At 32.6% G+C, this 60,948-nt stretch overlaps 6 protein-coding genes across 6 annotated transcripts; 3 read left to right on the forward strand and 3 right to left on the reverse strand.

The window, feature by feature from the left end:
- Window positions 1-2,021: 2,021 nt before the first annotated feature.
- On the reverse strand, window positions 2,022-4,815 carry LOC107891244 (30S ribosomal protein S9, mitochondrial). Its single transcript, XM_016815971.2, is given in 5 exon segments — window positions 2,022-2,581; window positions 2,747-2,827; window positions 3,534-3,830; window positions 3,833-3,973; window positions 4,309-4,815. Coding segments are annotated over 5 exon segments (1,113 nt in total). The 5' UTR covers window positions 4,811-4,815; the 3' UTR covers window positions 2,022-2,489.
- A 6,326-nt stretch (window positions 4,816-11,141) lies between these two features.
- LOC107891243 (60S ribosomal protein L21-1) lies at window positions 11,142-12,757 on the forward strand. The gene is made up of 2 exons (XM_016815969.2): window positions 11,142-11,640; window positions 12,348-12,757. The coding sequence occupies exons 1-2, from the start codon at window positions 11,404-11,406 to the stop codon at window positions 12,603-12,605; spliced, it is 495 nt and encodes a 164-aa protein (XP_016671458.1). The 5' UTR covers window positions 11,142-11,403; the 3' UTR covers window positions 12,606-12,757.
- Window positions 12,758-14,719: 1,962 nt separating this feature from the next.
- LOC107891242 (60S ribosomal protein L21-1) lies at window positions 14,720-16,158 on the forward strand. Its single transcript, XM_016815968.2, has 2 exons — window positions 14,720-15,052; window positions 15,720-16,158. The coding sequence occupies exons 1-2, from the start codon at window positions 14,816-14,818 to the stop codon at window positions 15,975-15,977; spliced, it is 495 nt and encodes a 164-aa protein (XP_016671457.1). The 5' UTR covers window positions 14,720-14,815; the 3' UTR covers window positions 15,978-16,158.
- Window positions 16,159-31,022: 14,864 nt separating this feature from the next.
- Window positions 31,023-37,748, forward strand: LOC107891241 (carbon catabolite repressor protein 4 homolog 1). The gene is made up of 12 exons (XM_016815967.2): window positions 31,023-31,881; window positions 33,280-34,033; window positions 34,573-34,659; window positions 34,745-34,828; window positions 34,906-34,992; window positions 35,084-35,170; window positions 36,318-36,371; window positions 36,469-36,560; window positions 36,666-36,780; window positions 36,886-37,030; window positions 37,186-37,341; window positions 37,458-37,748. Exons 1-11 carry the CDS (start codon window positions 31,724-31,726, stop codon window positions 37,329-37,331), a joined length of 1,809 nt encoding a protein of 602 aa, XP_016671456.1. The 5' UTR covers window positions 31,023-31,723; the 3' UTR covers window positions 37,332-37,341; window positions 37,458-37,748.
- Window positions 37,749-47,585: 9,837 nt separating this feature from the next.
- LOC107891239 (lipid phosphate phosphatase delta) lies at window positions 47,586-51,784 on the reverse strand. The gene is made up of 8 exons (XM_016815966.2): window positions 51,315-51,784; window positions 51,086-51,181; window positions 50,925-50,999; window positions 50,686-50,816; window positions 50,205-50,308; window positions 49,990-50,118; window positions 49,500-49,615; window positions 47,586-48,206 (listed from the first exon to the last, which is right to left on the reverse strand). The coding sequence occupies exons 1-8, from the start codon at window positions 51,471-51,473 to the stop codon at window positions 47,796-47,798; spliced, it is 1,221 nt and encodes a 406-aa protein (XP_016671455.1). The 5' UTR covers window positions 51,474-51,784; the 3' UTR covers window positions 47,586-47,795.
- A 5,104-nt stretch (window positions 51,785-56,888) lies between these two features.
- Window positions 56,889-59,946, reverse strand: LOC107891237 (fatty acyl-CoA reductase 2, chloroplastic). Its single transcript, XM_016815965.2, has 9 exons — window positions 59,341-59,946; window positions 59,132-59,235; window positions 58,816-59,015; window positions 58,634-58,734; window positions 58,336-58,546; window positions 57,975-58,136; window positions 57,810-57,891; window positions 57,329-57,726; window positions 56,889-57,214 (listed from the first exon to the last, which is right to left on the reverse strand). The coding sequence occupies exons 1-9, from the start codon at window positions 59,720-59,722 to the stop codon at window positions 57,037-57,039; spliced, it is 1,818 nt and encodes a 605-aa protein (XP_016671454.1). The 5' UTR covers window positions 59,723-59,946; the 3' UTR covers window positions 56,889-57,036.
- Between the last annotated feature and the right edge of the window lie 1,002 nt (window positions 59,947-60,948).

Consider the following 60,948-nt stretch of genomic DNA (forward strand, 5'->3'; position numbering starts at 1 on the left):
ACCTTGTCGTAGTCACTCTAGTATTTTAGAAATATGATAGTATGGAAATCAAAAGATGTGCCTGCAAACGCTTTGCTGCACAATTGGAACTATGCTCCGCGTCTCTTTGCTCGACTGCACGTTGTTTACACAAATGGAGCTGATGGTCGTAGCCAATGGATCCAACCTCCAAAGGGGACGCTGAAATGTAATACAAACGCAGCTGTTTTTCAGAAGGCGAATATGACTACGTGGGTTGCGATGTTCAGGGATTCGATTGGCTCTTTTGTCGGATGTTGTTTTGGTTTTGGGGATGGGTGCATGAAGGCCAACATGGTTGAGGCTTTAGCGGTTCGTGAAGCGCCTTCATGGCTGAAAGACAAGATAATCGCTGCTATCATCATGGAAACGAATTGCCCTACAGTTATAGAAGCTTGTACTAATCCGGCAGAAGATGACTCTGAAATGGGTATTGGATCGTGATTGTTTTAACTCAAGGCAATTTTTTGATTCTTTGTTTTCTCAATGGACACGTAGGATAGGGTGGCTCACAACCTTGCTCAAGTAGCTCTATTACGTGCTAAAGTTGTATTTCGAATAGTCATTTGATGGTATCAAACAAAGCTAGGGGTGAACATTCGATCGAATCGAATCGAAAATTTTCGAGTTAATCGAGTTTTCGAATCTCATTTTATCATCCTAACTTTATTTGAAGTTTTCTCGAATCAAGTCGAGTGAGATAAAATTCGAATTGAATCGAATATATTTGTTCGAGTTAAATTTTAAAAAATATCTTTGGGTCCTTGTAACCATTGCCACCCATCGTGTAATAAAATTTGTCCACCTTAATCAATTTTTTATTAACTTTCATCACCTCATAATTTATTTATTAATTTTTTATATATTGGTTAGCTTCTTTGCTTGCTTAATTGTTTCAATTATCTTCAAATTCTTGTCACTATGTATTTTGAAATTAAAAAATATATTAAATGTAAAAATATGATTTTTTAATAAAAGTTATTTTAAAAATAAAATGTAAAATTGATACCAATATAAAATTTTAACACGAATATTTTATGGCATAATTAATAATTTAATTTTAATATAAATATTCAATATGACTAAACAATTCAATAATATAAATAATAAAAAATGTGAAATTTAATTTAATAATATAAATAGTAGATATAAATAAAATTATTACTATTTATTTTTAGTGATTTTTTTAGATAATTTTTATTTTTTATTTGAGAGTAAAGGGTGGGAAGTAAAAGTTTAGGGGAAAAATAAAAAATTTTAGAAATAAAAGTTTGAGGGAATGTAAATAGGAGAAGTAAAATTTTGGAGGGAAAATATTAAAAAAAAATTTGGAGGGGGGAGAGTTTGGGGTAGATGGGAGGTGGGATGGGAAGGGAATAAAATTTTTAGGAGAAAAGTGAGAGGAGTAAAAATTTTGGGAGAAAATAAAAGGTTTTGAGGGTTTTTGAGAGTAAAATTTTGAGAAAAAATAAATGAAAGAGTAAAATTTTAATGGGAAATGAATTTTGGGTAGATTGGGGGTTGGGAGGGGAGAGGAGTAAAAATTTTAGGGAGAAAAGTGGGAAGGAGTAAAAGTTTTGAGGAAAAAGTAAAAAGGTTTAGGAGATTGGGGTAAAAATGTAAAATATTATAGTTTGATATTCGAATTATTCGAATTCGAAAACTCAACTCGATTCGAACTCGAAATTCGAAAAAAAAATTCGAGTTGATTCGAATAACTCGATTCGTTTAACTCGAAATTCGAATTTTTTTTCGATTTTGCTCACCCCTAAACAAAGCTAATGGACATAAAAATAGGTATACGGAGTAAACCAGCCGGCTCGAGCCAATGGTCCTGGCTCTTGGTTGAACTTCTGATCTTTGTTTATCTTGAGTTTTTCCTAAAAAAAATTGAACTTTATAATTTTGCCCAAAAATAATTAATCCAAAGTGAAGCAAAGTATATAATACACGAATACAAAGGTAAGAATACAACATTATATATATGACATGTCCAAAAATCATATATAATGTCAATTATTAACATATCAAATTTTTTATAATACAAAATTCTTGGCAACATGATTATGACTCAATATTATAACATAATATGAATAGTTGCTAAACTTTCCTTCTGAATAATGGCAGACACCTAAAACGGTGCAGCAAGATATGAGTCAATGAGATGCCAACCGGTTTTCCTTCTTTCACCAAAAATAAAAATAAAAATAAAGGGCCTATTTCTCCCTTGTTATACCGGCAATATCTTAAAAGTAATTCTTCCTCAACAAAATCTTCCTAACACTGCTGGCTACTAATCATGTAGGGGAAGCTAGAAATTACAAGCACATCACATAACTAACACCAAACCTTGTGAAAGAAATTATTGCAGCATTGTCAAAATAAAGGTTAGCTTTTCATCCAATGCAAAGAAAACGAGGAAAGAAAAGAAGCCCCTTTGAGGAAAAATCTGAGCAACAAAAAACTGACCATCAACGCTTGACCCATTGGAAGCTCTTCCTTGCTTTTGCCTTCCCTGGCTTTTTCCTTTCAACCACACGTGAATCCCTTGTCAAGAAACCAGCTGGTAGGACACAATTGCTTTTTAGTTATATTACAACCATAAGATCTATATATAATCCCAAAAAGATTACAAATAAAAGACCTCCCCAAACCCTACAGGCAGTCTAATGGAATATAATTGTATATATAAAGATAGACAACTGCAAGATAAAAAAAGAGGAAGTACCGGCTCTAAGGGGAGGACGTAGCTCCGGCTCAAAATTTTGCAAGGCCCTACTGATTCCCAGCTGAATTGCTCCTACTTGACCTGTCATGGAGCAAATAGTCAGCTCTACATATACGGAAGAAAACTAGGAGTCCATTACATTTGACTTGGGCAAAGGGCTTTCACGTTTTAAAATATGATTAAGCTAAGGTAATTGAGGTACATATTAGATATGTTCTCCTTAGGGCATGACATAGAAAGGCTGAACAATTTTTAAGAGTGGCATGAATATATATCATCATAACAGAAGCCTTTAACATACATAGCAAATACATAGACAATCAAATTCAATAACTTGTATTTAATCTGTTTTCAACAGACAGCTCATTCACTACAGGCATAACTTTTTTTTTGCTTGTTCTTCATAAAGTAACCTAAACCCTTCTCTGTCCTTTTTTTTTCTTTCATTACGTCAGATTATTTCTTATTCTGAAGCCTTTCAGTATTACCAGTATGACTGGCTGAATTCAATACGCATGCACATTTTTTTACTACACACACATCATAATAAATAGGTTTTAGCCACAGGATTTATAATAAGTGGAGTGAAATTTAACGACCAGAACGATTTATTCTATTTGTATAGTCAGCTTGATATTAATGATATTGAGGTTATAAGTAAAATGGGAGAACAGATTCAACCTTAAGTGTCAGACAAAATAATTGTGAGACATTGCTATTATAGTTAGTGTTTTTAATGCTTAAGGAAAGAAAGAAAGGAAGTGCAACTCCAATGCCTTAAGCTTACCAGAAAGACCACCTCCTTTAACTGTGCATTTGATGTCCCAAAGGCCCAAGGTCTTGGTCTCTGAGAATGGCCGAAGAAGAGCAGCACGGTGATCAAGCATTGGGAAATAGACATCAAATTCTTTGTCATTGATAATGAACTTCCCATCACCAGGTTCAACCCAAACACGAGCTATACTACATTTCCTTCTCCCAGTCCCATAAGCCCTTCCTTTATCATCTACTTGTCTTACCCTTTCTTTGGCCATCTCCTCCAGCTTCTGGCGTTCCATTTCAGCTCTTGTGGATTTCCTCGTATTCTTTCATAACGCATGTCTTCTATAACACTTAAAGGTGGCAACCCCTCAACCCCTTCCAGATCCTTTAGAGCTATCAAACTGTCAAGCATCGCATCTGTGATACCGGATGCTGCAATAAGGTCACCAAATGCACGATTCGGGCCTACAAAAGGGAATAATCTTCCTGTTAACCCAAAAAGATAATTCAAGTAAAAGAGAAAAAGGTAATCATCTTCTTGACACATAATCAAGAACACCAAACACTAAATTTTTATAAAAAAAAATCTTTTTCTCACTTCTCATCCTACTCTTAATTGTAATAGACAAAAAAAACCCATTCAACACAGCTAAATTTTGCAGCAAATGCAGCACTAAATAATACAAAACTGGCCAAAATAAGCCTTAATTTAATTTTTTGAATACCATAAAAAAACAATACCATAGTAATAAAAGGGATCAAATCTATATAAAAAAAGGGATGAAAAAAAAAAAGCTAGCCTTTAAGTACGGCAGTGAGTTGTTTCTCTTCTTCTTCAAGCTTCTCCCGGTCCTCAACCTCATCAACACCCAAAGCAATACCGGTACCATCAATGGTTAGACCAACATCTTGTACAGCTTCTTCTTTAAAATCAAACACGCCATCATCTTTGTCTTCTTCTCCAAAGCTCCACGCTTTGTCTTCCTCTCCAACCAACCAATCCCCTTCCCCGCTCTTCTTTTGCGATTCATCGGGGAAAGGATTCCCGAATTTGCCGTTAGCTTCTTCGGCAAAATTCCAGGGATTGGAAAATGACTGATCTTTCCTATTGTCATTGTTGTTGGTTGAGAGGAAACGGACGAGGGAAAGTGGATGGTGTTGAGAGAAGGAAGGACATGGCGGGGATTTGGAGGAAAGAAGAGGCAGAAAACGGAAATGGGAAGCTCTGGTGAGGAGACGACAGAACATCATCGTGGAGAAAAAGGCCAAGGGTTTTGGGAGAAAGAGGGGAAGGGTTTTCATTTTCTTGATTTGGGCAGGGTTTTTAGATTCGGCCAGATTTTGAACCCGACCCGGTCCAATAGGAATATCTGTAATTCAGTTAAGCCCAAATGTTGCTGGTACTTGTTATAACTATTTATGACTGGGTAAATGGCACACTCAATTGAGTCATACGTGACAAAAAAATAAATAGATTAAATTATTTCGTTAATTAATGAACCCTGAACAATTCATTTAAATGTAAGCGTACATCTGTCTAAATCTATTTTAAAATATAATTAAATAGAATATCAAAATTAGTGCACAGACTAAGTTGAAAATATTCAACCTAGCCAAATAAACTTTGTAATTTCAATCAAATCCTAAAAATGCAATTATACCAAGGGCCTAAATGTAGTTAGACCATAGTAGAAATTGAGTAGTGGCACCGCTTCTTCTTTGCCACTCATTTCCTTTACTTTAAATTGGTGAGATCTTAACCATTGAATTCTTTTATAATTAATCTCTTTATTTGCTAATGATGTATGTTAAGTGGGGAAAAAAAAGAATGGGGTATTATCATCATTTATTCATCTCCATGGACCGAAAGTAAATAAGAAGAAAGAAAGAAAGAATTGAGTCCTCATCCAAGGCCGTTACTAAGGTGAGTAATTTTATTAGGGGCGTGCAAAATTCAGGTAAAACTAAAAAAATTCGGTTAACCGATCGAATAACTAAATTTGGTCGGTTAATCGAATTTTTTCGGTCGGGGGTTGGTTAATTATTTTTTGATTTTTCGGTTAACGGTTAATTCGGTTCGAAATCGGTCGGTTAACCGAATTTTTTCGGTTTAACTGAAAATTTTAATAAATAAAATTATAATATATAAATAGGCCCACTATTCACCTAAACTCAATCCAAACCCAAGTATTCAAGCCAACCCAATTACCCAACTCAACCCAATCATAAAAATTACAAATAATTTAATAAATAAAAATAAAATTCTAAAACTAAAACTAAAACTAGAGCCTAAAAATAATTTAATTATGTAGTGATTCAATTTGGTTAATTCGGTTAATTCGGGTAATTTGGTTAATTCGGTTAATTCAGGTAATTCGGTTAATTTTTAACCAAAAATAAAAAACATATAATTTTCGGTTAATTCGGTTAACCGACCGATTTAACCGAAAAAATTTCGGTTCGGTTAATTTTTTTTGAAAAAATTTCGGTTCGATTAACGGTTAAAAATTTTGAAAGGTCGGTTAATTCGGTTAATGTTATTTTGGGTCGGTTAACCGAATGAACACCCCTAATTTTTCTATACATTCCTTGTCTCCAAACCTTGGTTTAACTAAACTATTCATTAATTTTAGCCATATGTAAACTAGTTTAAGATGGCATTGTTGAGTTTCATTCAAATAAAGCTTAGAATTTAATAATTAATGAAGATTTAAGCTTAGATCATGTTGGAAATCTAGTGGGAATTGTTGATACAAGCTCGAATCAAGCTTGAATTATTTATTTACTTCTAAGTGTTTTTGGAGACCTAATTGTGAGGATGGGAATCTTGAGGTACCTAGAGAATAGTTTATGAAATTGTTAATACTTAATTTCAAGTATTAGTATGATATACCATGTTGAATTGAATATATACAAGGAATGGTTGATCATTTTTTATATAATTGGCTTGGACCGGTTATGTACACCTAATGCTAAATTGGGCAAACGTGTAATCATGATTGGTGGAATAATTTGATGCATATAAGCTTGATTGTAGATTAGTGCAAGCTAAGTGCGTAGTGGGAATGTTCATTTTAGGTCATTTAGTTTGTTGGTCTCGAGACATTATGGTCATGTCTTGAAACCTCAAGAATAAAAAAGACAATTTCAAGTGTACCTGAGTAGTGGTCTTAAGAAACATTGAACATGTCTCGAGAAAATAATTATCTATTCTCGAAACACCTGAATATCGAACCTAAAAGTCCAAAATAGGTGTAACATCCTCATACCTGACCTACTCGTCGAATATAGTTGGCATGCCATAGGATTGATAAAGTACGAGTTACTTCGACTATATGTTGGTGAGCGTTTGGCGCATTTTCTTTCGGACATTTCAATGAGTACTAGGCAAAACTTTTACTTCGGTTATACTAATGAGCGCTGGGTGCATTATGTTTACTTCAGACATTCCAATGAGGCATTGGGTGCCAATTTGGTGTGTTGGTTAGGATATGTGTATCTATTCGAGTTTGAGTCATGTTAATAGGAGATATAAATTGTGAATTGGTTAAATGATACTCGAAATGATTCAATATTATGAAATTGTACCACATGTACATATATACAATATATGATTATCGATAGCATGTGAAAGACCATGCGAACCAGTTAAACGATCTTGAGGGCCGATTTGGAAAGTTAGAAAATGAATTGATTCGATATCGGAAATAAAAAAGAGGATATGATTGGATGTGTTCAATTGAATAGAAATGTAAACACTAATGACATTGGTATGATACGTGCATCTAGTTTTCTTAATTGAGGCAATGTATAGTTGTTTCCTTTTACATGATTAGTGTTCTTTGTGGTATATATACATATTGGTATATGATTGCGGATTATCATGAATTGTATATGTATTGCTTGATATTTGAATTTGAGATTGAATGTAAGTAATGGATATAAACTTGTATTGCACTAACTTGAATCATGGAAATACCACTGAGTATTATCGCTCAATTTATGGTTTGTTTTCCTATGCGTAGGTATAGGCACATTTTAAGGTTCCAATAAGTGATTCCAGCATCCAACCAGAGATTCTCGACTCAACAATGTTTGTATAATCTCTTTTTTGGTTCATTATATGACATGTACCTAGGTTGGGTCGATTTTGTATATGGTATGAACTTGTTAACTTTGGAAGTTAGAATTGGTAATTTGGTAATGGCAAAAATGAATAGTTGTATAGATGAATTTGGTATATTTGAAATGCATGAGATGTTGCAAATTTGTGACCATATGTATATGCAAGTATGCCAAAGGGTTAAATGGTTATCAACATGGTATTTACTTGTATGTTTGAATAAAATGGTGTAATGGAAGTAATGTTTATGCATAAGTTGTGTTAAATGCTTAGTAAAGAGAATTGAATTATGAAATTTCACTTGGTTGAATGAATGGAAGTAATAACCTATACAAATGAGTGGATGGAATGGGTACCAATTTGGACCATCTAGAAATAGACAATCATGTTGTGACATCGGACCCCTGTCATCGTGACGAGATCTAGTCAGTGAGTTACGGCGAGGAACTCCCAAAGTCGCAACATCAACCTGACATTTTAAATTCTTTGAAACTTGGTCTTATTTCGACCTCGGGTTAACAAAAGAGCTTTCGTAAGCTCGTATTAGACTTGGAATTGGTTACTTATCATATTATACGTATGTTTTACTCGTAATGGTTTTGAATTTAGTATAATTAATCATAGTTGCTTTAGTAACGAATGTGGCATCCTGTAGCTCAAATCTAGAGACCGGGTCGGGTATCAGGGTGTTACAGTGTTCTTGTGGTAAGAACATGTTCAATAGACTTGTTGTATGTACTTGTTGGAGCAAGTTTGATATCAAACCTACGTTTGTGGCACTTTACCCAAAGTCCAATCAATCTCTCAAGTGTTGTTGGCTTGAGCCTCATAATCGCATTTCTAATTTGAAATTTTCCCTAAAATAGTTTTGCTTACTAAAAATTGTTATAACACGCTCCCAATTTTTAGTAACTTAAATGTTTTGCCAAAAAATGTTCCTAAATTTGAACAATAATGTGTTCATTCAACTCCATAATCACATTAAAGATTGAAACTCACTATAAATAGATTGAACTTGTGTAGCATCATTTAAGCGCTCATTTCAATTTACTTAAAATGAGGATAGTATATTGTCTTTATCTTTAACCATTATGATCTTCTATATGTGGCTTCGATCTTGAAGCATTTTCAGTATAATGGACTCTCATATTTTCTAGTTTTTTTTAAATAGGTATCACCTTTTTTTGTTTTATTTATATTGTAAACCCATGTTGAAAAATGACAGTACGTGAAAATGATAAACAGTTTGTTGCCTAAACTTTTTGCTTAGCAATATTGCAGCAAATGATGTAACAAGTGGAGCAAAACTCCTAGCACTAACATTCTTCGTCTTTGGCATTTTTGGTAAAATGCTACAACAAACAAAATTTTCCATAGCAAAACAAATAATGATAACATGAAACTCAAGAAAAGAAGCAAATAAACACACTTCACTTAACATTGTCAAATGTCAATAACAAACTATGCCTCCAACTGCTCTTTATGACAACAAATTTCAACAAACTCCTAATAATTAACAACCAACTTTCTTGACTAGGTAACTCCCTTTGCCTCATTTTTCTCCCACATTTTAGCAAATATGCAAGGAGGGAAAGACTACAATGTTGCCTTCTTTAGATTATTTATCTACTAAGTGACCATGTTTATTCTTTTATTGATAAAGTTGATGTTGTGAATTGAGAAATTGAGCTCAACTTTAAACATTCAAGTGTTCTAGCCCTTTGTGTAACATCTAAAGTTGGAGTTAGAATAATTGTTACAAAAGGGGTTTCAACAAGTTCTACAAAGATTTCTTCTTTCGGACCAATTTTATTTACAAGTTGAGTGATGACATTGACATGCTTGACTATCTTTAGGTTGTCAAAAAGCTTAAGGTTGGAGGCTCAAAATAATCTTCGTTAAGTTTGAGTAAGGGATGCTCATTGTCTAAATGTGCATGGCCCGACAAGATTGGCGGGACCATGCAATGGGCATTTTGTTGGCCTTGCAATCTATAATGCACCACATCCTTCCTAACAAACATGTTGGAGATAAAAAAAAAAAAGCCACTTTATTCTACAAGTAGCGCAATATTTGAATGCTAACCGACTCTTGAAGAAGTTTGAGTTTGAGCTCTAGAGTTGTTTATTTAGGTTGATATAATAGTTATATATGCTTTTATATACTCATATTATTTATATATAAAAAATACATAAAATCAAAATTATACTCGTATATAACTTAAAACTAGAGATGATTAATTTGAACATCCACAAAGAAAATAAACAAACATTGCAAAATAGTTATAAATACTAATTTAATTTAAGAGAAATAATAACAATCAATTTTTTGAACCAAGCCTCTTGTAGGTAGGGGTGAGTTTTGTTTTGTTGGATTGAATTTTTTTTTTTAGAATTTTCAAACTGTACATAATAATGTGGTTTGGTTCAATTTTCATATTAATTTTGACATTTGGATATTATTTAGTGAAGTTTCAAAGTTTTTCTCATAAATATCTTTTTTTTAAATAACTCTTATATTGTATTTTTTAAATGCTTTTGCATACACTTTTTGAGTTGTTTTCACTATTTCAAATGTAAAATATTTGTCTACATCATAAAAAAAAATCAAAACTAATTCTAAATTAAATGAAAAACAAAAAAAAAATCAATTCGATAGCTACAACTTTTTAACTTATATTTTATAAACCGTCCAAACACCTCAATTCAGATTGATTTTGCTCAATGCTCAACCTTGAAAAACTGCTTCAAACCGAATTTCAAGTTTTAATGGGTTTATTGCAAAAACATAAAAATAAAAGGCTTAATTGAACAAGAGGCCCTTATATTATGCCATTTGTTTTAGGCACCTAAACTTTTTTTTTTGTCGAACCGAATACCTAAATTTTATTCCATAATTAAAGTTGGCCCTCGTCGTTACACCCCCTTAAAAAAAGGTCAGAGTCAATTAGGAAGCACCACGTGTCACTGAAAACTAATTAAATAAAAAAGTTATATTAATATTAAATAAAAAAAATGGAGGAGAAAGTGAACTAAAGTGGAGTGCCAACCGGATTGTTCCATCGACCTCTAAAGTCACGATTGGACTGGTGTTCCAAGAACCACACTATGAACATTCAGTAGATTGAAAGGGAACCAATGACCAACCACATTTCCATGGTGAAAGGCTCGAGGAACATTCATGTCGGGCTCACTGGCTTCGTTGGAACTATCATGTCTAACCCTAATGCTTCATATGGTTGAGTAAATTCGGCTATAGTTGTTCTATGGTTGAGTTATGTTGCATTAGGAAGAGAAACATAGGGGAGGTATTTTTATTTTATTTAATATTAATATAATTATTATTTAATTATATTTTAATGATGTGGTGTTGTGGTGCTTCTTGATTGGCTTTGACTTTTTTTAAAGGTAGGAGCTATGGAATAAGGTTTAGATACCTAACTCAAACAAACGACATAGTTTAAGGAACTCTTGTTAAATTAAACCAAAAGAAAAGAAATCCAAAAGCAATCTACATATTAGATGGGCTTTAATGTTCTGATGAGTTCCAACAATTAGCGGATCTGGACCTTCCTTACCAATCATTCAAAGATTGAAATAGGAATCAAAGCCCAAAACCGAAAATGTCGAGAGGAAAATAAACCTACGTCATGTAAGTAAGCGAATATAAAAGGCTCACAGTTAGGGTTTTAATCGTTCCTACAGCTCAACGCCTCTCTCTCTCTCTCTATTCAACAAGCCGGCGAGGGAAGGAAAACCGGAGAGGGAGAAAAATGCCAGCTGGTCACGGTCTCCGATCTCGGACCAGGGATCTGTTTTCCAGACCCTTCAGAAAGAAGGGTTACATCCCATTGTCCACTTATCTCAGGACCTACAAGATTGGTGACTATGTGGACGTCAAGGTAAATGGCGCCGTTCACAAGGGCATGCCCCACAAATTCTACCATGGCCGCACTGGTCGTGTCTGGAACATCACCAAGCGCGCCATCGGCGTTGAGGTCAACAAGCAGGTACTGAAACAACGGTGATTTTAGTTTTTATTTGTGGGTTTTTCTTTGTTTGATGGACTTTCGGTGTATGAATCGTTTTGGGGGTTTTCAGTTTCATTTTGCTTGATGCATTATTTATTTGTATTTTTGGGTTTCCATTTCATTGTTAAATGATTCTTCCTACTAAGTCCCGATATAGGATGTAAAGATGTAGCTGATTTAGCAGATTATGTGCAATAAGTTTCTTGTTTCTGAATGCTGTTTGCTGAAATTTTCTATGTGGTTGGAATTGTTTATTCTGATTATCCGATTGGATTTGTTCATCCACTTATAGTAATCTGTTCGGTATGTATATTATGAAAATCCATTTTGAAATATGGTGTGCTGCTATTTCAAAGTTAGATTTCCTTTTGTACATTACTACTTTCAGCAATAGTGTAGCCCCTTTGTAATGTTGGAGTTGCTATTGAAGGGGAAAATATATGCATAATCACTCTTTTGGGATGAGCTTAGTTTATATATTTCAATAAGTTGACTTATCATGTTGATTAAATGGGACGCAACACCCCAGCGTTTCAGCGGTGATCATGTGAACAATATTGCAATCTTCACTTGTTGCTATCGGGCCTTTTTATATTCTTTTCCCGGCTGATTTTTTCAAGCTTGTGCATCGTATGGGGGGTTGGGAATTTGTGTAATTGTTGTATTAATATGCTTCCGGATTTCAGGTGGGTAACCGGATTATCAGGAAGAGGATTCATGTCAGAGTGGAGCATGTTCAGCCTTCAAGGTGCACTGAGGAATTCAAACTGAGGAAGATAAAGAATGATCAGCTCAAGGCAGAGGCCAAGGCAAAGGGTGAGGTGATTAGCACAAAGAGGCAGCCTGAGGGCCCAAAACCTGGTTTCATGGTCGAGGGTGCGATGTTGGAAACGGTTACTCCCATTCCATATGATGTTGTTAATGATCTCAAGGGTGGCTACTAGATCTACTCTGTTTTTTGGTTTATTCTTGGCATAACTTAAGTAAGCTTTGTTAGTTATTTTGGATGTGTTGTTTACGTTTTGTAGTTTATTTTGAAGAGTTACTGCTTCTGCAAAGATTTTAATCTTATCAATCATTTTATTTTAGAGATAAATGGATCCCTTTAATTGCTTGTGCATTACGTTTTAGTTCCACATTATAGTTCTACATTACTATTAAACTATGTGGTCAACTTGAAAATACCAAAAAAATCAAAATTTAAATCTTAATAAAAATTATGTAAAAAAAACAGTTTGAACTCAAGAAAATAACAAAAATTGGGATTCAACTCTTGCGTTGTTGATTGGATGCAATTGTCATGATTATGTTTATTAAATGAATTGCACTTCAGTTGCCTAATGAAGTATATTTTGTATGTTTGTTTCTCTTTTCTATGTTCTTCAAATTGATAGCTTTTGGTTTGGTATCACTATGCTTTCCATGCATATCCAAATATTTGGTGTCATTGGGCATATATACAAATATTGATTTTTTCCCTTTTAACATTTCTTTATAACAAATTTTGAAGTAACAACTGGTCTGTTCCTTTTAGCATGTTTTTAAGATAGTGACTTTATGCAAATAGGATTATGTTGTATGTATCTTGACTCTTGAATAAAATGGTTTTTTTTGCTATATCATTTTTCTTCAAGTTTACTGCTTTGTTGTGAGACTGGAACAAGATGCTTTTTACATTAATTTTTATTCTCCCATTATGCTTTAAATGTCTTATCATTTTTTTTTGGTATAAATGTTTAAATTAGTGTCTTGTTTTAATTGGTTTTTTATATACCAACAAGGGAAAAGAGTTTCAATTTGCATATACATGTGATTTGAATGATTGTTTCTTTTTAACGTTTGTGCAAATGAATTGATGCTCATGCACGTATACTTATTGATTTGTTGTGTAATGCGTGACATTGGTGAGTTTGGATGCTTTGAATTTTATGAATGTATTGAAAGAATTAATACGCTATTTGCAAGTAAAGTTGAGCAGTACCAGAAGCAGTGCCAACTTCTTCACGCATAAATGATGAATAATGTAGAACATATCGATATGTTTACATAGTTCGATTTTTCCACGTCAACATGATCTTGCCATAGAGATTATCTATTAACTTAATACCTCGAACAAAAAGTGATTACAAGTTCTAATACTCACTAGATTAGAATCATACTTTTGCACTTAAGATCTAGTTCACTCACTTCTAAGTTTTTAAGTTAGAACTGACATTTCATGCATTTCAAAAAAAAAAAAAAAGCTCATTGATGAACAAAAATAAGTGTTCTTAGACCACCTATACAAGTTAGAGGTGCTCAAGAGTTAGGTCGGGTTCAAACAAAATTTTAAGCTCATTTGCTAGGTTTGACTCAATAAATAGGCTTAAAATTTTGCCCAAATCTGGCTCATATAAAATGTTAAAACCTGGGTTGAGCCCAAATACTGTCAAGCTCGAGCTTAACCCAAATTTTAGAGGTCGATACTCAGCTTGAGCTCGTTCAAACATCTAGTTTTAAGCTCGAGCTTGGCTCGAGATATAATCGAGCTACTCAATTTTGAGCTTGATTAAGCTCGTTTACCAATTTTTGTTCTCGAGCTCGATTTGATAATTAAGCTTAGAGTTAATAATATATATTAGGGGTAATAAAGTAATTTAATAATATAAATAACAAAACTTGATAAGGCTCATGAGCTGTCTGAATTAAGTATTTCTAAACTCAAATTTAGCTCAAGCTTAGCTCAATACTTTCTAAATCGTGTTCGATTTTTTTAAAATTAAACTCGAGTAACTTGCTAGTAGTAATGTTTCATTTACACCCCACTCAACCTAACTTGCTGTACTTGAATAACTTTTCTTACTGAATTTCAGGTTTTAATGGGCCTATTGCAAAAACAAGACAAAAATCCAAAACGAGAAATCTACATATTAGATGGGCTTTTATGCCCGGATGAGCTCCTACAATGGCGGATCTGGTCCTTCGTTACCAATCATTCAAACACTGAAATAGGAATCAAAGCCCAAACCCAAAAATGTCGAGAGAAAAATAAACCTGACCAAAAAAGCGACTATAAAAGGATCATAGTTAGGGTTTTAATCGTCCCTACAGCTCAACGCCTCTCTCTCTATCTTCTACAAGCCGGCGAGGGAAGGAAAACCTGAGAGGGTGAAAAATGCCAGCTGGTCACGGTCTCCGATCTCGGACTAGGGATCTGTTTTCCAGACCCTTCAGAAAGAAGGGTTACATCCCATTGTCCACTTACCTCAGGACCTACAAGATCGGTGACTATGTTGACGTCAAGGTAAATGGCGCCGTTCACAAGGGTATGCCCCACAAGTTCTACCATGGCCGCACTGGTCGTGTCTGGAACGTCACCAAGCGCGCCATCGGCGTTGAGGTCAACAAGCAGGTACTGTTTGGGGGGTTTTGGTGTACGAATCGTTTTGGGGGTTTTCAGTTTCATTTTTGCTTGATGTATTATGTTTATTTGTACTTTGGTTTTCCATTTCACTGTTAAACGATTTATCCAACTAAGTCCCAATACAGCATTTTATGTGCAATAAGTTTCATGTTTCTGAATGTTGTTTGCTGATATTTGCTATGTGGTTGAAATTGTTTATTCTGATTATACGATTGGATTTGTTTCTCCACTTATAGTAGTCTGCTCGGTATTTATGTTAGGAAAATCCATTTAGAAATATGGCGTGCTGCTATTTCAAAGTTAGATTTTCTTGTATACATGATGTAATTAGTGTGAATGCTGTTCGCCTGCCTTTCAGCACTAGTGTAGCTCCTTTTTGGTGTTGGAGTTGCCACTGAAGGGGAATATATATAGAATCACTCTTTTTGGATGAGCTTAATTTGTATATTTCAATAAGATGATTTATCATGTTGATTAAATGTGATGCACACCCCAGCGTTTCAGGGGTGATCATGTGAACAATATTGCAATCTTTTCACTTTTTTGCTATAGGGCTTTTTTATATTCATTGCCTGGCTGAGTTTTCAAGCTTGTGCTTTGTATGGGAGATTGGCAAGCTTTGTAATTGTTGTATTAATATGCTTGCCGTTTTCAGGTTGGTAACCGGATTATAAGGAAGAGGATTCATGTCAGAGTGGAGCATGTTCAACCTTCAAGGTGCACTGAGGAATTCAAGCTGAGGAAGCTGAAAAATGATCAGCTTAAGGCAGAGGCCAAGGCAAGGGGTGAGGTGATTAGCACAAAGAGGCAGCCTGAGGGCCCAAAACCCGGTTTCATGGTCGAGGGTGCGATGTTGGAAACTGTTACTCCCATTCCATACGATGTTGTTAATGATCTCAAGGGTGGCTACTAGATCTACTCTGTTTTTTTTGTCTTGCCGTTTTTGGTTTACCCTTTGCATAACTTAAGTAAGCCTTGATAGTTATTTTGGATGTGTTGTTTTCGATTTGTAGTTTATTTGAAGAGTTACTGCTTTTGAAAAGATTTTAATCTTATCAATCATTTGAATTTAGAGATAAAAGGAATTCCTTCAATTGTTTTTGCATCATGAAAGTACGTGATTGAATGACTTTATTAACCAAAAAAATCCTTGGTTTTGTTGCACACTTAATACCACCATCCCACGTGCCACCCCATCAAGCAATATTTCCACACATGGCGCATTCTGCGAGTATTTTTCACATTTAATGGCGGAATATTTTTGTTTGCTTCATATTATATTTTTGTTATTTATGTTTGAAAATTTGTGTTATTATTTTATTAAGAAGTGATTATTTTATCGTTAAATTTCGTTACTTCCTTATAGTTTTACATTGTTGGTCTCCTTTTGCTTTTCGTTTTTGACTTGAAAAAAACTATTGTCATATTTGTTGAATCTGGGCGTTTAGAGGATCAGCAGTCTCATAGATATTAATTACTGCTCCCAGAAGTCATAACTTGGCTGGAAACAAGGTCAATGTCAGTTCCACAAATTTTGTGATCTTCTTTATCATCTGAGGAGGCTTCTTTCTTATGTGCTCCATTCGAACTATGTATCACATTCGAAGTCTCTTGCAATAACTCATTTGTCTCTTGTAACTTGAGCTTTTCTTCAGTACTAGAAGAGGCTCGATGGTCTCCTGATCCATTTGCATCTTGTGATAATCTATCACTTGCTAACTGAGATGCAAAACGAGTCATGTACTGCCGCCATCTAGAGACCGTTGCAGAAGTTCTCCATACTCCTTCCTTACTATGGAGATAGATGGGCCTTTTGTTACAACCTGAAACTAAAGATGCAAACTTCTCAACCTGTTCCATTGAAGGTGCAGTTCCAACCTCCACTGGAAATCTTATAAATTCAACTTTCCCAGGTGAAATAGCATCATTCATGGCTGCTTGATAAAAGTTATCATTAATAGTCAAAGCTCTTAGATCAACAATGGTTTTAAATCCTGTCAACTAACCATGTCAGACCTTCCTCTGTCACTTGACCACCCATCCAAAAGGCTTTCTGACAATCTTTAGACTCTGTCTCTTCTTTGGAGGTGGACAAACAAACAGACTGCCAATTTGCAAACAATGTATGGCATGGATGGTCATCCTTGCGAGGAAAACCTAAATCATAACAAGCATTTTTCAACCTTTGCAACCTCCTCCAGACATGCAGGCTTCGAGAATCATCAGGTGTCACAGTTTTTTAGATGAAAATGGAGAAGAAAAAAACAGAAAAAAAAGAGATGAATGATTTTCCTTTTCTAGTTCAAGGTGTAATTAATTTAATAATTTCAATTAATTAAATTTATTTAATTAAAAATCTATTCTTATTCTAGCCGTACATCCAAGTTGACATTTAAAACACATTTGGATTGTCGTTAGAGAGGTAACGGAGTTTAACGATAAAGTGACAATGTCGTAACAAAACGATAAAATAAATTACTAAAACGTAACATTTCAAACAAAAGTGACGATTTTTATAGTTTATCTTTTAATGGCGAGCCTTGACATTACCGCTGGTATTGGTTCATCTCCGCATTACTCTCCAAAATAGGCTTCAAGGTACTTCGGTCGCTACTAAACTTGTACCGGGAAGTCAGAAATGGAAATCCACCTCTGCATAATTGTCGAACGTTTATATATTTTTCGCTCACTAAATGCATATTATTCCTAGTATTGTCTAGCATGGCTGTTAGCATCATAAAGTCTTTCTGATAGGTCCCGCTAGCAACAGGGAATAATATGTAAAGCCTATCTGAACACATCAACTGAAGTTTCTTCCCCCTTTTGGCCACAGTACAAAAAGTAAGTCACCATTGCCCAATGCCCACCAAGAGGTCCCATTAATTAACCTTGTGTAACCCTGTAAGGATTGAGAACCTCCACAAAGAAAGGATGCAATGGCAAAAGAAAACCGCCTCAAACACATATAACGGTAACAGAAGTTATGGCTAGTCATCCCCTGTCAAACCCACTTAATTTATACAGTACTTCCTTTTGGGAATTGCAAACCTATACGAAGTTAGAAAAACATTCAATCCCGTACACCTGAATAGATGCCACATCTCCTCCACGGTTGTACTGTATTTAAATTCATCACTTTCAATAATAACGTCATGAAATCTTTTGAGTGTTATAACTTTTAAGTGATGATTTAAAAATGACAAAAGAAACAAAAAAACACCTATTAAAGTATCAAAATAACCTTATATAAGTATGACATGTATCATCAAATATCTCATGGAAATAACATTTCTAATATAAAGTACTTGAAGGATGACAAAAATACGTGACAAAATTCTCATTTGACCCCTTTTGCCTCTTAGCACAATTGCTTTACAACAATTAAACATTTATCAGCTTAAATCTCATAACCCACACTTATCTTTTAATAATAGTCCTAAGTGGTGAAAACTATCATTTACCTTTTTTTTTTTGGGTAAAAATAAAAAAATTAAAATTTAATCCTTATACTTGTAAATATTTTCTAATTTAGTCCAAAAGTGCCTTTCTTCATACCAATACATATTCCAAATTATCCCCATGCCAAATAATCATGATAATTCACATTTCTCACTTGGGTCAAATTTGCATTTAATTTTTTTTCCCGTATTCTCCCATCTACAATTCTTATACTCGATCCTAGAATAGTGTCAAGTGTCAAAATTTTAGTGTAAAGTTTAATATAAAAAATAATCTATTTTAGAAATTAAATAATTAATTACATGACACGTGAAAAAATTTTAAGAATTAGGCGCCCCCCATAAAATTATTTTCAATTTTTTTAAAGAATTGGATTTTGAATATTCTATTAAGATAGAATATGTATTTTAAGAAGTATTCTATTTTATTTCGATGGTCTTGCATTACAAAACAGCGGCAAATGGCACTACTTGTGCCTCGTATCTTTTCACTTAAGGAATGCTTAAAAAAAAAGAGAAAGCTATGAGATTCCTTAAATAAACAGGAAATATAGCTGATATTTCAAGTTCTAGATTGCATTGCAGCGGAAAATACATTCCCAGAATCCATAATTATATATGGAAGTTTATTAAAAAAGGGAAGGAATAAACTTGGCCTCAAATCAAGGAATTATTGAAGAAGATCCCAAAACTTTCAGTCAAGATATGACTTACTTTGATTCCCTACAGAACATGTCCTGTCCCAATCTACCTTAAAAATTACCAACCACCATTTTCATTTCTTCCATGCCCAAACATCTTGGATTTCAGACAATGTCGAAGCTCTCCTTCAGATTGTTCTTTGCCATCCTCCTTATTTCCTCAGGTCTTTTATTCTTTTCATAGTTAGGTTTCTATGTCACCTTTTATTTACAAATCTCATGTAATTTTGGTGCAGTTTGTATGATGAAGCATGAAGTCCATGGACAAGAAATGTGCCATGGACGAATCCCTGGTGATGGTTCTTGTGACGCTGGAACTTGCAGCAGCCAATGTCGTCAATCCTTCCCAGGAAGCCAGGGAAGTTGCGTTCAGACATTTATCAATCGTTTCACTTGTCAGTGTACCTGGCCTTGCAGTTAGTGAAACAACAACCTAACCTTGTTCATCTTCCTCATTTCTCTGCTTTATGTAATAAATATAGCTTTCGTTTTGAACCAATATATCAGTTATTTTGAATCTACATCTTGTGGGGTTTGGATTAAATTAAATTTATTGCTGTTTCCTCTGAATTTTCAATATCATATGTGCAAAGGACACTTCCCACTCACCACTGCATACCACCATAATTCTCCTTGTCAGTGCTTGATTGTTAGATTCATGGGCATTCGCAGTTAGCATTTGTACCACACCTTTGTTGTCACTTTCCACAATTACCTGCCCATCTCCTATGTGAAGTATAAACCGTCTAGAATAGCCCGCATTTTAGCATTCTCCACGTTGGTGCTGCCAGCCGTTGCTCCTACTCAACCCCATCACCTGTACGATCTCTCTGAAGCCCTCTGGGAGTTTGGTTGAAATGCAACATCTGCATTTAGTTTGGTCCATCCCATCCTCGGCACTCCCCGCGTAACTTGTATTCACTGTCCATTTTTTTAATTTAATCTTGTCACAAAGAAATTCCAATTCAAATAATCCAAAAAAACACAAATATCTGACTTGCTGCTATTCCTAAATGTTTTGTGCCCATGATACGCTTTGAGAAATTATTTCCTCTGAACTATAATTTTCCTTCTTAAAATGGGAAGGTTACATTGTTTCCATGATCTCCAACATCCATAGCAAAAAGGATTCCTAATCAGTATTTTTTAAGACAATACTACTTTCATTAAGAACATTATCCACTAGCCATTCGTTCATACGAAGTGAAAAGAACTTGGATGCATTTGAAGGGTGAACCAACTGCCTTTAAAATGTTTTCGCAACATGATAGTCTCTAAGTGTATACAATGATGTTTGAAAAGGAGCAGCACAAAGTTTGCACCTTGGATCATCTGTCATCCTTCGATGGCTTCTTCCAACATTAGTCAACAGCCTCTCATGCAACATGATCCATAGAAAGTGTCGTACTTGTTGCAAACCCTCAAACTTTGATGTCACCTCCCAGATGTCGTCCTTTTGATATTGATCCACGTGAGATACAAAGTTACGAGCTTCAGAAGTTGAAAACTGACAATTCCTAACCCATTTCCATAGACATCTTTCAGGTCCAACATGGCACCTCTTAAAGGTTTCTTTCCCTGAGCTTTCTCTCGCCTATCTTTCGCTCAAGGGGCTAGGTTTATTTATTTCTTTGCAATGAGGTTCTTAAACTACAAACTATTTAAGTTGTACATGTCTCACTACTTGCTTTATAGCATCTATTTCCGAGGCAATTTGCATGGTTGTTTCAACTAGATTAGACTAACTGAGATTGGTTGGGCCAAGATTCGGTTAGTGTACTGGTTTGTAGAGAGACATTAGATCGATTGACCTAGGAATCAGTATGGACCGATTGAACCAGATTTTATTTTTATGAATTTCTAATGATTTATTGAATTTAATTGGTTGAACCGGTTGAACCAACAAACAAATTGTCTGACCAGTGTTTTGAAAACCTTGGCAATTTGGCTTCATTAGAGGCAGGCACTCAAGGATCCCCTGGTTCTAAACCTGGCTTAGAATGTATGCCCATGAAGCATTTAGCGTAATGTAGTTGTTAAACTTGTTGTATAGACCCTCTCTCCTTGCATTGTATGGTTCGTAGCGAGCTCCATCATTCCTTGCGAATCAGGGGAGCGAAAGTGAAGTTGACTCCCCAAGTTTGCTCACAAACTAGGATGTTCCCTTTGTTGTTCTCTGGTGGAAGGTCATCCTCGCCCCAAGCATTCAATTCTTTGGTGATATGAAATTGAGTATCATGTAAAAGAATTTCGCATTGGATAAGTTCATTTATTCTATCTCGACGTATCTCTAGGTTTTCTCGTAAAGATTGAACCAAATGTTGATGTTTGTTCTCTGTGATAGAGTACTTCAAATGGGCATGATTAACACCAGCTATGTACATACCAATTGCCTTCTAGTTCATCAAATCATTAGTCTCATTGGTTTCCATATTAAAGCATTTAATGTTGTCTCGCAAAGGCTCGTTATTTCTTCGCTAAACGAAAAGGAGGCTTGCAGTTTTGGAGCATTGTTTGGAATACGTGAAAACACCCTAGAAATTGAAAACCCAATTTTTCAAAATTGTGAGCAGAGCCCTTTGGTGCTGACAAATACCAAGTCCTCACATTCTTCCTTAAATTCATAAACAAAAAACTTCGCATTTGTTAGCATATGTAGCACCTAACATGTCTGTACAATCTCTATTTTGTATAAGATGCTCAGTTGGGTCTTTAGTTCCCTTGTAAGTTCCCTTCAGCGGTTTAAATTTTGGTGGCATTTACTTAGTTGCTACTTTGAGAGTCAAAAGGTTATTTGAGCATGAAATTCAATCCATGTAACATTCACGTTTTAACTCGGGGTTAGGAACAGTGATGGATCGAGTTAAGAATTAGTATAATTTTTTTAAAATATAATAAATAGGAATTTTGAGTATTAAATTAGGAAGCATATAGATCCAATAAATAAATAAATAAAATACTCTTTAGATAGAAAATTTTAAAATAGGTACATTGATTTAGTTGAAAGAATAAAGAAATTGTTGTGGCCAAAGTAAGAAAAATATTAAGTTAGGAGACATATAATAGTAGAGGAAAGGAACGAAGGATTAAAAAGAAATTTAACCAAATTGTTGTACGAGTCATACTAGGAAATATGAAAGATGAGGAAGGACAAAGTAGTAATTAGTCAAGTGGGTATTTATTAAGTGTAATGATGATGGGTAAAACTAAAAAGATGAACGGCTTAAGGACTTAGAAACAATTTGACTATTTTAATTAAAAAATGTAAGATATTTTAGTGGAATGGTGTAGAAAAGTGGAGAAAAGATGACAGCACAAACTGTTGCTACTTAGGGCATGTTATTCATTGCTTAAAAAAAACACTTTTGATTCCAAAAGCATTTTTGGAAGAAAAGCTGTGCTAAACAAGTTGCTTTTGGCTGAAATTATTAGCTTTTCAGAAATGTTTTTAAAAAGCACCTCAGAAAAGAAAAAGCTAATTTTAGCTTTTCCTCTCCCAAAAGCACTTTTGATGCTTAATTATTTTTCACTCCTCCAATAACATAGTATTTTCTTTTTTTTTGTGCTTAATTATAAATGTGTTAAAATCATTAATTAAAAATAAAAAAATATTTTTTAAAATACTAATTACAAATATTTAATGGTTATATTTAAATATTTAAAATATAGTTTATATATTCTAATGAAATTTTATAAATAATTAATATTTATTGCTTAAAAATATTTAAAATTTATACTTCATATATTAAAATATTAACAACAAGTTATAATAATTTTTTTATATTCTTACTAAAATATAATAATATTAAATAATTTAAATATTATTTAAATGCATATTTGTTACTTGATAATATGTCTAAAATGAATATTTTATTTCTCAATTTGACTACAATGTTAAACACTCAAATTTTAAACGAAACTTTTCAAAAGCACTTTTCCACAGCAATTTTCAAAAGCATTGCCAAACTAGCCATTACTCATCTCCCTCTAACTTCCATCCAACTTTTCTTTTAATTCCCTACATGTCCTACCATCATAGTTGAACCATCCAAGCTTCACACTTTCATTTTTCTTTGAATTTTCCTTAGTAAAAATCAAAGGGCTAAGGTAAGAAATGATGAAATTGTCATACCATACATGTTTATTTTTATTAAATAGTATAGAAAAGTCACTTGATTGTTTTTTTTAACATATAAATGTTATATGTTTTATATGAAATTGAAGAGAAAGAAAAGAAATGAGATGACCTAATTGAAGAAAAAGGGAAAGAGAAGGCTAAGGAGTGAAGGAAGAAGAAAATACATTATCTCAACCTTTTTGTTGTAAGTACTACAAGATTTTTAAATTATTTTTATTTAAATACTTATATTGTAGTATGAAATTACTTAGAATAGAAATACAAAATATATATTTAAATTTGTAAAAAAAAAGAGATTAGATTATGAAATTATGAAATTTGTAAAGAAAATTATAGGTGGAGAATATGAAATGGTATATTGTTTGAACATTAAGTAATGATGTTGTGGTAAAAGTATATGTGTGAAAAAGGTGTGATATTTGTGATTTGTGAAATGGAGACTAAATTGTAGATGATGGAGAAATGAGAAATTTTTTTGAAATATTTATGTAAAGTATTTAAATATATTAAATTCAGCTTTAATGCCCAAGTAGACGGAATTTAGAACTACTAGAATATTAGTGGCATGCCATTAAGGGACCTTAGCGCGCTCTCTGATTATTAGCACATTAGTGCTCTCCGTTTGGCACTTTAGTGCTCTCTATTCAACAGTGCATAATAATGCACCTCTGTATTTGTTTCGTATATCCAGTGTATTCTATAAAGTCTACTTTGGGCTAAGAATATGAGTTGTTAACAAAAATTTAATCACCAATGTAACAGCCCGGTTTAGACCCTAGACGAAACAGTGGTTTTAAAACCATAAATCTGATGTCGTAAAATTATTTTAATATTATTTTTTGTATTTACATCATATTATTTGATATGTGTGAAAATTTCGAGAAGTAATTTTACCGATTGGTTGGTTAATTTGATAAAAGGACTTAATCGCGCAAAATGTAAAAGTTATATGCTATTTGTTAATGTGCTATATTGCTATGGCTTATTAACTATGAAGTCCTTATTATGCAAATGGACCATTGATATGGTTAATGGACAATAATGACCATCCACTAAGTGTTTATAAATTATATTAATTAAGGTTGAATAAGTAATTTTAGAAATAAGGTTATTATTAAATAAAACAAAGTTAAAATATGCTTATATTCTTGCATGTTCAACTGAATATAGAGAAAAAAATAAAGTTTGAAGCTTGGTGAATTTCGGCACCTTTAAATCTTGATTTAGGTATGTTCTTTGCTCGTTTTTTGATGATTTTTATGTTTTTCAAATCGTTGCTTCGTATTCTAGCTAGCCTATGCCCTAATTTTTGGAATTTATGATGAATTTGTGATTTTCCATTGATGATAGCTTGATTTTTTTGTTGTTTGATGATGAAAAATAAATATTTGTTGATAGATTGATATGTTTAATTAAATGATGTTTGATAAAAATGTGTATTAAGGATTAAATTGTGAAATTTATAAATTGAAGGGTCAAATTGTGAAATAAATTGAATAAATGGGTTGCTAAAGACCTAAGGTAAATTCAGCTTAACATGGGTTTGTTGAAATTTTGAGTAATTTGTGTTATTTTGGAATAGGGACTAAATTGTAAAAATATGAACTATTAAGGGCTAAAATGAAAAATGTCCAAATTGAATGAATATGTTATTAAACAAGCCAAATTTGAATTGAATTAGATCAAGAAAAGAGGAGATCGAATTTGGATCGGGGAAAATCGAAAATTTTTGAATAGTCGTCCGGTTCGTTCGTGTCCACGAGGTAAGTTCATAAGTAAATAAATGTTGTTAAATTCAAAAGTATGTGTGTTATATGTGCTGAATTGAATTATAATAAGTATATGTGTATATGTCGAAATGAATTAAGCATTGGAGAACTAGTTACGAGCTTGAATCGATCGAATTATGACGTCCAAAAGCCCTGTACGAACCATAGGAATAGTATTGGATACATATGTCATAACATAGGATTCCGATTTGAGTTATCATGTAAGACCACGTCTAGGACGTTGGCGTCGATTTGAGATTTACGTGTAAGACCATGTTTGGGACATCGACATCGTATACGATTCGTGTAAAACCCTGTCTGGGATAGTGGCATCGATATTTGATTACATGTAAGACCACGTCTGGGACGTTGGCATTATAAGAGCTTTCAAGCTATCCGAGTATCCCTATTGATTCCGAACGATTCAATGGGCAATATCGAGAAATGAATGACTATGTGAAAGTATATCCGATTCAGGTACGTACGAAGTGTATATGATATTCAAGAATGAAAGGTGAGTATGTTTCAAATGACGATATGTGAAATACATGGCAATGAATGAAATGAATGTATATAAATGAACGTTGTGATACATATGCTCGTTATATGAAATTGTAATGCAATAAGCTTAATTATATTCAAGAGTTCGAATACCATGAAATTGTGGTCCTATGTTTCGAACATGGGATTTATGAAACATGAAACAAGGTTTTGAGGTATGCTAGTTTGGTTTGAAATATGATTAGATAAATGTTATTGATAAGGTTACATTATTAAATATGTTATGTATATGTGAAAGAGTTAAATAAGCATGTTTTGATTTGTTGGTTCTGTGTTTTGTATGACTGAATGTGATATATTTGAATGAGGAGTATATATGGTTCGAACAGTGGAATTATGAAGTATGTGTAATATGACTTTGATGTATGGTAGTTAATTTGAATTTTGAATTGATAAATGAGATTGAAATGGTTGAATTTTAAAGCACGGTTTATATGTTCATTGATAAATAAGGTAAGTGAAGTTGTGTAATGTGACAATATGGATTATATGAGAAAAGTGGTTGTATATGTGTATGAGATTAACTAAATTCAGTCTATTCGAATTGAATTATATATGTTACTGTGATGAATTATTTGTTTATGGCTTACTAAGCTTTCAAAGCTTACTTTGTGTAATTTCCCTATGTTTATAAAGTTTCAGATACTTGCTTGGATTGGAAGTCATAGGAGACCACATCACACTATCCAGTTTTTGCTTCGATAAATAAATGCTTTGAGTTTTGGTTATGTGGCATGTCTAGGCTAGTTTTGATATACTGGTTTTGGAATTTCTGTATATATATAGACATGCGAAAATGGTTTAATCATGATGTTAATGCTTGTGTGTATTCGGTCATATCTCAAGATTATTATGGAAGTATGTTTCATGGTGTATATATGTGTGGTATTTGGTTATATGATTCGGTTTGAATAATGAGTTAGTTGATGGTTGTGTTTTGCTAAAATGCATGAGTTTCTATAAACTAAGTTTGGTATAATTGATGGCTTGTTTATTGGTTGTTTAGGTACGGTTGGTGATGACAAAGTATGCACATGTTTTATGCTTGAATGGTTGGTCATTTAGGTTCGGTTTTTAAATGACTCATTGGATGATTGAAAAGGGTGATGTTTAGACATGATTTTAGCATGCGAACTACGCATGATATGTCTATTTATTAGTGTTCGAAAATGGTTCAAATTGATATGTAATATGCGCATAATTTTGTAATGTGAAAAGAGGTATATTTTCGTAATGTGATAATGCTAGTTATTATATATTTTGTTAATGGAAATTAAGCTGTGGGAAATGGTCGAATTGGTATAATATACAAATGTGTAAAGCTTATAGATTTGGTATACTTGATTCGGCAACTGAGTTTAGGAATAGCTATTGTTACTGTAGCATATTGAGCATGAAATTATAATGTATTAAAACTATATTTGACCATCTGGTGATATTTGATAATGGCCTATATTTGGATAATTAATAGGCCGTATAATATGGATTGGTTTGACTTGATTTGCTAACGCACTTAGGTTTATGAAATGACACGTTTAATAACTAGCCATTGAATTAGATGTATACAAAAGAATGAGATGAAATATGTGATTGTTATATGGAATAAAATATATTTGATTATATTTTAGGTATTCGAATGCCATGAATAGATGGACATATGCTTTAAACATTGAATTTATGAAGCATAAGAAACATGATATGGATATATATTAGTTGGTACGAATATTTGAATAAGTAAATGGTAATGACTTGATTGAGTTTCAGAGCATGGTTTGTAATGCGAATTTGGTTTATGTGATTGAGTGAATTATGAGGCTACTTGGTTTGTGAATGATTCATGATTTATTTAATTGGATATGTGATATATATATATATGTAATGACTTGACATTTATGAATGATTGGTGAGATGTTATTTCAGCTTGAGAATTTTGATAAAGAAGTTGATAAAATTTTATACATGAATTGTAATAAATGATTGTCCGGAAATGTTGTTTTTTTTTGTCCGGTAACGCCTCGTAACCCTAATCCGGCAACGGATACGGGATAGAGGTTTTACAACCAATGTGTTAAGGTAAGTTTGATAACTTATATGTGTGTAAATATGTATTAATTGAATAAGTTTAAAATATTTTGTTATGATTCATTTACCTATTTATTCTTGTAGTGCTTACTAAGCCTTCACCGGCTTAACGCGTTTATTTTTAACGCGTAGGTACAGTTAGACTCGAAGAGGTAGAATCGGGTTAGGAGATCTCTCATCTCATCAGATCCTCAAGAGCTTCAAGAGTAAGTACTATATTTTGAATTAAAATGACATGTACATATATAGACCAAATGTGTTTCCATGTGTTAGGGACTCAAATGCAAACTCTTGAAATTTTATTTATTTTGGGTTACTTGAAGTATTTTGGTCTATATGAAATGAATTAGTGAAACTATAAGCATGTTTGCAAATGTGGTTTGGTAAGTTAAAGTACTATGTATAAATGTTTAAATTAAACAGTGTTTAGCCAAAACCATTTTGGTACCAAATGTAATAGTCTTATACCGGGTCTGTACGATTGGACCGGGTATAAAGGTGTTACAATCCATATCATCCGCATTTCGCCGAAGAGCTTGTATATCTCTCTGAGGACTTCCACAATTTAATTTTTAAAAATATATATTTGATATAAGTAATTATGAATTTTTATATTACTAAAATATTCATATAATGATTACAATTAGAATAAAAAACTTCACTTAGCATGAATTATAATGAAATTATTTATTTATTGTAAAAAATTATTTAAAAAATTAAATTGTGAAAAAAATAAAAATAAAACTGGTCCCAAAATATATTAAAAACAAAAAACTTTACAGTACTTAATACAATCATACACAATTAATAAAATTAACTTCATTAAAAAGAAAAACATATAATATATATTTTTATTCCTTTTAGTTGTGTACAATAAACATGCATGCATATTTGCATTAACACTCAAGTAAAAAAATTGACCAAAAAGTAAAATAAAAATAAAATTTTTTTATTTCATAACAATATATTAAAAATTTAAATATGTTTTTAAACTGTTAACTATATTTAACAATATTTGTTTTTAAAATTATTATAAAGAAATTTAGTGAACTGGTTAATTTTTTATTTTATTAATATTTTAATATTTAAAATATATTATTATATTTTGAAGAAGTTACAAATATTCTAACAATATTTTTAAAATTATTATTATAAGAATAGTAATGATTTGTTTCATAATTAACAATATTGTCAAACCAAAACAATTTTAACTTATTCAGATTCTGTTACTTCTTGTTCAATGAACTTTATAAATATTATCTAAAATGATATTTTGAATTTTGAAATTAAAATATTTATGCTATTTAAAAAATAAATTTAATGAATCTCTTTAAACTTTATCTTATTATAGTTACATAATATTTTTTAATTTTGTAAACAATATACCAATAATATCATAATATATTTTATTAATTAAATAATTAAGTGATGTATTTTAAGTTAAATAATTATATTAAATATGTGTTTAAGAGACGAAAAATATACGTGAGATATAAAAAGTAATTACAATTTAGCAATTTAATAATCTAAATAAAATATTTTTTTAGGTTAAATTCTAAAACTAATCTAATACATAATATAAATAGTTTTATTAATTTAAGAAAGAAATTTAGAATATTAATAAATTGGAAGGAAATTTACTGCCCATTTTTAGGCTATAGGGGAATGACTTTTTTAGGTTTTTGGCTTAATTTCTATTTAGATCCCTTGTACTTTGAGAGTTCATACTCGTCTCTTTGGTTAAGCAATAAACTGAAGGATTAAATAGTATTACATGTAAACAATGGAGGATTTTAACCCTCTTTTATATGTTCACGTTTGATTGATATCAACTTTTATTTTTTATAATTGTTTTTGAGTTAAAATTTAAATTTAAAATTTTTAAGATAACTTATATCCATCCTTCTGTAAAATTTTTTAAAAAATATTTTTATATGAAATAATTTTATTTTCTTAATGTTTTTAAAAAATGAATAGTTAATATATATTTTTAAATTTATGGATTATTGAATTAATATTTTTAAATATTAATAGAATTATTGATATTAATTTATGAATTATTTATAGGGATTGTTTAATATCAAATTGGTAACAAATTAACCTCGTCCATTAATATATTTAGTTGTATCTATGTATTAATATATCAAAATTGATAAAAAAATATTAAATAAAAAACAAGAATTTAATGAAAAAAATTGGAGAAAACTACATTGTTATAATATATATTATTCTACACTATTGCTTGTAATATATTTAAATAAATACGTAGATAACAATTCATATATTAAAATATTATTTAAAAACTACATGATGAACATATATGATTTGCATAATTTATTTAAGTAATAATTATTTTGAAAAAAATTATATATTCAAATACTACTTTTCATTTAAAATTGAATTTTTTAATATATTAAGATAAAATTGCGTTTAAATTATTTTACTTATATTATTTAAATTTTATTTAGCAGATAAAAATAAAAATATGGAAATTAAATAGAAAAAATAAGGTTGCGACACTTGGCACGAAGTTATGTACTTTGATATTATATATATATGATTTGAAAATCTAATATTAGAATGATTTTTATAGTAGGAGAATTTAAATTTTTACATAAGTAAAAAAAAAAAAACAGACAAAAAACATAAAATGAAACACCTAAAGGCATAATGATAAAATTAGCCCTTAATATTTGTTTCTTTTGTCATTTTGGTCATAATTATTATTATTATTTTGACCATCAATCTTCAAAAAGATGGAAAAGTTGATTGGACTGTAAACAACTTAACAGCATTAATATGTCAACTTGAAGCGTGTGTACTTCCTAAAATTTCAAAAATAAAAAAGATTATAACAAATTTTAAAAAATTATCCATGTCAGTAATGAAATGCATGTAGATGGTCACGTAGGTTACCACGTTAATGCTAATAAAATATAGATTCGGCTAAAGTGATAATTAAAAAAAAGAGTTAGGTTAAAGTGACAAAATTGGTAAAAATTAAAGACTAAACTTGTCATTATATGCCATATTAAACCTATAAACTATAAAAATAATAATTAAAAATCAAATGTAAAAGAAAAAAAATCATAACTAATAGAACTGATAAAAGTAAATAAATTCTACGAATATATATATTCTTTAAATGAAATTCAGATAATAATATATTTCAATTATTAGTATTAATGGATAATTAAAAAATAAAAAAAATAAAAAGCAAAGATGGAGATCGTTATTTATCGCAAATAATACAATACTGAAAGAAAAAAAAGAATTTGAAAGATAAAAATGAAAAACTGCGACTCCCTCGCCTTTCTCTCATCTTTTAATATAAAGAGCTGAACTCCGAATCAACGAGCGGAAAACCCAAACAAAGCCACCCTTCCGCTCCATCGCCATCACCCCCACCACGCCTCGCCGCGCCACCTTCCACTTCTTAAGTTTCGATCTCTTCTGTTTTTTTTTGAACTTTTTCTAAACTAAATACTGCTACTAATTAATTTTCGTTGTTCAAATTTTTTATATTATAATTAATTTGTCTCTCTTATTTCCTTTCCACTTCCTCTGTAAAACCCTAATTATCATTCGATCTCCTATTTCCTCCATTCTTTTTCATTCTTTTTATCATTTCTTTTCGAAACCCTAGATTTTGTTACAAGATCTGTTGTTAACTTTGCATTTTATTTTTAAGATTAAATTAAGAGGTTTACGAGGGTTTGTTTGATTGGGAAAAAAAGAAAAGAAAAGAAAGGGTGATTTCGGTTCAAGGCTGGCTTGTTCTTGGCTCAAGTAAATGGCGGATCCGCCTGGACTCCGCCCCGATAGGATTGCTCATCGTTTCGAGGTCATTTCTTGTTCTGCTGCTACTATTAGTGTGGGATTGGATTCAATAGGCTTAAAAAGCAGTGACCGTTGTGAACTGTGACAAAGGAAGCCATAGAAGTCAAAGCATGCTGAGCGTGCTACGGGTGCACCTCCCTTCTGATATACCAATTGTTGGCTGCGAGCTCACGCCTTACTTGCTTTTACGCAGACCCGACAAGACCGTTACCACCGATGACGTGCCTGAGTCGGCCCCTCTTGATGGTCACTTCTTGAGGTACAAGTGGTAAGTGTTTTTAAATCCGTTAACAGGTTTCATTTAATCTTATATGAGCCTTTTTATGCCTGGTGAGTGTTTTAATTAAAAATTAAAGTTTCTTCCCCCGCCCCCCCCTTTCTAGTGGGTGGTAAGTGTTTGTATTACGAAACTTCTCTGCCTTTTTTTATGTTTTTTATTAGTTCTTTTTTTTCGGTGTTTTGGTAGTCTCGTTTAGGTCAATTGGGTTGAACTAGTTTTTTGGTTAATATATATTTTATTGTTCTAAGTAAATACATTCTATGGAGCTTCTTTGGTGGGCGGTTAGAAATAATTACACGGAGGAATGTATGGAATTGAGGTTTATAAGTTGAGCCTTTCTGCTTGTTCGATTGGAGATACTGTGATTGCTTTTGACTTGATTGCAGTCTGTGTTTTGTTACTTTACGTGCTGGATTAATCTTTTAATTTGATGATTTGGTTTTTTAATTTTTGAAGCCTAAGAAGTAGTTTCTTGATTCCGATTATGGCTTTAAGTTTCATGCCATTTGTTTGGTTTTACTTGGATTTAGTTTGCGCTGTTCACCTATCTGATGTCATCTTCTGTCTCTGCTTAAATTGGAATGACACTTTGCTCTTTTAGCTAGAATGTTCTGTCACTAATAATAATTGTTGTGGGTGTATTTATTATTGTGACGCCCTGGCATCTTTATCTCTGTGAAACTTGTTAGAATGTTTCAACTTAGATTGAGAAGTACGTCACATTAAATCTTGGTTATATGAACAAGGAATCGTGCAGTTAAAAGACTGGATGCATATTAATCAGCCAATGTAAACTGTTGAAAAGGTAGTAATGAGGCAATTAATATGTTACTGCCTATTTCAAGCTTTTCCTATTTGAACCAGATTGTGGGTAGAAGTCAGTCTGGTTACATTCTTAAAAGTATTAGAGATGCCTTGAAAGGTAATAGAAAGTCGTGGTAGTTACCATATTTTTCATCACAAAAGTTCATAGAACTCTATCCTTGACATCAGTTGCATGTAGCAATTGGCAATATAAAGTTGAATTGACTGATTATTTTAGTCATTGGTTATTCTTTAGATCGTTACGTAGCAAGACAAAAATATTTAACCCTTATGAGATATTATTTATGTCTGTTAATGGTTGAAGCATACTTTAGGTACCTTGTAGTTTTACTGAACTTTGAGATGAGGATGTTATGCATTCTTATTATAATTGCTGGATTGCTATTTGGGAAAGAGATTATCTTGCGTGTATCCTGTGCACCTATTATTGTGATTTAAGATCTTTTCATTTGATTATGCTGTCTTCTTCCGGGATCAAGTGAATACTCATATAGTAGGACAATTTTCCATTTATGTTACATGTCTAATACAAAATGTTACTTTCTTGGCTCTATTTCACAGGTATCGCATACAAAGTGATAGAAAAGTTGCTGTCTGTAGTGTCCATCCCTCTGAGCAAGCCACATTGCAGTGCCTAGGTTGTGTGAAGGCTAAAATACCTGTTGCTAAAAGTTACCATTGCTCTCCAAAGTGCTTCTCAGATGCATGGCAGCATCACCGTGTTCTGCATGATCATGCTGCTAGTTCTGTAAATGAAAATGGAAATGAGGAAGAAGAGATATTTGGCCGTTTCAATAGCACAGGGTCTGGAGTTGTTAATGCTACCTTAACTGGTTCAGCTTCAAGCGCTAGCTTGACAAATGGTTCTACATCTCTGTATCCTGCTGCAGTTACACAGAGGAGTGGTGGTGAAACCTGGTTTGAAGTTGGACGCTCTAAAACATATACACCCTCAGCAGATGATATTGGCCATGTTCTCAAGTTTGAGTGTGTTGTTGTTGATATGGAAACAAAACTACCTGTTGGACATCCCAATACTATTTTGACATCTCGTGTTATTCCTGCACCTTCCCCTATTCCTCGGCGCTTGATCCCAGTAAGCGGAACTGATATGATGGGGCAGCTTGATTCAGATGGCCGTATTTCATCTTCTGGAACTTTTACTGTTCTGTCTTACAACATATTGTCTGACACATATGCCAGCAGTGAGTTATACAGTTATTGTCCTTCATGGGCTCTTTCTTGGCCATACCGCAGACAGAATTTGTTGCGAGAAATTGTTGGTTATCGTGCAGACATTGTTTGTCTTCAAGAGGTAATACTTTCAGTTAGCATTTGATGAATGACGATGGCTGCCTTTTAGAAATTCCATTTTGATCTGAGAAATAGCTTTGAATTTTAGTGCATGATAAAAAATTGCTTCCATGTTTAATGTTTACTATTTTATTTTGGGTGGAGATGTAGATCTTTTGCACTTTTGTCAATCTTAGATTTGGGTTAATGCTCATCTGTATCCTTTGTTTTTTCTTTTAAATGCAAACTGTCTGTGTGTATGTCTATATATATATGCGCCTAAAAGGTTTTATTTGCCTCCATAATTTTTTGATCTAAGAGTGGAAGTAGTGATGAGCGATGCTAATGAGGACGTCAGTTTACTCTTCTTCCATCTTTGTTAAGAAAGAATGGAGTTTCCTCAAAACAAAGAAGAGACCATAGTTGAATGGGAAATGATTTGGGAGGCCAGAATTTCTTTAGGTGGATTCAACTCATCATCAGCCAGAAATTATCTTCAGCCTTCAGTCATCTAGGTGAACAAAGCGTGTGCCTAATTACCAGCTGTTCTCATCTTTTCAGGTGCAAAATGACCATTTCGAGGAATTTTTCGCCCCCGAGCTGGACAAACATGGGTATCAAGCTTTATACAAGAGGAAGACAAATGAGGTTGCTTAAGAACTCCTTAGATACCCATCTCACTGGTTTAATGATATTACTCTTTTATGTATAATTTATGTTGTTTATGACACAGGTTTATGGTGGAAATATCCATACAATTGACGGCTGTGCTACTTTTTTCCGTAGAGATAGGTTTTCCCATGTCAAAAAATATGAGGTTCGGAAGTATTTCTAATGTGGTATATGGGATTCTATTTTGTTTTTCTTTGCTAAAGTAAATTATGTCTTTTGCAGGTTGAATTTAATAAGGCTGCTCAATCCTTGACTGAGGTTGCAGTTCAAACTACTCAGAAGAAAGCTGCTTTAAATCGTTTGGTTAAGGTAATAAATCTATTACAGCTAATTTTGATCTGTATCCATTCTCTAACAGTACATATATGATCATATCATGTAAATTCTTCTTCATCTGCAGGATAATGTTGCCTTAATTGTGGTTCTGGAAGCAAAGTTTAGTAATCAGGGAGCTGACAATCCTGGGAAGCGACAGCTTCTTTGTGTGGTATGAATTGTTCTTTTTATTCTTCTATGCTGTCTTGTCTTCTCTATTATATGTTCTCTAGTTCACATTATTTTACTTCAATGCGTTATTTATGGTCAAAACATGATATCATATTAGGGTTTTCTTATTGGGCTGTTGGCAAGTTGAACATGCTTTGATCTTGCTGCAGCTGTTCTGCCCTGAAATAAATAAATAAAGGATAGTTTGGGAGTATCTTTAGCCTTATAGGCTTGAGTTCAACTAATGGGCTATGTTACCTGGGTTTTGTCGTATATAATCTAAGACTGAAACTTAAAAAGGCAAGTTTTGCACAGCTTGTTGAATTTGTTGCAAGAGGATTTGAAGAGTAACTTTTTCTTGGTCTGCCTAGCTTTACTTAAAGTAGTGTATTTCTAGTTTCGTAGCCATGGATGTGTGTAATTTGTTGCTTTCTATAGGCAGGTTGCTTTCTCTAGATCCATATACAGGTGTGAACTGTTCTGCAGGCGGCAGGCAGGTTGTGATGGAGAAAGCTGGTGTAATGTACCCAAAATGGTTAATGAGTGTACCTATATTTGTATAACGGGATTTTGATCTTTTAGGTTGGTCAGCTAAAAAGTTTGCTTGTGAACAACACATTCCAACAATTAGAAGCTATGTTGCTCCAACTCTTCATTTTTGTTAATGTACATGTGTCCGGCACATAGATATGGGGATATGACCTCTAAGGATCCTCCAAATACATGGACAAACTTAGAAAAATCTGACTATACATGTGTCAACACATATCATCCAACACTCTCAACCAAGTTCTAGTAACATAGATAAGAAGCATCAAAATCCCACTAAACTTCTGCATATTTGATTTTGACTAACCAAATGCCAATTTGGATTAGATTGGCTGGTTACTATGTGCTTTCTCTTTATCGTGTTTTGGTTCTTTTACTCTCTCTGCCTACTCCTTTCCATTTTTATTTTCTCAAAGATGGAATAGAAATGTTAATCATACTCATCTCTTCTAGAAGTTTGGCTATTCTTTATATTCATGAAACTTGACTTATCTAAAGACAGCTTAGTTGTTCATTTATATTCTTTGCAACTCTTCTGTAGTTTCTAGTCTACAAGCATCATGTAATTGTTTCCTATCATTCCTGGTTTTGGAGTGCAGGCAAATACACATGTAAATGTTCCACCAGAGTTAAAGGATGTCAAAATCTGGCAGGTTTTAGTTTTTCTTTAATTTCTTTCTTTATTTATACATATATGTATCTGTATTTCAAAATAATTGTTTATTTTGTGTTCTCTCTATAATGTTGTAGGTGCATACCCTCTTGAAGGGATTGGAGAAAATAGCTGCAAGTGCAGACATTCCAATGTTGGTGTGTGGGGATTTTAATTCAGTTCCTGGGAGGTAATACTGTTATCCTTTACGTTATATTAGATTATGTAGTGCTTTAAGACCATTTTGTTGCATTAGAATTTTTCCAAGTTATGCGTATTGTTGTATTTTTCATAGTGCTCCCCATTTACTTCTTGCTATGGGAAAGGTAGATCCACTGCATCCAGAATTATTGGTAGATCCTCTTGCGATTTTGCGTCCTCACAGCAAGTTGACTCATCAGTTGCCACTGGTAAACTCTCTTTAGTTCTTCAATAGGTAGCTTATGTTTTTTTTTTTTTAAATCCTATTACTTTAATCACAGCTTGTATTTGACAAAATTTGTTTCTTTGAATAGGTTAGTGCCTACTCACCCTTTGCGAGAGGTGTTGGTCTTGGTTTGGAACATCAGAGAAGAAAAATGGACATCACAACTAATGAACCTTTATTCACAAATTGCACAAGAGATTTTATTGGCACCCTGGATTACATATTCTACACCGGTGTGTTGTTCTTTCAAAACACTTGGATGATTGGATTGGATAGTGCATATACAAATTATAATTTATCTTGAATGCCGTGACTTGAGATTCTTGTGTACTTAGATGTATTTTAGGTTGATGCAGATGCTTATGAGTATTTTGTTTTGTACTTTCAGCGGATTCTTTAACAGTGGAGGCATTATTGGAACTCTTGGATGAGGATAGCTTGAGGAAAGACACTGCCCTTCCTTCTCCAGAGTGGTCCTCTGATCATATAGCACTGTTAGCTGAATTCCGGTTCCAGACAAGGCCTAGACGTTAACACTTTTAAGGTATGCTGTAATGCACCCTCAGTTTTAAATGACACAATATATGCAAGAGTCTCGGTATGTATCTGTGCTGGGTTTAGTTGTATATGTAAAATAACAAGCGGCTACCTGTTGTTTAGGTCATGAAGATGGCCAAGAAAATGACTCTTGAGAAGCCGATGGATGCAGATAAAAGGTATTTGTAAGAATGATAGATCAAGCTCCCTGTGTTTTTGAGGTAAATTCTCTTTGATTGAGGGATCTTTGCTTTGATCTATCTGCTTTGTAATATGTCAACACCTTTGTTCCATAGGAAAATGATTACTTTTTTTTTTTTGGCAAATAGAAGTGTCCACCGGCTCAATATAATTTTAGTGAATTGTCCTTTGTACCTTAAAATTTCTTCTGCAAAGGAAGTGGTGGTTTAATTAGTGGCATGGCATGCCTTGCCTTCCCATCTTATCTTTAAAGCTTCATTTCGTTTTGCCTTCCCAAGAATAAAATATAATAAAATCAATTTCTTTTCTTATTCTTCTCGCCTGCAACTAAAATCTTCTTGTTTGCATCATTAAAACCAAATTCACTCATTATCAAGTTGATCTTCACCAAGCAATCGATCTGAGTATTTTAATATTGGATTTCAATGGTTTATGAATTTGGATAAATTGTTAAATAAAATCTTTCTGGTAAAATATTGTTGGTTGATTTTTCTCTTTACCTTATTCTCCTTTTATAATCTATTTGTCATTTCTTTTTTGGTTCCAAATTCCAACTTGTGTCCGTAGGATATTTTTGATATGTTAATCACAATGTAGATACATTAGTTTAGTTTGATTGATTTGTTCAACAAAGAACTGGACCTTCGTGATTGTTGAGATAGTTGACGAAACTTTACAATGCAATAAGGTTAAGAAGAATTCAACATTCACATGTGTCTAATTAATTAAATATAGCTTTTACAAAGATAAATAATAAGAAATGAAGTGAAGAAAACCTATGTTGTATATTTCGGCATTATAATTGCGTTATACTAATTTATTTATTTTAGATAAAAGTAATGGTAACAAGCTCAAGGAAACACAATAGTATGCTCTTTTTGAGCAAAAGGATAGCTATTCTCAAGTTTTTAAGAAAAATAATAATTTTAAAAGAAATCAAATTTTAAGGAAACACAATATCGTGTTACTCCCTTTTTTTTCGGAGAAACGTAATAGTTTTTTGGGATAAAGGACGATGACATGACAAACATATGTTTTCTTTTCCCTTTTTAGAATTACAAAATCATAAATTCATAACTATTCTATCTTTTTTTTTCTCTATTCCAGCAGAATTCTCATGCAGTAAAAAATGTAGATAGTTGATTTCGCAATAACAAATGTTAATCAAAAGATAACTTTCGTTCTTCATAACAATATAAATTTTTAAAAGATTAAATTAAAATTTTATCATGGCCAAAGTATAATTTTACTTTACTAATTTAAAATTTTAAAAGTTTTAAATGGTCAAAATAAAAATTTTAGGGGGTTCACTTAAATTCGCCCATCGTTATGTTTTAAATTAGAGCTTTATTTTATAAAAGTTGTAATTAAGGGTAATTATCATTTAAAAACAATTTATGTTTAAAATAACTCTTGCTTATAATAATTGCATTTCGAGAGCAATAATATTCAAAACTTCTATTTAAAATAATATTATTAAAAAATAATTTTTGTTTAGAATAATTTTTGTTCGAAACAACAAAATTATGTTGGGAACATCTCTTGTGAGGGGACTTGCTCAACTTTAACCTCTTTATAGTGAAAAATTCATCTCAACACTCTTATTAATCATTTAGCTTTGTAATTAATATACCTATCACAACTTCTAAGGAACTTTTTCCCCTTTCGGCGATTTTCTTGACTTTTAGACTCTCTAAAAGCTCTTTCAACCTTTTCTTTTGTCCAACCTTAATCTCTTTGTACTGCTATTAACTCCTTAACTTTGTAACTATTATTCTCAAAACTAATAAATAGGAGTCTATCACAACTTGTGTGTGGGCTTTTGGCGTTTCGACAAATTTCTTCGACTTCTAAACTCTCTCTAAAAGCTCTTTCAACCTTTTCATTTGCCTTTTTTCACCTTTACTGTCACACTCAATGTTAAAAGGTTTGCTCCAATCTTTCTCTCCGTTTCTCTTTGTACATTTTATTTCACTTGTTAGCTACACTTTTTCTCCTCACCAAAAAGCCTTCTAGATTTGGAACATTATGGAGCTAAGCCTAGGAAGATTGGCAGGAGCATTCCTTGATTACAGTTTACAACACTCCATGCTGAGAAGGTTGTAGAGTTAACCTTAAAAACGACATTCCATGTTGGGAAGACTGTGGAGTTAAGCCTAAGAAAATCTGTAAGATTCTTAGGTTTGCTTCACCTTTAAGATGTTTTGGAGATTATGACTTAAAAGCTCAATTATAGATACTGTTTACAAGTCCTCTTCTTAACCACTCTCTAGAATGCAAGTGCTTCTTCTCCCTCTCCCTGCCGAACAAAGAGTGCACTTGCACTTAAGTGTACAAATAGCACTCCCCTTACCAAAATATGTTACGAAAGAAATGCCATATTTTATACAAGATGAGAAATAAGTTAGTTGACAAGAATGTATTACTAGTGGTGGGTAATGTGAGTGAAGTAAATCATAACATGTTGGCAATAATAAGTAATAGTGAGTATAATATAATGAGGACTATATGTAAGTTACAGGCACATGACATATTTTGGGAAGGGAGTGCACTGTTTGTTCAAGCTGCTGCAGCTTTAAGGAAGAAGGACTCGTTAATGCAGTGTGGAAGATTGGCAACTAATAATCATTTCGATTCAATGTATCTCTAACATGTATAAATGCTGCATTTCAAGGAAAACGGGAGATATTAACAGAAATAACTCAGAATTAAAAGGAAACCCAGTTGCCCAATCATCACCGACAAAATTCTTTCCAGTTAGCTTCTATTTTTAAACATAAAACTACAGATGAAGAAAGATCCATGAATTGCCCATTCCACCATGACCTTACTGCTTTCAAGTGTTTTCCAATTCTGACTATGTTTGTTAAGTTCCAAAATGGTTTAATTTTCCCTAAGTACATGTATCCATAAACTAATCTAAGGCCTCACTCAAAAAATTATATATTCGACCAGTTCATGAGCTATATCAAGCATATCTCTGATGTCGGAATAAAATGTTAGAAAGAGACATTTCCCACCACAGTCTGACAGTTTATGTCTTGTGATGTTGGTGTTGTTTTCTCTTTTATGTAATAATGGCGTTGAAAGTGTTGTGTTGAGCGATCAAAAGAAAAAAAGCCAAGGAACAAAAAAGAGAAAGATTGCAGCAACAAAATATTCAGTCCCAATCAATACAAGAATGAAATATTACGTATCTTATGGTTTGGTTATAAGTTATTATCCCAGAAAACCAAAATAAAATAAAATAAAATAAAATAAAAGCAGTGGCTGATGGATGCCTGGACTTCCCCATGTATGCCACCGAGATTCCTCCTTGCTTCTTCTTACATCATCTCCATGCCTTACATTTTTCAACTCTTGAAGCACACCCCAAGTTTATAAAGATATAGGAAAGTTAAGGATGTTTCAAACAAGACATCCCTATATAACTACTGTTTTAGTCAACCTAATGTTGTACTTGGTAATAATTATTATAAAAACTTGTCTGATATGATATATCTTCCCAATTAATTACACAGATCTGGCAATCCTTTTGGAATGGAGCATTCACCAAAATATCTGGTAAGGAACTGCAGTTAATCAGTACATATTCATGAGGAAACAAGAAAAAGAGAAGCCAAAACAATAGTTTTGTTCCAATTTCAAGTCACGTTCCTGTAAACAAATATTGGAAATGTATACTTATTTTAATTTTCCGAATTAAGAATGCCTGGCGAAAACATACGGGAAAGAATAATCCATTAAATGGATTATATATTGGGATATTTTCAGAAGTGCTCTCAAACCATTTATACAGTAAGCCACAGAATTTATTATATATGATATTATAAAGTCACATCAAATCAAATCAAGGGCAGTGTTCTTGATTTCAGTGCGAAAGAGAGAGAAGAAGACAAGTAATTCACTGTAACAAAAATATGAAAGGGAACGGCAAAAGTGAGCAGTTGGAGGCGGGGCCTTCCTTTCTTTGCTATAAATGGTTGCCTTTTGCAGCAAACATTTAATGACATGTTTTGCTGTTTGTTTCATGCATGTACAACTCATAACTTTGCCGTAATTTGAGGGTGAAACTGTGGAGTTCTTCATCAAAATCCAGCCTCTGTTGATGCGAAACTGAGGTCTCAACTGTCTTCGAAACTTTGGGTCAAAGGGTTTGTAAATTTCTCTATTTTGAGCGGCTTCGTTCATATAGATTTGACATTTCATTGAAAGAAATTGTAAAAGAGCGAAAAAGTGAGAAAGTAAAACGCAATGTATGAATTTTATTGATTAATGATTCAAACTTATCTTCTTGACTTTGTTATTATAAGTTCATCCACTACATGTTTATTAATAGATAATGTGCTTCCTTAAACTTTAATATGATACAAAAAGACTTGTGAAAAAAAAAAACTACACTTATCTATAACATGTATAACATCAATGGCTTGTTATTTTATTCAAATCAAATCATTAATAGCTTGTTAAATATTTATTGGGAAAACTATTAAATTAAAATACAAATAATGTCATAATTGAATCTTCAAATAATGAAGCAGATATAGTAGGATGGATTTCGTGATTTTCATTAATAGCTTGTTATCTTATTCATCCACATGTAAAACATTTGAAACATGGAAAGTTAAAAAAAAAAGTTCTCTAGCAATTCTATTAATAATATTATTATCACATAATTGAGAATTTATCTTAAATACTGCAAAGTTATACTCACTCACAAATTTAAAATATTGTAACCTCATGTGCATCCAATCATATCAAGCTTTAGATGAATTTATCATATTCCGATGGTTATATCTTTCTCTTAAATTAATATACAATTCAAGTGAATCTTTCTCTATCCCTTTCGAAATAAAAATAGGTATCTAAGTATCATGCATAATTTAATAACTTTATCTTTCTCTATCAAAAGATGTAGATATTTATAGCAAGAGTGATTCATACTAAATATAATTTTCTTTATTCACAATTCCAATATGAGATCAATTGCTGAGAATATCTTTTACCATTAACCATCACGAATTTTATTTTTTTTAGATATTAATATATTAGCTCTTCTGGAGCTATCAACTAATTTTATACAACCAAATATTGCAATAGTATTCATTGTTGCATTGTCAACGAGGCGTATTATATAGTCTTTAAAGAATATGAATAGAAACAAAATGCTTGGGCATATGGCATGTACGTGACCAATGATCTTTCATGTCGCATTGTTAAGATAAGTTATATCTACCTTTTGAAGAGTTATCTTAATAACTTTTATTGTTCTTTTTGAAAGTATTACATTATTTAAGAGAAACTTATTTCTCTAGATATTCGAGTGTCATTAATTTCATCAAGTATAAAAATCACTAAAAAATAAATAAATAGCAACGACGAAAGTCCATTTTTATGCAAGTGCCATTCTAAATCTTTATTATTCTTTTCTCTAAACCGTCAAAGTAGTTATTATTGCATGGTAGTTTTTTTAATTGCTTTTTAGATTCGATTTGATTCAATATCTATAGGATGTAAAAATATATATGAAAAATTAATGTGATTATACTTAATTAAATTTTCCTCAAAATAGTATGGAAATAAAATAAATTAATCAAAATAGTTATAACTAATAACGAATCAAAACATGATAAAAATAGCGGAGAGGGATTTTATGTAATTTAATTACTCCACTATTGAATTCATTTCTTCCGCCCTTAAATTTTGTTCCTTTTATATTTTCTCGTCTCTTTCCTTGTGCTACTCTTCTTTACCACCAGCCATGCAATGCTCCTTTCCTTTTTCTTTCAATCCAACGATTCAGATCTTGAAACCCACTTGCAAATCACAAAAATAACAAGTCAGTTTTGAACTTATCTTCACTCTATCTACCACATCCGTCGTTCAATCGTCTTGGGTATGGGATATATGGCTCTTCTTGGCCGAATAGAATCCCAAAGCTCCAAGCCCGAACTCAAACAGAGATAAATCCCCTTCTCTTTCTTTTTCAATTTCTTTTTTGAATACCAGCTTTTCCCTTTTCTGTTTGCAGGCTCAATTTAGCTTCTTCGAAACAACTTTTTTTGAAATTGTGTTGGTTGTACTTATTGATTGGGTTTTTTGCTGTTGTGTTGGCATGATTTTTGTAGGGAGTTGGTGTTGGTAGTATTTATTGATCGGATCTTATAGGGAGTAAATTCAAACATGCTGTTTACACTATGCAAATGGATTAAGCAGTGAAAAAAAATCAGTAATTTATGGCAATTCAACCTCCTTCCATTACATACAAAATGTGCCTTCTAATACTAATTTTAAATAAGAACCTATTTTAAAAACATAAACCTCAACTCGTACCAATAGCAAATATGCAAGAGGCCTTCAAGAAAAAAAAGAAAAAAAAGAGAGCATATATATAAGTAAAATAAGCAATCCAAAGAGATCAAGCTTACTCTCGAAACAGATGGTGTATGTAACACCCCTGACCCTTATCCGTCACTGGAAACAAGGTTACGGAGCATTACCAGACTTTTCAAATCAAATACGGACATTACATTTTATTTAACATACATGTCATAAATCAATCATATTGTCCCTTATATAGGCCTTCGAGGCTCAAAAGATATGTTAGAAACAAATCGGGACTAGACGGGTACTCAAACAAATTTTTCAAAAATATCAAAATTTTTCAAAGGAACGTGTGTCCAGGCCGTGTGGCTCACACGGTCAAGAGACACGCCCATGTCTCAGGTCGTGTCCAAACTTAGGTGTTCACTGACTTGGATCATATGACTAAGTCACACGTCCGTGTGCTAGGTTGTGTGCCATACACGGTTGAGACACACACCCGTGTCTTTGCCCGTGTGAAAATACCTGAGCATTCTGTTTTGAAATTTTAAAGTTGCAGGGGACACATGGCCAAACCACACGCCCATCGTTAGTCGTGTGTTTCACACGGTCCAGTCACACGCCCGTGTGTCTGGCCGTGTGGACTCAAAATGAACCTTAAACATTAAGTTTACCATTCCCTGCAATCTTGGACACTAAGCAACTAAAAAATCATTCATTCAACCAATTCAAAACATGATCAAATACATTTTAAACATGTCAAAACAATCAATCTAAATATCTAACTAATGTACCCTCATATATACCACAATTATATTATCAAGACAAGTCATCAAAACATCAATGTAATCCATATTATAAACCTACCAAATTCAATCAACTTTTACCTAATTCATGAACATTTATGCACTAATTTAAAACATACCATACCATAACTTTAACATAAAACATATACTTATATATATAACCAATCAATATTAACTTATAATCTTCTTTACAATCAATCCACAAAATAGTTAACATTTAAACGCCCTAGGTACATGCCGACACAAAAAAGAATAACATCACCACGTTTGAGTTCGGGATTTGTTGTTGGATGCTGAATCGACGATCACACTTAAGTACCTAACCTGCGCACGGGAAACAAAATCGTACACTGAATATAAACTCAGTGGTATTTCTATAATCCAAATATTTTAAAACAAAATAATATAATATGCACATTTAATCATACTATAACAATAATCATTCAATTAATCAATTCATAAACAATTCATCCATAACAAATTCATTTCTCATATCTACACAATTCATGTATCTTATATCCATTTCACATTCGGTATTTTTTAATACCAATCATAGTGTCATTTCATTTAATTACCCCTATTAACACGATTCGGACTCTGATGGATACACGAATCCAACCGAAACACACCAATTTGGTACCCAGTACTCATCGGATAATTCGAAGCAATAAGTTGACACCTAGTGCCTCATCGACTAAACCGAAATAATTTGGCACCCAGTGCCTCATCAAATTAATCCGAAGTAAATAATTGACACCCAGTGTCTCATCGACTTGAAGTCGAAGAAATCCTTGAACTCTTCCAATCCTATGGCATGTCATCTATATCCAACTCGGCCCGATACAATTAATAGGGTTTAATTTCACAATGCAAAAACAACCAATATCCAATATCAATTTATCATATAATCACATATACATATAAATTCAATTCAATATTGGTATGCCAAAAACTCACCTCAATCACTTATTATAAACATTTAATCAAAATACAACAATTAATAATTAGATTCGGATTATAGAAATACAAACCAAAATTTCCGAGCTATTCCTCGTTGACTTTATATTTTCCCTTTTTATTTGAGGGTTCCGGTATAACATTAGCTACGGAGTTAAAACAATTAAAATTCATCAATACAAAACAATTCAATTCAATTTCACATTGAACATTTCAATTTTTATTCAACGTTTGCCTAAATTCCAATTTAGTCCCTAAACCGAGACTAACTTTATTTCTTCATAATTGATTCTATATTTTCATTCAATTTCCAGTTTAAACTAGAATTAACTCTTTAATTTCACTTAAATCCCTAAATTTTAAAATTTTCACAATTTAGTCCCTAATACTCAAAATTTATAATTTATTCTACAATTCAATTCTTTTTCATTTCTAACTTTAAAATATATCAATTTAGTCCCTAATACTCAAATTATTCAACATAGACAACATTTAAAAACTCAATAATTTCTAAAATTTTGACGTAGATCAGGCAATATTTAATACCAGGATCCTAAAAACATAAAAATTACAAGAAAATGAACTAAATTAACTAACCAATTGAGCTTTGAACAATTGAAATCCTAACTTTTTCTCTTTTCTTTCTCTTTTCCTTTTCTTTCTTTCTCTTTTCCTTTTCTTTCTTTCTCTGTTTTCGTTTCAATTTGTTTCTTTTTGTTAGAGTTGTGTGACCCAAATTCTAAGAGATTGCTTGCAAGTCAAGTTAAACAAAAATATATTTTCTTTTTTAGAAGATTTAGTATTTATTAGTATAATATATTTAGCATTTATTAGTATAGTTTATTTGACTTACTAATTTAATCTATAAATAGGCTCTTTTACGATCTTAGAAAAAAACACTCATTAGATTAGAACTCTTAACACATTCAGAGAATTTTGTGTTTACGTTTTGAGGGTTCTTTGTTTTTCGAGTTTTCGGGGTTTAGTTCTATTTCCATCTTTTGTACTCTTCATTTTTTTGCCATTATAGTAAAATTATTTTTGCCCGTGGTTTTTTTTATACTCTTTGGAACGGTTTTTCCACGTTAAATTTGTGTGTTCATCTTCTCAATTTCTTCTGCTATTTTTATTTGTTTGTTGCTTAATCGGGACGATCCTAACACTTTTTCTATTTCTTTTTCATTTTATTTGTTTTGTTTTATTATTATTTCATTTACTTATTATTATAATAATATAATATATATACTTAAATATTAAGTAAGTATAATTTATTAATAAATATATGTATATAAATGTTACACATGTACTCACCAACACCATCCACTTGTTGGAATAAGGCTTAATTGCTTCTTTAGTCTCTTTACTTTTTCTTTAATCTATAAATCAACTTTCACTCTTTATACAATTTAATCATTATATCTAATTACTCTTAATTCATGCAAAGAGACCCGAAAATATACTTTTCAACACCCGTGACTATCGGGTCATGACAGGGTAGATCAATATGAAGAGTGATTGGGGGAAACTAATTGACTTATTACACCCAAAATTCCTCCAAAATCAAGCCAACCCAAAGTTTTTTTCCTTTTTAAATCAAAATTCTGATTTTCACTTAACAGTGATCTTAAATTAGTAAGAAATGAAGACGGCTAAGTAGAGAGATTCTGACCAAAAACTATGAAACCTGGATTTACAATTTTATTCAAAAGAAAACATTATCTTTGATCAATTTGAATTATTTAAAATTAAAATAAAAAATTATAAAAAAAATACTAAATCTGATATTATACCAATTAAGAAAAAACAAACTTAAATCGAAAATGGTAGTAACGAAATTGAAAAGCTAATACTTGGGTGACGAATGATATAATTTGAGATTGGCAAATGGCCATTAGGAAGTGCTATGAAATTATGGGCAACAGAGAAAGGATTAATATCGTCAGATTGGAAAGAAGCCAAGGACTAAAAATATTTCCAAAGGGCAGATCAGTCGGAAGATGATGCAAATAATTTGCTTAACTACCCTTGGGGACCATTTCATTAACATGAAGAAAATGGGCAAATTCGGTACCAAACAAAAGCAAAGCCAAAAAGAAAAATGTAAATTTACAAATAAGCTGCAAGCTGCCACTAAAACAGGCTAATCAAGTAGATCCAATCCCAAGGAGAAGCATCACAACCTCAGGTGAGAGAAGAGGGAGGGGACAAGATCTACCACGGACCACGCAAGGCCTGCATATTGAAGGAATCGGATACCAGTGTCGACATCAAATAAATCTTGTTGAGAGAAGAATAACATCTTGTGGATATAACTTGATTGCTTTATCTCACTGGATTTCTTGTCTGTAGCTGAACCATTAAGCATTGGGACGTAGCTGGTTGATTTTATTGGGATTCCCAATGTGTTTGACACTACTGGGAGAATCCATTTCGCAAGAGCCTTGCTGCAGAACTTGACAATCAGGATTGTCGGTATCCCAACTAGCATTCTTCCCAAAAATGTAGGGATAGTGAGTTGCGAGGTAAATATTCGTGGAACAGCTTCATGGTGGAACTGGTGGTATGTCTGTTGAATCCCGGTCACCTGCTCAACATTAACACTTCAGGTCAAATAGATGAATGCCAATGCAAATATTCTACATTTCCTTTTTCCATAAGAAAAAGTTACTAAACACTTGTATTATCTCAGTGAATGATGCTCACTTATGAAGTAACATGCATGTCTTTGCAGATTAATGAATTACCTTTCAGCTCCTATAAATACATGCTTTAAAGCAAAGGACTAGGTTACGATACTAGTAGAGTAGTTGATCTGTTTCATCAACAAGGTAGGGTGCCGAACTGCCACTGAAATAGAAGAACTGAATCCAATACCACTTGGATGACGGAGATGTTATCTCCGTCACTAGATGTAAAGGAACCACAATAGGTTGAATAGGAAGCATTTCATAGAAACAATGAATACTATCTCTATTCCATATTCAATTCCAATAACAAGGTGCAGAATTGCACTCTCGGTAAATTTCCAAGATGAGGTAGTTTACTATTATAATAGTACCAAACACCGTACAGTATGTTTGAAGATACTTTCCTTCTTACTGATAAATTTGCTTCATCTTTTTTGTGTTGGAATGTATGTTGATATCCATGTATTCATACCAATAATATTAGTAAAATGCAGAACCCTAGCTTAAAATTTCTCCTGATGCATCTTCTAAATGATCCCAACAGCTTCAGAAAGTATCTTTGATACAGCAACTGGCACTCCCCTAATGCTGTCAAGAGGGAAAATGCTGAGAAATGGTGATTTCCTATCTAACCATAGGCTTTTTGGACAGAAGCAAGGGGAAATTCTCTTTGGTGTGGTAAATCATGCAAATCCTAAGTTCCTGAAAGAACCTGACAAATCAAAGCTAACTTTTCTTGTACTCAACGGATAGGAGTCTAATGTGGTAATTCTATAAGCTATATTATATACCACAAATTCACCTCTAAATATTTCTAACTGTAAACATATACTAGTTGTTTGACAAGAATGAAGTCTGTACAAGCAAATGATTTGAAACAAAAGCAGTACAGGCCAACTTTGACGTTTTCAAGGCACAAACATTATTAGCTATCTTATAAAAACAGGATGATACGGTATCTGCCCCAGAGACAGTTAATTTCCTTCTCTTAAATGAAAGCCATGCATCTAAGTTCTCACGAATACCAATTTCATGTTTTTTCATGCCTATGTTCTTCATCTGTATGCATTCAATATTGCTAATTAACTTTAGAGGCAGTAATTCATCAAAGATGCACTCCTACAACAATTCTGGCGATAACAGAGTAGCTAAGAATTGTATCAATGCCATATGGGTGATCAATTACTTACAATTCCAAACACAACACCGTCAAAGGCAGTATGATACTCAAAACTTGGAGTTGGAAACTCAGGAGTGGGATAAGCAAAAAGTAAGAGGAAGCTCAGGGCAGCCCAAAATGATGTAACTACAACAGAAAAGAAGCATAAACAATATAGAAAAAATGTATTATGTTTCAACATTAAAAAGTTTAACTAGAACCAGAAGCATAATTATGTCTCAAGCATTAAGATTACCAATCACATTTAGTAAGTAAAAAAGGCTGCTGGTCATTTTAATCAACAGAACCAAAGGTAGGGAAATAGAAGACTGACTAAACTGTTCACATCATCACAGGAACTACAGGCTAGCCTCTGTTGTGGCACGCATCTCCTCTTTATGCAGAAAATAGTCCTTGGTTTAGATCTCTATTCACCTAATTGGACTGATAATAATTCAACCTGCTTGGACAGACTCTTTCAGCCTATGAAGCAAAAATTTGCCGACTATAGGTCTACTTACCATTTTGTCCAGAGACAATAAAGGCATCCACATATTCATGGACTGATAGCCAGATTGCAAGAATCATAAACCCGAAGACAAGACCACCAATTATATCAATCAAGCTGTGCATGCCAAGGTAGATCCTTCCTACCAATGAAACCAAATTCGGCTTAATATTTGCAATAAGGAAAACCAAGAGTAAAATCAAGAACTTTTGAACAAAATTAACCTACCAAAGCCAATGAAACCCACAAGCAAGCAAGCAAGGATAACTGCACCAAGTTTCACAAAAGCATCTTCACTCTGTGTGTAGGATAGCACATAGCATACAAGGAATCTGGAAAATACCAGCCAATAAATTGACACGTAAAAATATAAGGGCACTTAATTTATTGTAAAGGGCTGACAATCCATCAGACCTATGGCTTTTCTTTTAGTTTTCAACTCGTTTTCCCATTCTCAACTCATGAGAATTATGAAGTTTCTATGTTCACAATTATCGTGAGCTAGGTGTTTTGATTATTGAAGGGTAATAAGCAAGTCAGTCACACCTAGAAGATACCCTCGACGCACTTCCTACATAGCTTAATATTTGCGTCTGCATAACTAATTTTCTCAAAGTCATTTAAAGAAAAACTTATTAATAAAATGAGGACTACAAAATCTAGAAAAGCTACCAATCAAAAGTTATATGTAAATAGTAAACATCCATACCCTGATAAGCACACTGTATTCAGAGTATGAGAAGAAGGCAACCCATACTCCAAAGCATTTTCTTCTTCATCTTTGGTAGCTGTTATCCTTCTAACAGGTGGGCAATTTGGTCTAGGAGCTGATACCACATCCTAAAAACACAGACTCCACAATCAAGAAACCAAATCAATATTAACTCTATGACTTCATTCAACACATTACCCAAAAAGAAATGATGAAACCATGTTTAAAACAAAAACCTTTATGCAGTTCCCTAAATAATCGCAGAGAGCCATCAACAGGGTCATCTGCCTAGCCAGTTTCCCATGCCCACTCTGGAAACATCATAAAAGGAAATAACCAATGAGAAAAATTACAAATCAAAATTATCCGCGAAGAGAAAGCAAAATAGAAATCATACCCAGAAAAGCAAAGGAAGAAACGCAGTGTAAAAGGGCACAGAAACTATACAAGACAACCCAGAAAAGAGAGCATCCAAGAATTTATGCTGATGTTTCTGACAAAAGAATTAAGAAAAATATTTAAAAAACAATTAGTATAATCAGAAAAGCTTAGAGAGGAAAAAGAACACAAATAATGAAAGAAATAGGAAAAATGAGAATCTGGGTATTGTTTATTTTGGTCCAAACCTGGATCTTAAGGATGATAGAAGTGCCAGAGACAACATGGTGAGACACCCAAGGTTGCAGCAAAGATCTAATCTTTTTGGTTACATCGAAATAACAAGTAATTACAATCCAAGAGAAAATTCCAGATAAAGCCAACCCTTGCCATACTACACTCTCCATTCAATCTCTCTTCTTTTCCCTCCTACAAACGGGGGATCAGAAGCAGAAATGAAGGAAACAAAACGGAAACGAAAACCACCCCAACAGTCCTAAATTATTAGGACTTCTTCTTCGACTTGGGAGGAAACTTTGAGGAAATTGACTAAATCTTTTTGTTCCTTTCCCAACTTCCGTACATAAAGGAAATATGAATCTAATCTATGAGCCATTAATAGTTTTGTTCATTTTCTGTTTGATTTTCTTTTTTTTAATTTGAGATTTTTTAGGTCCATGAATTTTCTTTGTTGGACTTTGGCTGGCAGTCTGGCACTAGAACGGTCAGCAACCACACGCGGAGTAAAACTTTAAAGTTAGAACATTCTAAATAAATTTAAAATCATAGATATCCGTAGATTTGAAATTTAATTTTTATATTTTTATTCTTAAAAAATTATTTTTTTTATTTTGTTTTTTTTAAATTTAAGTCAAACTGTTAATGTTATAATTTTTTATTAAATTTATTAATGTAATATTTTAAAATAAAAAAATTATTTGATAGCAATAAAATTAAAAATATGAAATTGTAATAAACTTGATTTTAATAAAATAATTTTAACAATATTAACAATTAAATCTGCATTTTAAAAATCTAAAAAATAGAGAAATTAAATTAGTAAAAACATAACGATTAAATTTTAAATTTATAAAAGAACAGACGTGTTTTAACTTTTAAAAATAAAAATTGCTTTGCATGAGCTGCTGTTTCTACCATTTAGGTTGCCATTTAATGAAGTATTAATAAGTTCCAAATTTAAGTTATTAATAAGTTGCTTTCGTTTAATAAAATTTGAGATATAAAATAGAAATGAAAGGGTCTAATTGAATGGTATTAAATTTCAGGTTAAATTAGTTAAATATATTGAAAAAAATACTAATTGATAAAATATCATTGATTAATTTTAAATTTAGGGAAATAATTTTTTTTTGAAAAGAGAGTGAAAGCACGCTTAAGTAGACGAGCCTTTTTGCTAACAGGGGCAAAGCCAAAAGAAAGTTTTAGGGGGCTGAAATTAAATTATAATTTTTACGATAGTAAAAATATAATTTCACTATTTTAATAGCTTATATCTTTATAATTTTTAAAAGATTAAATCAAATTTTTATCATTTTTAAAGAAGGTTTTATATTTACTAATTAAAAATTTTAAAATTTTTAAATAGTCTAAATAGAAAACTTTCTATTTTAGAGGGGTCGGGACTCCTACCTATTGACATGCTAGGGAAAGTATACCCAGTTGGACACGTTTTTCGATAATTACAAAGAAAGAGCGTCCAGCTAGATGCGCTTTACTTGACATTTCAGTAAAAAAACTCGTCTAGCTGGACGCATTTTTACAATTTCTCCAAAAACGACATATCTCCTTAAATTTAACAAAAAAAAATATTTAATCAATTAATTTTTGTTGTGGTCATATTCAATTAATGTAATCTAAATTTCAACCAAATTAAAAAAAGAGAATGAGTCTTGGGATGAATATCGAAACAAAAAGATATTATTCCATCTTCTACTTGGTTGATGGAATCTTGATTTTGACATTGTTTTAAATTAATTAAGCAAATATTACATGAAGCCAAGAGTTGCCAACTCAATTTTACTATTATATTATTTTGTGTGATATAATCTGTGAGTTTCTTCACCTAATGGTATCTCCATTAAAACTAAATTTACTTTTAATTTTAAAATAAAATTAAAAATAGGAATTAAAGTATTAAACATAACCGTGTTTAAATACAATGGGACCTAAAATAAAATTAACTCAAAATCTATGTTTCAATATCTACGCTCACCTGAATTTTCTTCATTAATTAAGCCGTTAATGGGCACATCTTTTCATTTTTATTATTTTTTCTTTATTTTCTCTAAAATTCTTCCTTTTCGCAAGAAAACCAAATAAAATTAACTCGTGTGTGACATCGTCTTCGGCCACGTGGCATGTGGCAATAATTAATTTAAACAAAATATAGTTGGGATTTTTAAAAAAAATCAATTTTATTTTGAAATCTATACGCTGTGTAAAAAAAGTAAATAAATTTAATACTTTAAAAGTTCATATATTAATTAATTTTTTTCACTTTTTATTAGATAATATCATGTTTTCATTTTTCAACATAATATTATTTTTTAAAAAATTAAAAAAAATTCAAGTTAAATTTAATGTAGTAATCTTACATATGTTTAAATTACCTATACATTTTTTTTTAAAAATTTATTGGTATATTCAAAGTATGACTTATATTCAAATCACAGTGTACTTAAATGATTAGATTTGTAATTTTTGAAAATACTTTTTCAAAACATAAAAATAAAAAAGTGGAGAATCTTAGAACTTTGCCAAAAAATTATTAAAAAATATAATTTATTAATTTTTAGTTTTGTATAAGATTACTAGCGAATTTCTTTTATTCCATATATTAATAAGGAGTTTAGCTTTAATTAATAAATAATTACATATGGTAGAATAATATAAAGACAAATGATAGATTATTTTTACTTAAAATTGTGAAACTACATGTTTGATTTGGATTTAGTAAGTTAATGAAAGCATGTCCTGTTTTTATTTTTTCTTCTTTTGTCTTCTTAACAATTTTGATTTTGGTGTTCTGAAAAACGATTCTGGCTTCGCTTTAGTTTTGGTTTAGGGTTTTAACCATTTTAGTTTGATAAATGATGAAAAGTTAAATTGCTCATAAATTGTCCATGCACTCATGATGTCTAACTTTACAAATTTTTTAAAGGAAAAAAAGTTGCATCATTTTATTGAAAATTTTGAGGAATATTAATAGTCCGCAAACAAAGTTAAGAAATCTTCATATATAAAATAATTATCCCTTTCAAAGTACACCAAAATCTTTTAAGCAATACCTATTTATATAAATAAATCGCTTAAAGGTCAAAAAAAAAAAACTTTAGTAAAAAATTAGAAAAGCAATTAAGCACTTAAAAAAAAATTCATCCTATTTAGTCCTTAATGACACAAAAAAAATCAATTAGTCGTTTCGTTAACAAGAATCGTCAATTGATCAATTTGACCGTTAACAATATTGACATGCCATGCTACATCAGCAAAAGAATTAAAAAATTAAGTGTGTTAACAGGGCATGTTGACTTGGAGATGTGCATTCATACTAGGATGGCAACGAGACGGGGTAAATTTTTTCCCACCCCAACCCCAACCAAAAGCTTGATCAATTCACCCCAACTCCGACTCTTAAGAAAATAAAATTCACCTTGAACCGAAACTCAAAATTTAATAGAAGACTTGACTCGGTTTCACCTCGCCTCAAGTTTAATTTAATTGTTCTTTTTAAAAAAAAACAAATAAGATTACATTTTAACTCTTTTATTTTTTTATTTTGAAGCAAATAAAATTAAATTTTTTGAGTTTAAACTTAAATCTTACTATATTTATTTTTTATTTATTGAAAGTCATTTTTGTAAATATCTCAAAATTAGATTAATTTACTTTTCAAACTCAACTTGACGAGACTATTTTTATAATTTCACCCATCCGAAATCGATTTTTAAAAAAAATTCGACCCTATCCAAGATTAGGAAGCCATAGAATTTGGGGTTTCTCCATCCCAAAGACCCTAATTCATACTCTAAATGGCTCAAAAGTGCTTTTGGAAAAACACACTTTTAGGGAGAAGTTGAAATATTTAGCTTCCTAAAAAAGTGCTTTGGGCTAATTTTTTACTTAAAAAAGTACTTTTTCTCCAAAAAATAACTTGTTTAGGAATATTTTTTGTCTCAAAAGTGTTTTTAATCCCAAAAGTGCTTATTAGAAGTAATACTAAATACACCCTTTGTCTGGTCGGATAATCGACAACCTTTACATCGGTTCCTACGACAAAGGAGTGTCGTATGTTGAAGCTAGGGTCAAGGGTTGCTTAGCCAATTGCATGGCCCAAACGGTGCTAGAGTCGTTGAACCAATTGCTTCCATGCCAAAGCTTTTGTAGTATCCCAACTTCAACATCACCCCATATTGCCATCCAAGTCAACACCTTCGACTGTGTCGGGATCGCCATTGCCTTGTGTGGTTCCCATAAGGGCGTCGATGCGATAACGGTTTCGGCTTTCTTCAAAAGTTGGGCGGCTTTCAATCGAGGCTCCAATGGTGAATTACAAACCCATATATGTTAGATGCGGGATCACGGTTGTTTCTGCCGCTGGAGTCTACCCCACAAAATTACTTACCTTTAATCGAAAGCCTTTGGTTCCAATAACGGTGACATACCACAAGGAGATTCATGTTCAGTGACCGTGCCACGGCCACTCTAAAGCTCAAGGCCAAAAGCAAACGTCTCGAGCATCCCACTTGAATCGTAACTATCACTGCATTTCTATAGAAATACGTCATGTTAGCAAAGGCGAATCTAGGGGGGCTGGCAGGGCCCTAGCCACCCTTAAAATGAAATTTTACTATTTATGCCATTTAAAAAAATTTAAAATTTAAAATTAGTAAATGTAAAATTAAACTTTGCCCACCTCTAAAATTATAAAAATTCAATTTAATCCTTTAAAAATGATAAGATATAGACTATAGAAAATTAAAATCTCGTTCACCCGAAAAAATATTCTGACTTCGCCCTGCATGTCGGCTTCTAGAGCCGGATCGGGACGTTCAAAACCGTCAGTCTTAACCCAGTCAGTGAATTTACTAACTAGAATGAAGCCGAGATTAACCGACCCTGTATTGCGCCGCCATTTGGACATATAACTCGACTGAAAGAGACATAGAGTTGGTGAGAGAAGCAATGGACATTTTCAACAATTAAGTTTCCGTATTGCAAAGTGGGGACGCGTTGAAATTCATGACGGTTCAACACAATCAGGCGGCGGACATTGCCCCACAAGGCGAAGAGGAGTTCTTCGATTGCACCAGTTGGTTGAAGTTGAATACTCTCGACGGAAACGAAGCTGACTTCGGTGGGGATAGCCAACTTCGTCGAGTGTGGGGTGGAGTGAGAGTCGCTATTATCCCTTCGCCAATGCCTTCGTTTTAAAAGCGATTGACTAGGGTAAAGCCATTGAAGCCGTGATTACTTTAGATGCAAAAGCAGTGGATATTTTGGAACATGATTCTGATTTCCTCGCGTTTGCTTCTCCAGCTTTAAGTCCTTACCCCAACACAAGTAAGATTTAGAAAATAATCATCCAAAATCATTTGTTTTTATTTCCCTTTGATTGAATCTTTTATATTAATTGCATTTGTGTGGAAGATTGGTATAGGTGGTGATTGTACAGTAAAGAAAATTATGTTTATTTTGTAACTGAAAAGTAGGATTTGATTCACTGTTGCGATGGATTTTATTAGCTATTTTGTTTGATTGTGTCGTTGGATGGATTAATATATATATATATAAGGAAGAAGAAGAGAAAGATGAACTTTACTAATAAAACCCCCCAAGAGAGTTAAATTACATCACAAATAAGAAGGCTAGACTTCTCTGCCTTCTTTGGTTTTTTGTAACATAAAGAAAATGTATAAGCATTTATTTCATACATAATTATTGTAAAATCTAGCTAATAGGTGAAGAGCACATCCCTCTGCCCTTCATTACATGCCTCCTTAACCCAGGAATATGCACATTTTTTATATAATCTTTCCAATCTATGGTTTCCACATCAAATCCAAAGCTTACCTTCTCTTCTTCAGACATGGTCTCCAGTAGTCTCTTGGTGTTGCTGTTGTCAAACCTAACATTTGTTTGATTTAATGTTTTTTTTCTGTCAGTTGACCCAGATTTGAAGATTATATGCAAATGAGAAATCCATGGCTGAAACTGAGATTTAATGCAAAAATTGACTTACCTTCCACCATAGAATGTGTATGGCTCATATATGTTAGCCAAGTACTTTGCTTGCTCCACCGACTTCCTGCACACCGCTTGGAGCTTCAGCGACAGTTTTCCGCTCCAAGATGCCAATGCTGGCAATCCAGTTCGGTGCACAGCATCTCTCCAGAGGTGAGCTGAGAAATCCTCCATGGAACTGAACAGCTTCATTGACGGAACGTGGATTGGGGTACCCTTCGAGTCGAGAAAAGGCCTTGAATTGTAGTGCTCATGGAGCATTCTGGCTAAATCCTGGAAAACCAGTGGATTTACAACTGATGATGCGATGTGGTAGATGTTAATATCTTGTTTTGGGGTCATTCCATGTCTTGCAATGGCTGCCAAGGTTGCATTCACTACCATATCTGCTGGAACCTGTACTCCGAGGTTTCGCTATTGTTAGTTCATCAAATACAATGTATCAGAATTTATGAATAAATCAGACAACAATAGCTTACAACATCAAGAACTCCATTCGGATCAACCAAGAAACCTGTTAGCTGCCCTTTCCCATAGCATAATACTATTGGGTCCATCATCCTAAGATAGAAACAAAACCGCAACGCTCAAATTTTTTGCTAGAAACAATTGCATTATATATATGAACTTAAAGCAAGAGATACCTATTTCCTTCCATCCATCCAGGAAATGGTTCTTTGCAAGTGCTCTCAATGACACTCGGTCGTATTATCACTACCGGTATTTCTCCTCTCATATTATTGATCATCATCTCTCCCATAGCCTTTGTGAACACATAGGTGTCTTGCCATCCATATTTTCTAGCCCTGATCAGTTGTTAAATCATCACGTCAATGCATAAAAGAAACAGAAAAGTAATACCAATCACAGAGGAGCAGACAAGTAATGATTTGCAATATTAAACTTTCTAAGTTACGAGTATGATTCCAAATGTTCATGATATATTGTGCACATTCACAAGCTTAAAGAAAACCACTATGGAAAGAAGAGAATGAGAATACTCACCTTTGTAGACCCAATTCTTTCATTTTCTGAGCCAATTCACTTTCGTGACAACCTTCCTTGGTATCACGAGCCAATACGAACTCTTCTTCGATATCTAACTCGGGTATAGATCTTGGCGTGGTTTCAGCAATTAAATTTTCCCTTGCAATACAATCTCCTATGTCAAATGGCTTTTCCATCACTCTTCCTTGTCTTTGGCCATTCACATATGCTGCACATGTAATATTCTGCTTATCAGCTAAAATCTACATGTCCTTCAAATTATATATGTGTATAAATGTTGGGTTTAATTGCTTGCCTGTTGACACTTGCAAAAAGAGTTTAAGTTTCTTGCACTTCTTGGCAAAGCCCATGAGATGGGATGCTCCTTTTGTATTTATATCTATGGCCACATCATATCTGCAAATTGTTTTCAATTAAATTTTACAATCTTAAAGGTTTCACAATCTTATTTTAAATTTAATAATAAAAGTAAGCAACCTTTCATCAAAAGTTGTATTAGCTGCAGAATTCACAATAATGTCGACTTCTTTTGAAATCAAGTCAGCTAATTCATCATCCAATCCAAGATCAGATTCACAAACATTTCCTACCACAGGGACAAGTTTGCTCAACATGAAACTTTGGTAACTATTCCCATATGTTTGTTGTAGACAGTTGAAAAGCTCTGCATTTATTATCTAAAACAAAACCAAAACCAAAGCCAAAGACTAAAGTTTGATTCAATAGCAGGAAAAAGAATATTGGTTCAAACATGTTATATAAAGCAAGCAAGACAAAACTCTACATAACATACTTCAGTTTTCAATCTTTCCATTGCTGCTTCTTTGCTTTTAGCCTTCACCAACACAAATATCTTCCCAACATCAGGCACAGTTCGTAAAATCTTCTCAATAAGAACTGCGTATAATTAATATAAGAAAACAAACATTGAAAACATGTTATTTTTCTTATCTAAGTCTATGTTTGGCCCGGCCCGGTCGGGGAAAAAAAACAGGTACGTACCTTTGGCAAGAAATCCTGTAGAACCAGTAATGAAAAACTCCTTCCCTCTAAGGAACTTGACAATGCCAATACCATCTTGCAACTCCACTAAGCTAGTAGTTGATCCACCATAAGGCACCAAATCTTTAACTGCAATATCAGCTTGATTTGGCGACACAATTAGGCCTCCAGCATCCATAAGCGCCGCACTACGATCACCACCATTAACCATTTTGGACCTTTCCTTCACAACAGAAGAAACCCCAGCAGTTTTGATTGCTTTCCCACTACTCCCTTGGCAATGTACGAAACTGCTACAGTTGCTGCGCTTCTTCCTCCACGACCCACCTTTATTGAAAGCAGTTGGTGATACAGAGAAACAATTGAGGAACAAGGCCCCCATCAAGTTCCAAGAAAAAGGAGAAGTTGAGAAGAAAGAAATGTATGATCAACAAATTAAAGCATTTTTGGTTGGTTCAAAATAAAATGGTTGGCTTAACAACTTAACACTAGTAAACTAACCAAAGAAACCACAACAACACCAAAAATAATTCAAATATTTAATGGAGCAAAAAGGAAAAAGTTGGGTTTGGGATCATAAATATGAGATTGAAAGGAGTATTATAAAAGAAAGAAGCAGAATGGGGTGAATTTAAGGGAGGAATGAGATGAGAATTAGGTATAGTTTAATATTAATTTTCTTTTTCATGTTATTTAAAGACACTTCTCATGCAAAGGCTCTCTTTATGCCATTTCTTTCAACAACAACAAAAAAAAAAAAAATCACGCTTCTTATCAAGGAGGCTAACATGGCGGGGACTTCTTTATTTCTTCATCTTTGCTACTTCGGATTTAAATATGTATGGAAAGAAAGGGTGTGGGAAAGTAGATTGGGATCATCCCTATCCCTACATGCTTTGTTGAAAACCCTTACTTTTAAATTCAACAAGTTATGAAATTTAAATCCTCAAATTTCTATTTTTCTTTCTCTTCCGTATTACAACTGCCCACAGATTCAGGCTATGGCTTAATGCCGCTAAAGCATATCATTTTTCCTCTAACTATATCAAATGTTCCCGGTTAGTCCCGAGTGCTTGGTTTTGTCTTTTCAACATTAAAAAAAAAAACTGTCGGGATATCCGGTTAATCATTAATTGCCACATCTCATTGAATTCATCAACACAAAAAAGCGTAAACAATATTTTAAAAATAATTTTTTTTTAAATTACAATATGTTATATTTTTTTAAGAATTTAAAATATAATAGAAACTATAAAATATTGTAAAATTTTAAAAAAATGTAAAAATAGTAAAAAAACTTGTATCTTGGAATAAAGTATACATTCACTAAACACATTTAAAATATTAAACTTTTGATATAAAATTGTATTTAGTTAAAAATCCGATATTTTTTTATTATAAAAATTGCATTTTAAAATTACTTTAATAAAAATTGAATCACTTTTTATATCAAATTTTTAATATTTCGAAATACATCAACTTTTAGTACTTTTTCTACAATATTGGTATCATGTTTATTTGACTCAACTCCCTATTTAATGTCTGGATTAAGCTTCCTTCATCCATTATCGTGCACACGTTTTCTTTGGTTTGTACCGTAGTTCTTTA

The sequence above is a fragment of the Gossypium hirsutum genome, chromosome D09 (assembly GCF_007990345.1).
Source record: "Gossypium hirsutum isolate 1008001.06 chromosome D09, Gossypium_hirsutum_v2.1, whole genome shotgun sequence".
In the NCBI taxonomy this organism is placed as follows: domain Eukaryota; kingdom Viridiplantae; phylum Streptophyta; class Magnoliopsida; order Malvales; family Malvaceae; genus Gossypium; species Gossypium hirsutum.

Excerpts from the sequence above, each read along its gene's own strand:
- LOC107891243 (XM_016815969.2), top strand. The coding sequence starts at position 11,404 with ATGCCAGCTGGTCACGGTCTCCGATCTCGGACCAGGGATCTGTTTTCC. Across the intron at positions 11,641-12,347 it reads GCGTTGAGGTCAACAAGCAG|GTGGGTAACCGGATTATCAG; the intron begins GTACTGAAACAA and ends TCCGGATTTCAG.
- LOC107891242 (XM_016815968.2), top strand. The coding sequence starts at position 14,816 with ATGCCAGCTGGTCACGGTCTCCGATCTCGGACTAGGGATCTGTTTTCC. Across the intron at positions 15,053-15,719 it reads GCGTTGAGGTCAACAAGCAG|GTTGGTAACCGGATTATAAG; the intron begins GTACTGTTTGGG and ends TGCCGTTTTCAG.
- LOC107891241 (XM_016815967.2), top strand. The coding sequence starts at position 31,724 with ATGCTGAGCGTGCTACGGGTGCACCTCCCTTCTGATATACCAATTGTT. Across the intron at positions 34,660-34,744 it reads ACAAGAGGAAGACAAATGAG|GTTTATGGTGGAAATATCCA; the intron begins GTTGCTTAAGAA and ends TTTATGACACAG. Across the intron at positions 36,561-36,665 it reads TTTAATTCAGTTCCTGGGAG|TGCTCCCCATTTACTTCTTG; the intron begins GTAATACTGTTA and ends TATTTTTCATAG.
- LOC107891239 (XM_016815966.2), bottom strand. The coding sequence starts at position 51,473 with ATGGAGAGTGTAGTATGGCAAGGGTTGGCTTTATCTGGAATTTTCTCT. Across the intron at positions 51,182-51,314 it reads CTATCATCCTTAAGATCCAG|AAACATCAGCATAAATTCTT; the intron begins GTTTGGACCAAA and ends TTCTTTTGTCAG. Across the intron at positions 48,207-49,499 it reads ACGGTGTTGTGTTTGGAATT|GTGACCGGGATTCAACAGAC; the intron begins GTAAGTAATTGA and ends AATGTTGAGCAG.
- LOC107891237 (XM_016815965.2), bottom strand. The coding sequence starts at position 59,722 with ATGGGGGCCTTGTTCCTCAATTGTTTCTCTGTATCACCAACTGCTTTC. Across the intron at positions 59,016-59,131 it reads TGGAAAGATTGAAAACTGAA|ATAATAAATGCAGAGCTTTT; the intron begins GTATGTTATGTA and ends GTTTTGTTTTAG. Across the intron at positions 58,735-58,815 it reads AATACAACTTTTGATGAAAG|ATATGATGTGGCCATAGATA; the intron begins GTTGCTTACTTT and ends AACAATTTGCAG.